General features: G+C 41.8%; 1 protein-coding gene and 1 non-coding gene across 2 annotated transcripts; both read left to right on the forward strand.

Moving 5' to 3' along the window:
* The first annotated feature begins 18,416 nt into the window (after positions 1-18,416).
* LOC115032263 (small nucleolar RNA U13) lies at positions 18,417-18,521 on the forward strand. The gene has a single exon (XR_003837908.1). It is a non-coding gene; the product is annotated as a small nucleolar RNA U13 (small nucleolar RNA).
* Positions 18,522-23,098: 4,577 nt separating this feature from the next.
* On the forward strand, positions 23,099-52,607 carry LOC110303821 (zinc finger protein 773-like). Its single transcript, XM_021175046.2, has 3 exons — positions 23,099-23,189; positions 23,287-23,519; positions 51,907-52,607. Exons 2-3 carry the CDS (start codon positions 23,336-23,338, stop codon positions 51,984-51,986), a joined length of 264 nt encoding a protein of 87 aa, XP_021030705.1. The 5' UTR covers positions 23,099-23,189; positions 23,287-23,335; the 3' UTR covers positions 51,987-52,607.
* Positions 52,608-72,089: the final 19,482 nt, after the last annotated feature.

Raw genomic sequence — 72,089 nt, forward strand, 5'->3', positions numbered from 1 at the left:
TAACCTTTACAGTTATATCAAAGACTTAGCAGCTAACATCCTGCTAAGTGAATACATATTATATTTGTCTGGGCCTGGGTTAACTTACTCAGGATTTCTTTCTAGTTCCATCCATTTCTTTTAATAGGCAAGTAATATTCCATTGTGTAAATGTGTCATATTTTGTTTGTCCATTTATCCATTAATTTATATCTAGGCTGTTTCCAATTCCTGGATGTTTTGAATAGAGCAGCTATGTACAAGGTTGAAGCAGTGTCTCTGTAGTAGGACAAAGCATCCTTTGGGTATATGACCTAGTGTTATAAGCAGATCTTACTGGCAAAAATAAATAAATAAAAATAAAAATAAATTCTCTTAATGTTATTGACAAGCATGTATAAGTACAAGACTAACTTTTGATGCATTTTTGCCATAAAATGCATTTTGAAACGTAGGTGAGACATTTTGAAAACTCAGTAACATACTTATTACATTTTTACTTAAATGTATTTAGGTTAAATAGCTGAAAAATGTTCTAAGCATTCAGAATAAAATATTTCTAAATCAAAGAAAACTATTATAAGTTAGGAAACTCTTAAAACAAGTGACAAAGACGCTATGTTAATATGGATTGAAAGCCCAGTCTGTAGCTTTATGTTCTCATGCTAAAAGAAGAAAGGGCTTGGGGAGGCAGCTCAGTGGGTAAAGTGCCTGGTGTGCAAGCCCTAGGAACTGAGTTTGAATTCTCAGCACCAGAAAAAAGTGGAGTGTGATGGCACCCACTCAAAATCCTAGCATAAGGGATAGAGACAGAGGAACCACTAGAGATCTCTGGCCAGCCAGTCTCACCAATCATTGATTTCCGACTCAGTGAGAGACCTCGCCTCAAAGAACAAGGCCAAGAGCAATCAAGAAAAACACCTACTATCACTATCAACAGCCTACACACACACATGCTCAAGTACATAAACAAAACCGCCCCCCCCCAGGCACACACAGAGGCACACATACACACAGGCACACATACACACAGGCACACATACACACAGGCACACATACACACAGGCACCCCCCCACAGGCATACACACACACACACACACACACAGTCACACATACACAGGCTCATACACAGGCACACACATAGGAACACTCAAACGGACACACTCATACAGGAACACACATAGGCATACATACACAGGCACATACACAGTAACACACAGACACACTCATGCAGGAACACACAGAGGCACACATACAGGATCATTCACACAGGCACACTCACACAGGCACACATACCCACACAGGCATGCACACAGGCACACATACACACACAGGCATGTACACAGGTGTACATACACAGGCACACTCACACAGGTACTCATACACACACAGGTACACACACAGGCACACACACACAAGCACACATACACACACCTAGGCACACACACAGGCACACATGCACACAGGCACACATACAGACACACACACAGTTTAAAATTTTTAAAAAGAATGAAAAGAGCAAAAATCCATGTTCAAAGGTAACAGGTCAAAATTCACTCCACAGACTAAACGATGTTAAGGAGACAATTTAGTTAAGTAAAAACTCAAAGATACAAACACACATATCAAGAAGAGTTTGTTTCTAAAAGTGATGAAATGCCTCATTTGTGTCAAGATTTATAAAAAAGACATAGAGAAGCAAAAAAAAAAAAAAACCATTAGCAGTGCAAAAAAGAGAACATTATCACACACAGCATTATGATATTAGATAACTTTTGGCAATAAATTTAGAAATTATGTCAAAGGTACACAATCCTCAGAAAATAAAAATACTGATTCAAAAATCAAAAATTAAAAAAAATATTCAAGAATAAGTGGAAACCCTATGTGTGCTTTTAGTTGTTTATTTCTGCTGGCACAGCCATGCAGGGCCTCATAATACTTGTTCCCATTTGTCCTTTGTCCCATGAGAATAGGCATCACCTGTGGCTACTGCGGGTACTCCTGTCCAGGCTTAAGACACTGCTAAGGCCCAGTCAGTGCTGAGTGCTCCTCTCTGGGAATGTCTGGGGCTAAGACTGCCTCTGCCCATGTAGTACACAGAATGAATCTAGGCTTCCTCAGTCACAAGAGGCCTGTCAGATACAGAGCAGGCTGCTCCAACATCACCTGTGGACAGTTCCTTCCAAGTACTGGAGAAGCGCACGGACTTTTGACCGCCTACACTCTTGGAACTCAGAGCTGACTTACTTCTCACAGGCATATTCTGAACCAGAGCCAACTCCAGGTCAGAGTCCTCCTCTCTCCATGCTGCTTCTGTGTGGCTGGCGACTTCTTCAGAGAGCCCAGGACATACACCATGCAGAAGATGGGAAGGGGCAGAGGTGGAGAATAAGATGATGGCTGAGAGAACTGTGGGCCAAGAGTCCCCACTCCATACAGGACAAATATCCCATGGACCACAGTTCTCATTTACAGGATCTATCTCTGGCATAGTTCAACTTCCTTAATTGCATACAGCTTTAAACAAAACATAATGCGACTTAACAGCTTACTCATTGCCCTCAGTGGCTGCAGGAATATCTGCATCTTTGTGGGTATTAGCTACAAATTATACAGATCTTTCCTAAAACCTGATCCAAATTCTTTATCTTATCTGGGGGGGGGGGGGGCAGCTCTTCCAGAGGACTTGGGTCTTCGTGTTTATGGTACAGTGTGAGAAGTCAGGAATAAATTTATAAGCAATTTGAAGATATGAGAGCTGTAACTGCTTTATGGTAGAAGGATATCATAGTGATAGGAATGGAGACGTGGTGAGAACACTAAGTATTATTTAAAACTTTGAGCTGTCTCAGAGTAGACACGTTTCAGAACAATATGCAAAGTAAGAGTCTTTTGCTTAAAAAGTAAGAGGAAATGGTATTTCATCGAATTTAATAAGATCAAATGTAAGGCAACCCAATTTTAGAAATATTGATATACAAAAATGTATTCATTTTAAGCGAAACAAACATTTTATTAATGCTTTCACTAAAAATAAAAATTTAAATGTTACACATCTATAATCCTGGCACTCAGGAAGCTGAGGCCCTACTGAGAGTTCATGCTCACAACCATCCTGCAGTGGACAGTGAGATGATACCATCTCTCCATCCTTCCATCCATCCACCCACCCATCATCCATCCATCTACCCACCCACCCATTCACCATCCATCCATGCATTCATCTATCTATGTATCCATCCACCCACCCACCCAACTATCTACCTACCCACCTATTCATCCATCTATCCACCCATCTATCCATCCATCTATCAGTTCATCCATGTACCCATCCAACTATATATCCCATCCACCCAACCAACCAACTATTCACCTACCCACCCACCCACCCACCCATATACCCACTCACACACCCAACCATCCATCCATTCATCCCTCCCTCTCTCCATCCATCCATTCATCCATTTTTATGCTATGTCCTTCTATACTGTTTGAACTTCTTATACGGACCATGTATCCAGGTGGTATGTGTATGTGGATGATTCTGGTTCACACAGTGCTATTTGTGAATGTGTCAGTCACTGTTTTTTTTTCTTTTAGTATATAAACAAATAGCTTTGTAGATGCTGCTTTTAATCAGCATGGCAAACACAATTCATGGAAGGTCAAGGCAATTTTCCATTTGTGCTGCAACTGCACATTCCTACCTGCTGGGAAGAAGACCCAAGCTTCCTGTGGGTTGTGTTGATTCAGCTTGGCCATCTGAAGTAACCCAGCGTCAACGGCTGGAATGGAATCCTGCTGCTTCAGTCAGGGGCTCTGCTGGTGGCACTTTGAGGTATGTGGTGTTAATTATGTTCTTTTTTATACAATATCAGTGATTGGGTAGAAAGAGTTGACAATGAGTGTCAGCCAAGATTCAGGATAAAGGTGGCTCCCTTGGAGTTGATCTGGTATCTCACTTGGGGGAGGAGAGAATCCAGGTCCAGGTCAGCAGGCAAAAGGTTTGTGGGCAGGAGAACACAGCCAAGGGAGGCTGCAGAATCCAGGAAGTGGCCTGCCTTATTATTCATGAGCGCTGCTGCTCCGGAGAACATTCTGTACTGTGTACAAAGTTGGCTTAGTACAAATTCCAAAGCCATTTTCTTAATCATGTAGAATCTCATTTTCAGAGTAGGCAGATAAGTAAGTTGATAGTTAAACATTTGTAAACCAATACATTCCAGAAAAATCCGCCCATTGGCCATGTGGCCAAAGGACACCACAGTGCTTAAAACAATGCTCTCAAGTTCATCAGTGCAGAAAACAATGCTCTCAAGCGTATGGGAAAATATACTCCCTTGCTTCTTCCTTTGTTCAGGAAATAACTTGTTGAATGCCTACTGTGTGCACTGTGCTATACTGGGAACACACATAGCTGAGAATAGACAAGAATTTACTAGGAGCACATATTCCTTGCTGGATAGTAAATGTTGTGGGTACTTGCATCTGGATGGTACAGTATGTATATATCATCATTATGCAAAAGAATAGAAACAATGTAATGACATTTAGTGAGTTAAAAGTATTCCATAAACATGCATTCTATTGAGAAATATATATTAATCATTTTCCAGCTTTATTAAGGCATGTTAACAAAGAAAATATGTATCTATTACATGATGTTCTAATATATATATATATATATATATATATATATATATATATATACACTCGGGGACTGGAGATATGGGTCTGTGTTTATGAGTACTTGTTGCTCTTATAGAGGACCAGTTTGATTTCTAGCATCTACATGGTAGCTCACAACCATCTGTAACTCCAGTTCCACCTTCTGGTCTCTTTCAGGATCCTTGGAGAAACCAGGCATGTAAGTGGTACACAGATGTATGTGCAGGCAAAACACCAAAACACATAAAATACAAAATAATAAAGTAAGTAAAAGCTTTTAAAAGCACCTATTCATGATAAAATATGTCTCAATCAAGCTAATTACCACACATGACCAAGCTCAGTGAATGTTATTAGTCTTGGCAAGCCTGTTCCCTGGGCTGTAGTTTGGCGAGATGCTTGTAGGGCCAGTGGGATCTTCCATTCACTCACTCATGCACATTACTGATTCCAACACAATGCACTGTGTGGCCTGAGAAGAGCCACAGGTACACAACATTTACCTACACTGCACTGTACTCTGCTTTCACATTATAAACATGAGGGTGGGGGATCATGTCACATCAACACTTGCCATGCCCCTCCCAAAACTGACCAGCAGGGTGGAGCCATCCTCTCCCTCCTGTGATTCTGAAGCTTCAGGAGAAAGGAGACCTGAACACACTGAAGAGGCATTGCGCCGTTCCCTCTCCCCGCCTTTGAACCTTTGCGAAGCATTCATCTGCTCTGTTTCTACAGATTCATTTGTTCTGAGCGTTTCATCCTATGAAATACCTGTCACCCGTGTTTCTGGCTCTTTTATTTCACATGCTATTTTCAAAGTTTCTCAATGTTGAGCATGTTGTAGGATCCATTTCTTTTTCAGGGTTGGGTCTGTATTCACCATATGCATATGTCACAATTTATCCATTCACTCTTCTGTTAATGAGACATTGACCCTTCCCTTTCTGGCAATTTTGCCAAGTCCTCTATGAATACATACATGCATGTACTTGTTTCAAAACCTGCTTTTAATCCTTTGGGGTAGATACTCAGAAATTAAATTGTTGAGTCATATGGTAATTCTATGTTTAATATTTTGAGGTTAAAGACATGCAACTTAAAAGCAAGCAGGTAATATAGCTTGTTGTAGAATCCTATAAGAGCGAGGAAACACTTTTATTTTTTCCTGCCTTTCTCTTCCTGCTGCCAACCATAGCCCTGTGGCTCCTTTGAGCCTGAACAAGATTGGGACTTTCACTCCAGATCAACCTCCTTCGATCCGATGCTCGCCAGCAGTGAGCTCTAAAGACTATGAAGGTACTGGGTCCCCATCCCAGAGCAGTGAGCTGAACTGCTTTCTGTCCCCATCTCCCATCATTTATTTTGAGAACCTGTTGTGGTTTGCAGTCCCTGAATCAGTCATGCGAAGAGAGCTACTAGCTGAGGTTAATTAGTGCCACTGAAATGTAAGTAATGAAAGAAAGTGAGTCATGCAGTAGTGCGCTTTTATGGCAGTTATGAAGGGAGGGTAGATCAAATGTACAAATCTAGACTGCAGGGAACACTGAACAGCTGAATCATATGTCCCACTGAACATGTTCCTTAACATAATCATTCCAGGGCTTTGGCTGAACTGTTCTTCCTGGAGCCGGGCAGTGAAACCCAACACCTGTCAGGGAAACCCAACCCAGCACTCCTGAGAGAGGGGAGTGAAGCAGGCACACCTTCAGTTCAGAGCTACAGTGTATCCTGCTTTGGACCATTTTTTCCTGCAGCCCTTCCACTGTGGTCCTCTGTAGCTCAGAAACCTGTGATATAGCTCGGTAGCTTAGAGAGTGCTTGGAGCAAAGTGCCCGAGAGAAAAGGTGGCCGTTTCCCGTCCACAACCTGTGTTTCCCAGAGATGAGCCCTTGCTGCCTAACCCTGATGCATGTCATGTTAGTCTTTTAGTAAATTACTCAATTTCTCAGTCTACCCTCGACCTACTTTAAGTGCTACATGGCTACTGACGGAATCAGAATTAACTTTGTTGTCAGAAGGTGCACGACAGAGGTGGTTTGGCACATCTGTCCAGTTTTAGCATGGTTTCAGGTGTGGGGCCAGGAGTGGAGGTTAGGTGATAGCTTAATACTCCCTTGGCTTGACTCCTGCCTCCTGCTTCAAGCTAGCAGAGTAACCCCACCCCACCCCAGTCACTTAGGTCTCCATCTATATGAACAGTACCTGTCACAGGAGATTATTTTGAGCAAAGGGTCTAGAAGAGTGCTTGTAGTTGCCGGGCAAGTGGGTACACAGTGAAAACAAGCAGGATGGAATCTTTGGATATTCAGAAGCGGTCTATATCCTGTGAGTTACAACAGTACGTGCAGAGGTAGCATGAGGGCAGAAAGGCCCAGCACCCCCTGTTCATTTCAGCCAGTGCTATTGACATCAGCAGGACTTAGCCCATGTTTCTCTGGACATATTGATCCTGGCCTAATAGACAACTCTTTAGACACACCTTTACAAGATGCCAAAGAAAAGAATTATTCCTTATACAGGTTACTTGTCCTTCAAACAACCAGACCACCCTTAGCGTTAAATAAGTTACTTAACATTTCTGATACTCAGCTTATCTGTTTAAAGGGAAAAAATAATATCTCAGCTCACTTAAGCACCATGGCCTTCAACAAAAAACCAAACAAGCAAACAAAAATACTCTAAATTACTGTGGATTCCACTATGGCTGCAGTGTTTATCTGGCACGTCATTCACTTCTGTTTAGAAAGTACTGAATATAAACAACGAGAGACTCACACCTGGTACAGTGGCTGCTCTCCTCTGATGTTGCACAGTGCATCATCCTGAGAGGGGCTTTCTAAATCTGTAAGACTACCAAGAATTCAATGTGGTCTGCAAAACTTGCAATTTCTACTCAAATTTCATCCTTATCTCCCCATGCCCCTTAACAACTATCTAATGTTCCACATCCCACCTAGTTGGAAGGAACAACTAGCCCACTACTGTGCAGAACACAAAGCTCTCCCCATGTCAGAGACATCGATAAGGAGCTAGAACGTGTTTAGAAGACTCGAGACTCAGTTTCTTCTCACTACATGACCTCATTACTGTTTGGATTTGTTTGCACTTTGTGATTCATACTATACGGCTCAAAGTGAAGGGAGACCAAGCAGTGGTCCATCTAACACGGACAAGGATAACATGGATGTTTGGAATGTCATTGAACCCCACAGTGAGGATGCAGGTACTATGATAACACCACATTAGAGAAAGGACAGGCTCTACGGTGGAATTTTGAGGGGATTGATGAGACTGTTGGGAAATATAAAGCAGAACTGTGGTTTCTGGCCTCAGAACACTCCATGATGCGATACTGTATGTTGTCTTAGTGGGCACTACTCTCTCCCCCTCTACTGCCTCTCAACACCTGCAAGGGTGAAGGTCACACCGAGGGCTGCACTGCTTCTCTAGGGCTGCCATGGCAACATGCCACCAAACAAGATGCTTAACAACAGAAGTGCATGGCTACCAGTTCTTGAAGCTAGAGGGACTAAGATACAGCAGGGTTAGCGTCTTCTGAGGGCCATGAGGGAAGTCTACCACCGGCCACCTGCTATCTACAATCCAAAAAGACTTGCTCCAGGAATCAACTGTCCTTGAATTTATTCCTCTGTGTGTGTGTGAGTGTGTGTGTGTGTGTGTGTGTGTGTGTGTGCATATTTGTGAGTCTGTTTGTCTCTATGCCTAAATTGTCATTTTCATAAGAACATCAGTCATATTGAATTATGCCCCATTTAATAACTTGATGTGACTATCTTACATGGACAGTATTTCCAAATAAGATCACATTCATCATCACTAGAGGTTAGGCCTTCAAATTTTAGGAGGAAGTAGAAAACAATTTGATCACAACACTTGCAACCATTGTTGCAGAAAGCACACACACACACACACACACACATATCTATATACAACACCCATAGACACACCACAGACACACACAGACACACAACACACATGCACAATATATACCACATACACAGACACACACACAAACACAGAGAGCAAAACAAAACCATAGAAATACCACCCCACCAATGCTATTACTGTAGACATGTTACTGTAAGTAGCAGAGGCAGTGGAAAGGGCTTTGGCTGTGCTCTTCAGCTTCTGTCTTCCAAATTTTATGTGATTATGTCTGCTTGGTAAAGACTCTGCCTTACAAGGAAATAGTGCTATAAGGAAACCTGAGAGATGACAGACCTTCAGGTCTTCAGCCAACCCAAAATATGCTGCAAGAGGACTGGGATGGAGATGGCTGAGCTAAGATGGAGTTGGGCGTGGCAATCTGTACTCTTTTTTTCCTTGGAAAAGCAGGGGTTTGTAACACACGATGTGAAGATTGATGAGACAGTGGGTTCTGCAGGGAGTTCAGTAACAGGGTCCTTAGCCAGTAGTGAGCTCTCAGCCCTGGGAAGACATTAATAAAATGTCTTCAACTACCACTACTTTTGGTCTAGGAATTTAAGTACCTAAAAATGGGTGATTATTTTTCTTCTTACCAATGATAGTATGTTAAGGCTAATGCCTTTGACATTCTTCAGAGCCTAAGCTAACTAGAGTATGTTAGGACAAAGGAAAGGAAAGGACAAAAGCAAATCTCAGTACACACCTGGTTGGCTAATGTGCTTTTGGTAACCTGGTATTTTCACTTTATTTCATATCCTAGGCTTCTTTCATGCTGTGGCGGGTGTTATTCTTGATAGAATCTCAGCCTGGCTATGCCAAACCCACCTTTCAAGTCCCTGCTCTGACTGCTGTCACTGATGGACTTCTGAGGCTACAGAAGGACAGGTTGGGCTTTTTAACCTCATGACTCTTCTGTTCTGTTCTTTAACCTCGGCTGTGTTGTAAGTAACTGCTCCATAGCTGCCTTGAACTTGAATAGGGCTTGAATGTGTAGTTCAGCTCTGATGATGCATTCAAACTGAATAGTCATCCCCTGGCTTATTCTGCTGCCACAAAATAAACAAAACAAAACAAAAGCAGCACAAAGACCACAGTGAAACCTAGGTTTTATTTTATAGTTAAACTTGATAGCTTTCAAACTTAGAACTTGGGGTTTTAGCAACCAGTTCAGCTTGGTTTGATTTGCTTGTGGGCAAGAAGAATCAAGTCTAAAGTCCTGCCTGTCAGAAGAGAAAACTATTCTCATCTCCAGTGCTCCGTCACTGTTGCAAAGGAAGGAGGAGGAGGAGAAAGAGGGGATGCCACCAAATGATTAAAAATGAAATATTTAGAATGTTTTCATTAAATCAGGCCCCACAGGAAAGAGTGGATTGAATCCCATTGCACCAGTGGTTTATAAACTTGATAGCTTCTGTTGGCAACTAAAGCAAATGACCAGAAATAAATTATAATGTTAGTAATATCAAAGTGTAAGAAGCAAAAGCTGATGAAACTGTAATATAGACAAGTCACATTTATTATCACAATGCAAAGCCTTGATAGTAGCTACTGACTTATTAAACAATGAATCAAATATATGCAATATCTGAGTAATGAAATTCACAAACTTGAAGTAATGAACATTTATATAACAGCGTACTCAACCACTAGAGAACAGAAATTCTTTTTAAGCACATACAAACTCTTAGTTACCAAGCAAGTCTCAGTAAACTTTTGATGGTGGGCATTCTACAGATCATGCAAATAAACTGAAGACATGTTATGTGTACATAAAGAGAACTACATTTGGACAATATATAGATATATTAGTCGAGAAAGCAAGAACACATAACAGATATCTAAATTCAAACAGAACAGGCCTCAGTTCCTTCAAAGATGAGAGACTTTTAAACCGAAAAGCCTATCAACAAGGAAAGCTGGACCCTTAACAGGAGCCTGTGGAAGAAAGACTAGAGAAGCGGTGGTGCCAGCGGCAACATCAAGAGGAAGATAACACTCAGAAAATGAATAGTAATGACTGGTCAATTTATAATATAAGCAACCTCCATCTCTCACCTTCCTCTGTGAGGTGCTCTAGTCTTCCAGCCAACCTTTGTGCCTGTGCTCATGACTTGGGATGTGGGCAAGGGATGCATAGGAAGAATAAAAGAAATATTCTGCTAAAGAAGAAGGGAGACTCTTCATCTGGGAAAATCTTTCCTACCTCCATTTAAAACAACAACAACAACAAAACATGTGGGTTGCATGGAGGGATGGTGCCCCCTCTTCTTACACTTCAGGGAGCAAGCTGGCTGATGTGTACAGAGTAACAACATACTATGGTTTGAGTTTGGTTTCCTCCCAAGGGTCAAGTGTTGGAAGCTTGATCCCCTCTGTGGCTGTATTTCAAGAGAAGGCTTCCTGTGAGATACTGACACCATTGGTGACACTGCATATTGAGAGGGTTACTGTAACTCTCAGGGAATTTCATAGACTCCCCTCCAGTTTGTTGTTACTAAAAAGTAGACTTCCGTTTTGAATATTGTCTTTATATAACTTTTATAACTAAAACTGTGAATTATACCTAATTGCACACAGGCAAATAGAAATCTAATAGACAAACAGCTCCCCTCCTCCTCCCCTCATAAAACATAAACTCGTATTTTTGTTTTTTCCTTGCCATGCTTTGCTTTGAGGTGTATGTAAGGGATAAGTCCTTAGAAGATCTCTGTTCTGTTCTGTTACCAGCAAAACCTCCAAAAAGAGAAGGTGCAATGGTTTTCCCTATTTACTGAGATGCTGTTTGCTGTTACTGTTATTTGGTGACAATGTCCAGACCAATCTTAAATGCCAAGGATGTGGTATGAATTGAAAACCCTTACCACAGTTCTAGTTCATTTTTCTTCACATGGCATAGATGAAAAGACTGTACAACTCTAAAATACTTCATCAGCTTGGAGCATGACACCAATTATACCCTCCTAGAGCTTCAGGTAAGAATATAATAGGTGGTGTCCTCTGTCACAATTTCCCTCAAAACTAAAACAGTTCATTCTACAGTTCTTAAGTGAAAGGTAAACAAAATAGCTCCAGGAAGTCTCTGAAAACGATCAAATTCACTAGACCCCAAAGTAAACAAAGGCAAGTTGCTAAGACTCATTTTCACACAAGCCAAGTTGCAACAATTTTTAGACCAGGCAAGCTGCCTGGAAGAAGCAGAAACTTGCAGAGCTACCTGGAAAGGGTTTAGAGCAGAGTCACTTGGAAACGACATTCTCCAACCTGTTGAGCTGCCTGCAGGCTGTGCAGTATCTTCTGGGTTCCCAGCTTTTCTAAGCTATCACCCATGCTGGATTGGTGGCCTGTAACACAGCTAGTGACCCCCTCAGGCATATTCCTGTAAGTAACCCCAATAAAACTTACTAGTTCACCATGTTGGAATTTGGTGGTCTGTCCTTGGATTAGTGATGGGCTCCCTACCTGGGATGAATGGTCATGTGCACTGTGCCTCCACAGCAAATGTTCTATCACACAACAGGTCAATAGAATGTATTTTAGGCCTTTATAGAAAAAGGGTTATTTTTCTTTATTTCTTTCCTTCCAATCACTACCATCTCACCTCCAGCTGCTCACCTCCAGCTGCTGGTATTCTGCTTTCTCAAGCTTGACTCAAATACCTCACTCCTTTATTTATGAAGAAGGAAAAAAAATGTCCATTTGAATGAGCCAGTTTCAGTAATAAAAGGAAAAAGAATGGAAAGGAGAAAAGAACGTTTAAAAGAATTCTGAACTTGTGCAGAATCCCAGAAAGGCAGGAGAGGTTTGAGAGAATGGCATAAAGAAATCATGGCTCAGGCTTACCCAGATTGTAAGAGAGAGATTAAAACAGTATCTTTTCTATGTCTATAAATGCAGGGATTACTAAAATTGGCCTTTGGATAAACATGTGGATCATTTCATAACCTTGAGACTATCTGAATATAAACGTTGACCTCAGATAAATAGGACAGATACAATTGTGCTCACTGTTCCTTCTATCATTCGGAACTCAAGAGCCCCACTGTCTGTGCTGTGGTTCACAGTTTAAAGATGCCCTCTCTCATGGACAGAGAGGAGATAAAGAGAAGTGGTTCCATGGGTTCTCCTCTGTGTGTTCTGAGACCTCTGCTCAATCACCTCTTGTTCTTGAAAAACCCCTCTGTGCTTGGAAATTTGCACAAGCACTTCTGGCCTTCACCCTTTATCTCTACTGTTGCTGTCTTTCTGTTTCACTCATTTACAACTTTCTTCTAGGTTACACATTTATGACCTTAATGTTAATCTTGTGAGACAGCTTCTTGTGAGATGTGACCTAGGGCAGCATCCTTCAGGACCAAATCCTGCAACCCTATCCAATGTGCATGGCTACTCAAATGATTTTTGTTCCCTAATCTTGAAAATGGATATGCGAACACATGACTTATTTTCCCAACTGCACCAGAGAAAGAACCATGGCTGCCTCCCCACACTGTACCAGAAAACCAAGACAGACTTCCCGAAACAGGCATGCTTTTAAATTTTCCCTTTTTATTTGTTTCCATCTGTCCTCTGGTACTGTGTTGAACCTACACTCTTGGACATGCTAGGCAAACTCCCTACCACTGACCTACATCTCCCATCCTGAATTTTACTTTTTTAGGGTCTTGATAAGTTGCTCAAGGTAGCTTTAAATTCACACTGTAGCCCAGGCAAGCCTTGAACTTGAGATTACCCCTACCCCAGCTTCCCAAGTAGGCACTACAAGCCTGTGCCACTAAGTTTTCTCCCTTGATATGCAATGTCTCCTTCTTCATCTGTCTGCCATTAACTGAGAAACTAATCCAAGGGGGTAACCATAAAAGTACTAAACAAAGCAAGGGAACAGAAGTGTGGGAAAGCTAGTAGAGCTTTGTTCTGGAGAAAAATCTGAGCTTGAGTCAAATGAACAAACACCTACTTAGTTCCTACTAGGTACACATTCTGCCAGCCCCCAAAAGGAATATACATGATGTATAACAGAACCCACTCTCAAGGAATTTCTAATACTCTAGAGGGTATTTTATATATTCATTGTGTAAATAATGGTGTAATTTTTTCCCTGTATAATAGCTGTTGCTTTTGTAGTGTCTACAGATGGTGGAATGGATGACACATCGTGTCTTATTTGGCATTGCCAATAAGTTCCATTATTCCCTTATTTGTGGATGAGGAGATGGAGGCTCAGAAAGCTTAGCCTGCTTGTCCCATGCATAACATATATGATGCTGAGGAGAAAATCAGAGCTTGGACTTACATTGGCTTTAGTGCATGCCTCCTATGAGAGTAAAGATGTGCTTGCTGTTGTGGGTGACATGTCCCACAGCACCTGGAAGACAGACACTGAGATGACACACTTGTTTTCTCTAGAATGTGATTCATCCAAATAACTGAGGATGGAAGCAAGGAACACTTAATTTTAGAAAAGCATCCAATAGCCAGATGAAATTCTGCCAAGAATGAAATCTAGCCTGGAAGTTTCCCATTCCACTCTGGGCCTTTCCATCTTTAAAACACACTGATCAAACATTTGCTTTAACTTCCCTTCTAATGCATTAAAGTGTGGTGGAATGATTCAAAGTTTTAATAACTTTGTTCATATACAAATAATATCCACTTACTATATTTGTTCTTTGCAAACAACACATGTACTTCATTGTACACAGAATAAACTGAATTCAGTGGGCTTTGTTGTTGTTGTTAAATGAACTAGACACTCCTCACTCTGTTTCAGACACCAGTTCTTTTGGACCAATAGCCTCTTTCCCTAGGCCTTTTCCAACAATATTCATACAACAGAGCCATTGTGATTTGTTGAGTGGACACTGGGAGCAGCAACATAAACATATCAATCCCAAATCTTAGCTTTGAGGTTGTATTGCCCTGACTCACATCCCAAACATGGAGAAGGGACTGGAAAACACTTGCCTGTGGACCATGTCCCTGGGAGATCAGCAGCCAAAGGAGTAGCAGTATGTGTGGGTGACCCAGGATCAGTCTAGAAAGTTTATTGACTTGCATGCAAGAGCATACCATAGATGTTATTTCACAGACAGGAAATTGGCAAGTTTTTCTTCTATACATATTAGCATCTGCTCGCTTCTCTATCCAGACAACCACTACACACAGCTCCCCCACCCTCAGAGCAAGCAAGCATCTGTGGGGTCATATGCCTCTGTGTAGCCAAGGCAGAGGTCTTCTACTGAATATGGTAGATCATGTGAGTGCTGATACAACAAATCTCAAGTTTATCATCATCTGCGTCTTTCTCTTTGTGATTCTTCACAGATATACTATGAGAATTTAGCCCATTTGTCTATCTGAAAATATGCACACGCTCACATTCTCTCTCTCTCTCTCTCTCTCTCTCTAGCACTTTCATGTTGTCTACTCATTTTATGTACCTCCATCTTTCCAAGTGAAAGGTTTTGCACAAATAGCCCTTGTGATTAAAGAAAAAGGCAAATGTCCAGGCATTTTCCTGCTGGAAGATATTTCTGGAGTGAAGTGACTTCATCCCTCAGTTTTGCATTAAATCCAAAATGGAATACAGTTTAATATAGCCAGGTAGAATAAAATGCCTTTGTTCAGGCACTGAAGCACTTTCATTAATTAGGATTTGGTTTGGATCAAGGGAATAAGGAGGTTTTATCAATGATTGCTCTTGACACCCTTAAACAGCTTTTATGTTCTTAAAATGTGCCTAATCCTGAATTTCAAAGAACAGAAAGAATTATAGGGAGCTAGTAAATCAGAAGGGATTATGATCTTCTTATAAATTACAACACACAGCATTTAAAGAAATCTCTTTAAGCTCCGAAATTAACTTTTGATCTTCTTACTGGAAGAATTGTAAAAACTAAGATGCGTTTGAATTTTCTTATGTGTCCATGATATTCAGGGAAAGTGAGACTAAGGAGGTTTCTAGTATTTTAAAACGCTGTTAAACGTAAAGGGAGAGGCTGAGGTCCTTACAGCACACCCTTATGAACTGTGTGCCATAAAGACTTTCCCTACACAGAGCTCTGAACCAAGAGGTGTATTAGTTGGGAAGAGAGCATTGATTTCCTGGTTCTACTCTTCTGTGGTTTTAATTCAAGAAACACCAACTATAAACTACCAAAGTGCGTAAGCCACAGATGCAACATTCAAGATCTTTCTACTTAATGGAGGAGACAGACATGTAAACACTAGGCAGAAGGGGGTTGGAGGAGTCTGGGTGGAAGCAGGACAGATGACATACTTGAGAAAGACAAGATTTGACATGGCCAGGAGAGCTTTCAGAAAACGCTTATGCTGGCTGGTGCTCAGAACATGCTTAAGAAACCATTTTCTGGAGAATATTAAGCAGGGAATCAAGGCAGAAGGACGAGTTGAAGGCTGATGCTGCAGAGATGAGGAGACTAAGAAAGGAGGTTGGAATGATGCTTTAGGACAGAGTATGGAGGAAGCTGATGTTTTCTTTCGCCATGCTATTACATAAGAGAGCATTTCTGATCAGTGACACTAACATAGAAACAAAATGTTTCATCTTTACACAAAAGTGATCTATTTAATCCAAATCTAAATGTATGTAATCCAAATCTAAAAAGATTTGGACAACATTAATTAGGAATAAGAGAAATTGAGTTGAAAGAATGTGGACCATTATAAATATATTTGCTAAGAAATATTGAATTATTTTCTGTCTCATAATTTCTCTAACTACCTTGGGTAGAGATGACTTTTATACTACACTTTATAGGAAAGTCATAATCAATCAAGCTTTCTGTCTTCCTTTTTTCTGTCTCCCAATAATTCTTTCTATCCTCTGAAATTCAGCATTAAGCACGTTTTAAGAACATAAAAGCTGTCTATGGGCACTAGCCATCATTTTAATACTTGTTAACAGACTTCATTATATAATAGACGCTTCATAAAATTATGACAGTAACTGTTAGTATTAAAATGTTGGATATATTTTACTGTATCCATGTCAACAATCTTTAGTATCTACTTTATATTTCTCTATATAATTGCTGTTCAAAATGTGTGACCTTTACTGATTCCTGCTCCTTTCTATTAGATTCTGCTTTGTAGATCAGCAATACTTTCCATCTCATTCTGTGTCACATAGTGGGAAAGAATCATGAGGAGACAGTAAATAAGAAGGAATTGTGACCTCCCTATAAATTGCAGGATAGGTGTTGAAAGAATAAAACACACACACACACACACCTCTGTGAATTTCTTTTGGTTCTATATAACCTATGCAATTATTCTGCTCCTCATCAAAGGTAGGTAAAAGGTTTGTTTATAAACACTGTTGAGTGGGGGATCATTAAGTAGGAAGGTCCCAAGATAGATGGTACTGCACAGGTTATTTGCAGACTCCACAGTCCCTGCAGTGAATGGTAGGAGCCTCCATCCTCCTCCATCCTCCTCCATCCTCCTCCATCCTCCTCCGTTCTACTCTTATCTACCAAATATTTACTTCCCAAACAAAAAGAGCAATTCCTTTGTGAAGAAAATTAATGCTGCGTACGAAAAAAAATTTATATGTTTCTATGTAAGTCTTTCACCCAAGCAGCTGACTCTAGTCCTGATTATTCTATAGCGAGTATCATCTGTTGGTAATCACGGGGCTTCAACATATGCTGGTTAAGATCTCATTGTTACATTGATTAGTAACAGATGCATCCCAAGAAAGTTTCCAATGTGACCTAAGCATACAGCTTGACAAAACAAAGGAAACAAGCAAACCCTTATAAATTTGTATCATTTAGGAAATAACTTTATTTTTTTCTCCTTTTCATTCACCCATTGAAATTCTCTAATACTTCTAATACTGCTAATAATTGCTAATCCTGTCCAGTTCTTTTTTGTAAGTGGGTAAGTTCTATTCTTGTATCTTTTCTAGAATTCTCTGTCTTGTTTTATGCCCAAGACTGTGCCACCTCTCCCATACTAATTCACTCCTTTCCACAGTGTCTGTCTCTATCAAGTAAGCATCTACCACGTTTCCATAATCACGGAGAAACCCTCTTCCAGTCCACTGGGATGTGAGTGAAATTTCTGAGAAATCTCGATTCCCAGCATTCCCTTGAAACATTTTTGGAAGAATTTTTGGATTAAAACAAATCTCAGCTATTAAATGAATCCTAACATTTGAAAAACTCACTCTTAAAAGGTAGCTTCAAGTAAAAATTCTATAATTTTTATAGAGTTTTTGATGAGATAAAGGAGACAAAAGCATCATTTACTCTTTTGTATTTAACCTTCAGAAGTGAGTGTTCTGATTTGTGAACCCAAACGTAAGAGAAATACTGTCGAGGTCTAAATTGTAATGGGAAGAAATTTTCAGTCCACCTACAGTTGTCATTGTTCTCCATCAGAAGGTTCTGTGTAAGTGTTAACTTATTTTTCCATAAAACCGAATCCATCTTAGTGTCTGAATGTTACAACTTTGACAATTATTATAAACCCTTTAAAAATAAATTGTCTTTAGCGACATAACATGAGCCGCATGCTCATACCTCAGAGTACTGTTTTGGGATGTTTTATTCTTAGTTAACTATTGGACTGATTTGCTGATGGTTGTGTTTGCCAATGCGGGTTGATGCCAGTGATGATAATGGGCCAATTTTGGGGAGAGACATATGAATAGTGATTAAAAATAAACGAAGACTTCTGAGGTAAGATGGCAGAGTTTCCCTTTTCTAATCCCAGTAAGTAAGGACAACAGCAGAAAGACCATATTCAGTGAAGAGTGGGTAATACGAGGACTCGAGGACAGTGAGAGATTCTTTTCTGTTTTGATTCATCTGTGTTATGCCTGGGTATCCATGCCATTTTGTGACATGCCACTACAAACTTGCTGTGGCATCAGCACATTACCCCACTGGCAGAAGAGAACAAAAGGTTCAGGACAGCTCAAACCAGGGAGAAACAGAAAGGGGAGGCCAAAAAAGGACTGCAGTCCAGAGTGGCCGCCCTCATGTCAGGGCTGGAGAAGCTGACACTCAAACCATAAGTTAAGCCAGGCAGGCCTTGTGAGAATAGAATGGAATGAAGTGGAGTGGAGTGGAGTGGAGTAGAGTGGAGTGGAGTGGAGTGGAATGGAATGGAATGGAATTCCAGCTACAGAACACACACACACACACACACACACATACACAGAGAGAGAGAGAGAGAGAGAGAGAGAGAAATCTCACTTACGCCTAGTGGAAGCATTAGGTCCCACAATGACTTCCTGAGTACCAAGCCAGCACTGGAGAAGAAACACAACTTGTGTTGCTCATTGTATCTCAGAATGCTACAGTCAAACACCATCTTCGGACAGGGATTATCGCTTGTGGCTGAGCTATCTGGGGTCCTGAAAACAATTCAGGATATCCCCCTATCACAGATACAATGGTCTGATTGGCTATTGTACTTGGGAAGGGTCAGACCTTCATAGATGCCCCAAGGAAGTTTAGTAAGTAATAGCTTGCGCTTTGGAACAAGTGGTGGTGGTCCATAACTCTATTGTCAGAGGTGAGGCCTGTCCTTTGTGGCTTCCTGCAGAGACGGAGACCTCTACGTTTGTAGCTGTCTGATTGCTTGGCCTCCAGAGACAGGTCACTGCTACTACACACATCCTATTGCTGTATGGGACTGAAAGCTATATGCCCAAGACTAGGAATTGCTTAGATCTCTCAAGTCCCCTGTTTTACAGATGATTATGTGGCTTTGCTGCTAAATGGGAGATAGACTACTGAAAACAGAAAGCAAAATGTTGGGTTGCCTTGATTTCCCCTCTCCATTAGAAAGCTTAATGCCCATTTTTCTCCCCCTTTTGACCCAGGAACTCCCTTCAGAGCTATATACAGTACAATCCTACTAGACTTGGTAGGTTCTAACACCAGAAGATTCAGAAAGGAGCAGCTCCATAAAACAAACAAACAACAACAACAACAACAACAAAAACCCCTGTTTTTTTAACACTATCTTTAATATTGGTTTTACCATTTCTCATTTTGTTTTAATTTTGTATTCCTTTGTACTTTTGCCTGACTGTATTAATACATTTGTCTTCTTTGATAATCAGATATTTTAAATCTTGCCTTTTTTTCTTTCCCTTGTATCCTTTTTGGTTTTTTTTAACTTGGTTTCTTATTCCCCTCCCTCAGCCACATCCCTCTTAGTACTATTTATTTAAACCTAACTAATTAAATTCATAGCTCACTCTATATTCTTTTTTACCACTTTTTCCCTGTGGTTATCTATGCTATAGCCGTTGTCTCTAATTGAATTTTATTGTATTACATTAGCTAAATTAATTAAAATGGAATTTTATTGCATTTGATTTGTTTAGTTGTAGACGTTCTTTCTATGTCGTAAGTACTGTGCAATTTACTCTCAAGAGAGGGCTGCTTATTAAGAAGACTCTCAGCCATAATAACCAAACAAAAGGGCGAGGATCCACATTACAGACAAAGGAGGTGTTAAGACAGACATCTCTAAGATCCAGAGATCATTAAGAAATTCTTTCCACCAATGTTAAACAAAGAAGTCTTTAAAGCATAGATACCAATAAACTTGAAAAAAAAAATTGGAGCAGATGAGACTTTCCAAAATTGAACAAAGAGGATATAGAAAACTTAAACAATTCTTTAATGAGCAATGACATTGAAGTAATAACAATCTCTCAGTAAAGAAGGCCCATAATCAGGTGATAAATTCACCTTTAACTTCACAGAAGGACATTCAGACTGTGCAAGCTATTCCATGAAACATAAATGGAAGGAACACTTATAAACTCATTCAACCAACCTAGCACTACCCCAAACCAAATAAAGGTACAGCAAAGCATTAAAAACAACAACAACAACAACAAAATCTTAAAAGTATATATAGAGAAAAGCCTTCAATAAAATATTTACAAGCCAAATTCAATAGCACACATGAAGAACTTCATATGACATCACCTAGTTGTTTCATTCCAGGGACACAAGGATTTCCAGACATACAACTAAGTGGATGTAATAAAGAGACTATGTACACATATATAATCAAGGGGAAAATCATATTTTCATCTGAATAGATGCAGAGAAAGCATTTTACAACATTAAATAATCCTTTCATAATAAATCCCCTGGGGGAATAAACCCAGAAACATTTCCTCAAAAGTTAGGAATAAAACAGAGTGTTTGCCTCCACACTTTCACCCACAGCAGTGCTCGAAAACATAGCCAGAGCCATAAGGCAGGAGAAGCAAGCAAACATGACTTAGAAAGGAGGAAAAAAATGCTAATTCTATCCCTATTTGGACGTGATGAATTTTAGGCTTAAAAGACTCTAAACACACTACCCAAAGAGTCTTAGTTCTAATAAATACTTCCAGGAAACAGCAGGACATGAAACATACAAAAATCAGCAGCTTTCCTGTTTCTAACATAATATGTTGTGGAGAAAATCAGTAAAGAGATTCCACTCATATCTCTCTCCCTCTCCCTCCCCCTCCCCCTCTCTCTTTCTCTCTTTTACACACACACACACACACACACACACACACACACACACACACACACACTCAATAAAATACCAAGGAATACATGAGGCTGTGAAAGGCCTTTGCAACCACAGTTTCAAAATGGTGAAGAAAGAAATTGAAGAAGACCCTACAAGGAGCAATCTATGGATCCATGTAATGCCCATTAAAATACAATGTCATTCTTTACAGAAAAAGAAAAATATGCTAAAATTCAAATAGAAACACAAAGGATAGTGAATGGCCCAAGTAACACAATTTAACATTATAGTGCAGAGCTATAGGAACAAAAAGGGAACAGATAATATGGCACTGACAAAACACACAAAGAAACTAGTGGAACAGCAGAGCCCAGCTTCAACTGTGGGTTCATATGGGGTCATGTGGGAGTGTGGCCAAACAAACAAAACAAACAAACAAACAAACAAACAAACAAATCAGTAATAAAAATGAGGTGTTTCTGGCAGTGCTTGTCCATACTGAATCACATGACTTCACTGACGCCTTGGTTCTCAATACACTGATGGTAGAGTTTGAATACAACAGAGTTTTATTCAGCCATTAAAAAGATCAAAATAATTCCATTTCTAGGAAAATGGTTGAAACTGGAAATCATCACCTAAAGACATATAAGCCAAAACAGAAAGACAGAGCTACATTTGCTCTCACATGCAGAATCTAGGTATAATAATAATAATAATAATAATAATAATAATAATACATGGAAGTGGAAGTGAGACTATTTGAGACCGCAGTTGTAGGGAGCTGTGGTATTTGGTTACGAATAGTCCCCACAAGCTTGTATATTTGAATGCTTGGTCGTCAGGGGATGGTGGTACTTGGCAGGGATTAGGAGGCGGGCCTTGTTGAAGTAGGTGGGGCCTTGTTGGAGGAAGTGTGTCACTAGGGCTGGGCTTTGGGGTTTAAAAAGTCTAAGCCAGTCTAATAGTCTAGCTCTTCCTGTTGCCCACCAATCAGGATGCAGAGCTCTCAACTACTTCTCCAGCACCAGGTTTACCATGAAAATGATGGTCTAAACCTCTGAAACTGTAAGCAAGCTCTAATTAAACACTTTCTCTTGTAAGAGTTTCTGTGGTAATGGTGTCTCTTCACAGCAACAGAACACTATGACAGGGACAAAAGATAGTAATTCAGGGATATGTTTAAAATATATCACAACATATACATGTATGAAAACGCCAATGAGACCCATTATTCGAGACATTCAACTAAAATAACGCCTAAAATGAGAAAAAATAGACTTACCGAATTGGTGTCGACATACTGCTTAGCAGTATCGGGTAACTAATTATCACTCTAAAAATCCTTCCCAGGCTGGTGTGATTGGCTCACACCATTAATCTGTACTTAGGAGGCGGAGCCAGGAGGATTGCAATGAGTTGGCGGTTGGTTTGTGCTACCGAGTAAGACCTTGCTTAGAAGTAATAAATTTCCCCAAATGTAATTTTCATAAGCATAACAGATACCTATAGTAGGTAGAATAATGCAAGAGTTTTAAAATGCCCGGGTACGTATGGAAGTGTCACACTTAGTCCCATTTACTTATAGAATCAATGAGAGTACGAAATAAAAATAGAAAGCACTTCATATTAATGAACAATATCCTAGCCAAGGGTCTAGCCAAGGCAATCGGCGTTTTCTAAAAAGTGGATAGTTTTTGATATCGCAATGTATGAAATACTGCTTGCAAAATAAGTATGATTATACGTATCAACCCTCTCAGATAACCAACAATTAGTATGGTCATGACTGGACCTGAAGCTGAGACTTCTCTGGGCTTTGTAATGTCTGCAGTCGGCTTTCCCTGAAGCCTCATGCGAACATGGCTGCTACTCCGGGGTTTGCGACACACTGCGGAAGGGGAGGGGCGGGACTTCAAGGGCGGGATTTTCGGTGACATCACCACAGAAAGTCCGTTAAAGCAAGGGCTTTGGCTGTCTTCTGGAAGTAGGGCCCGAGGTCTGTCGGTGGGGTGACTTCTGCAGCGTGTGGCCGTGTGACCCCACGGAGGTGACCTCCCAGGTGAGTCCTCCGCGTCCCTCGGTGGTGATCAGTGTGTCGTCCTGAGATGTAGTGTCGTGGATACCCAGTGTGCCGTCTTTTCTCATCTCTTCCACAGAGCGGCTGAGGTTGTGAACCCATTGAGCCCCAGTGTATGCGCTGACCCCATGGCGGAGGCCCCTGGGAACCAAGGCGAGAGCTGTGTGAGCCTGGAGGACGTGTGCCTGCGTTTCACTTCAGAGGAGTGGAGTCTCCTTGATGACGCTCAGAAGCTCCTGTACCACAACATGATGCTGGAGAACTTCTTGCTTGTGCTGTCCCTGGGACTTCCGATTTCCAAATCCTTCCCAGGTACCCCAGTGATAGATGCTGCTTAGTCAGGGTTTCTATTACTGCACAAACATCATGACCACGAAGCAAGTTGGGGAGGAAAGGGTTTATTCAGCTTACATTTCCATACTGCTTGTTCATCACCAAGGAAGTCAGGACTGGAACTCAAGCAGGTCAGGAAGCAGGAGCTGATGCAGAGGCCATGGAGGGATGTTCCTTACTGGCTTGATTCCCCTGGCTTGCTCAGCCTGCTGCTCTCTTATAGAACCCAAGACTACCAGCCCAGAGATGGCTCCACCCACAAGGGGACTCCCCCCCCCCCCATCACTAATTGAGAAAATGCCTTACAGTTGGATCTCATGGAGGCATTTCCTCAACTGAAGCTCCTTTCTCTGTGATAACTCCAGCGGTGTCAAGTTGACACAAACCCAGCCAGTACAGATGCTAATAGGGACTCCCTGTTAACCATAGCATGATGGTGTAGGTAGTCTAAGCTTGCTCCCGAGGTTGATGTGGAGGATGAGGGATGTGAGTGGAACATCTTCAACAAATGCTTCACACCCCTGAAGCTTACCTCTGTAAGAGTGTTAGACATCAAATAAAAAAATTAACCAGTTATCCAGCCTGGAGAACCCACTGCATAGTAGCCATGTGAAATATCTAATATTTAGGGGACTCTTGTTAATTTTGCAGTAGAGTCATTAGATAATCTTTGAAAGGGGAAAAGGCTGGTCTTCATCTGTGGAGAACTGTAGTCCCACGTATCAGAGAAGTTCCAGAAGGGCTCAGTGAGCCCCGTACTTGCCCATACACTGGACAGATGTGGAATAATTTTCAGTCACAAAAAATGAATTTGTTCAGCATGAGCAGTTTCACAGCAAAGAAGAGCCTCTGTGTGTGTGTGTGTGTTAGTGAGTGTGTGTGTTAGTGAGTGTGTGTGTGTATTATTTAGCATACCTCCAGGCTTTTATACCTGAGATTTCACACAGGATCACAGTCTTCTAAGTATGATGGATATAGGAGAACTTTCTAATTCAAATACATACCTGCTAGGCTCCTCTAACTTCACAGTGGGGGTAAGGTCTCAAGTATGGAAAAGTTCTAGTAAAAGTTTAATCTCTAAAACATCCATTGTTAAATATGAGAAAAAGCCACACCATAGAAATGTGTGTAGTGATAAATTTGGGGAATCATCTCATTTTTGTAACACAGGGAAACTCACAGCAGAGAAAAGCCTTATGTGCAGTAGATGAAAACCTCCATCAATATCTCCTACCTCACTCAACACAAGAAAGGCCATATGGTGAACTTTCAGTTGCGTGACTGGAAAATACTTCAGTGGTCACTTCACTTATATCAGATTTCACATAGCAGTAATGCCTTAAATATTTGACAAATGTCGGAAACTCTAGAGAAGATGCTGTCAATGTGCTTACCATGTGAAAATGCACATTGAAGAAATACCTCATAAGTATAGGACTTTTAGTAACCTTTTGAGTTGACTCTTTCAAGCCCATTTAATACCAGAGATTTCACAGTGGAAGAGAGAGATTTAGAGTTTGGAAAATGCATGCTTTGTTTGACATCTCATGAATCACAAATAGTTACTAGTAGTATAACTTCCTGTTGAAGCCAGTGATCAGAAGTTGAACTCTGTACCTTAGTTGTCTGCTGAGGAGAGATGTCCTGCTTGAGTTATGTGCATACACAGTGCTTTCAGGACGACTCTGGTCCCCAGGGTTATGTGTCATCTGTCACCACTTACTCTCTTCTGGTTTCTCTAGAAACTGACTTGTCCCAGCAGTCAGTTGTGCAGTTTACCTCCATCCCTCCAAAGTACCCGGGGAAGGTAGATTCTATGCTTTCTCCTGATTCCTTGGAAAGAATGGAGGGATCTAAGCTTGCTGAAAGTCCACATTCCCTCCTCCTGATGTCTTTAGTGTATATATGACATAGCTTCTGAAAGAAACCTTTGAGCTTGGATCTGCTGCAAGTATCCAAAGGTTTTCAGTCTTTGGGGTTTCTTAACTGTGTGTGCGACTGCTGGGCTGGATTCCTTCAGTCTCCAAAACATGCACCCTTGGAATTTCTGGCTTTCATTGACCTGTTGATGCCATGACTTAATGCTTACTTAATTTTGTACTGTTCTTTTTAGTATATGAAAGTGGCTTAGGAAAAGAATTGACTTTTGCCACCATGCAGGAAGGGACACCTTTTGTGGGGACCTCAAAGTTAATGTCTTAGATAGAACAACAAGGTGGCAGACAATAGTCCAACATCTAATTTGGTCTAGTTAGCATTGGTGTCTAAGGATTTTGGTAGAACCAATTTTGTGACCTGGCTACGACTGTTGGTCTCTCAAAAGCCTCTCCCAAGTTTACCCCAGTGGAGGGAATGTTAGTATGATAACATCTAATGCTTTAGTCCCTTCATTTAGGGAATAATCAACATTCCCAGGCTTAATCAATGCTCTATTGCTGTGAAGAGACACCACGACCATGGCAATTCTCATAAAGGAAAACATTTAACTGAAACGTGCTTATATTCAGAGCACAAGGACCTGAGCTTCAATATCTAGCACCAGGTAAAAAGGTAGGTATGGCCACAAGGACCTGTAACCCCAGCACTGGGAGGGTGAAGCCAAGAAAATCCCTGGAGTGCACTGGATGGATACTGAGCTCTAGGTGGGCAACAGAGCCTGCCTAAAATGAATGAAGCAGAGAAGGACATAATGAGACACGTGCTCTGGCCTCCACAACTCTGTGCCTACATAACACACACAAAAAGAGAAAGAAAGCCAATAAACAATGTTTTCTTGCTGTAGGTGTAGGGGTTTTCTTCCACTGTGAATGCTTGCTCCTTACTGTATCTTCCCCTGTTAATTATTCATGTTTTCATAGGCATAATTAATGCAATTTATATCAATAACAGTAAAGGAGAACAAATCATGTAATATGCTTAGGAAATTCCATTAAGGCTTTCACCATTCTAATGTTGGCAAAGTGTTATGACTTGGTTTTAATTCACAGACATGCACATGTGAAGTGTGGGGGAGAGAGATCTGGATAGTGAGTAAAGTAGATTGAATTCCACTCCAGTTCCCCCTCTATCAAAGTCATTGCTATCTTCAAAACCTTGGGGGGGGGGTGTGGAACAGAACTATAAATGTGTTGGCTGAGCTCAAAGGCCTGATATTTGTAGGAACGATCATTGCATTGAAAGCATAGGCTCAGCCACACAGCTTTTCCTCTTACTGTGAGAGTAAATGTCAGCATTCTGGAGACTGCCTTTTCAGGCTCTGAACTTTGTGTGTTGGGAAGATACCTTAGAGCTAAAATGCCACCACCACCACCACCACCACATGGCAGCATCAGCCTGCCAGAGAGGTCACTAATGAGATACTGGAGGTCTTTGGGTGCTTTTAACTTGTTGGTTGTATTTGTTTCTTCTATGTCTAGTTCCCCCCAGGAAACTTACTAGGGGGAGTTAATTACCCCAGCGTAGGATATGAGCTTTCCTTGCGTAATTGACTGATTTCACAATAAGATTACCTAGAACTTTAATATTTGTATTCTAACATTAGTTTAGATTGTTATCGGTCTTGTTTGTTTTGCTTAAGTGGAGACTTGTGCTTTAAGAAGGCAAAATGCTGCTGTGTTTGGGACACATTTAATGCATCACCATCGAGAAGTTTTCACTTGTTAGATTCTCAGCAAGGCTAAATCTGCATTCTAGGCATGTCTGTGCACTGTTTGTGAGTTCAGCATTGTAAACATCAGAGTGAGGTAATGCCCACCCCTCTGTGACATCAGAGATTAAGGAGCCTTAAAGAAAAAGGCTATACCTGGTTTACTCCTAACTCCACTTGAGCCCCGCAACCCAGCCTTCTCAGCCACGCACTGGTTTTCAGTGATTCAGATACAACAAGGTCTCTGCGTTGGTTGTGATGTTCATGTCTCAGTGGCTGACTGGGTTGAAATTAGGTTAACTAAGCACAGTCTTGACAGTGTCCCTGGATAATTTTAAACACATAAACAAAGTCTTCCTCGCAATACTTAAAATTGAAGTTTCCTACATAACTTTAAGTCAATTCTCTCTGTTCCTCCCTCCCTCCCACCATCTCCTTCTGTCTGTGCTTGCATCCTCATGTCCCTGGTATTATTCCTTCCACATGCATGTCCCATGAGTTCTGCTACTTTCCGCTCCCTTGCCATAACCTCTGTGTACTTTCATGCCCTGCATCCGCACTTGCCCCCATAACCTAAGCCTATAGAAAAGTTAGAGCTAGGATCTGCATGTGAGAACAGATCGTATTTGTCTTTTTGGCCATTAAGTGATTTGATACAATCTTAGTACTCCATTGAGAAGGGAGAAAACCCATATCCAGTTTCTTCTTCTGGAAGTAGCCCAAGAGAAGATTTTATTTATGGTCGATACACTCGTGAGTAAAGAGGGGTTAGATAACAAAATATTACTTTGTAATACTTTATCTCCTCGATCATACTCATTACAGGTGGATTTGGACTCCCCTTCAGTATCGGTTACTTTCCTGTCACTGTGATAAAACACCTTGACCAAGGCCACTTAAAGAAAGAAGGGTTGGTTATGGGGTTACAGTTCCAGAGACATCACTATTAGGGTGGAGAAACTTGGCAGCAGGCAGTCATGGCAGGAGGAGCAGCCAGGAGCTCACACCTTGAACCACAAGAAACAGAGAGAGCAAACTAGGGATGGTGAGAGGCTCTTAAACTTCAAAACCCTCTGCCCCCAGTGATGAACTTCCTTCTCCTTGACAGCACCTCCTAAGCCTCCTCAAACACTCAGCACCGATTAGGGATCCAGTATTCAAATTCCCAAGATCATGAGGGTCTTCTCATTTAAGCCACCAGTGTTGGTTATGCAGTTTGGAGAGGCTTAAGAAGTGTGACCAAAATGGGGGATGTTTGACCTTGGGGGTGGGCTTAAATAATGCATATTCCAGTTTAAAGCTTCCTTAGCATGGAGCTATTCTCGGTGCATTCTGCTGCACTGTTTTATAAGAGCATCCATGCTGAATACTGAATTTTGCGTAACTGCACAGAAGCTACAAGTTTGTGGTCATATCTGTACTTACATAAAAGTTAAAGCTCTCACTTCTGCTGCCACTTGCTCCATCTGTCCAGCCAGACGCTCTCCCTTCACCTCTCCTCAAGCCATTTTCTCCTCAGGTTTTTTACAAATGGTGCTGGACAATAGTGCTGGACCCTCAAATGGCCATTCTCTTCCAGTGTGTTCTCACCTCCACATGGGCGTTCCCTGGCTATGCTGTCATCTAATGCATAAACACACACATGAGCATTATATAGCAACAGTTATGCTGTTAGAGATAATTCAGTAATATTTCCGTTTAGTCCAATATATCTAAAATAGTATTCTTTTGAGAATTGAGTATGAAATTGTGTTCATGATAAGTGCACATGTGTGTGCCCAGTTGCATTCATGTGGATGCCGGAGGAGGACACCACATGTCCTTTTGTACATCTTTCTTACTAGTTGAGCCAGTGTCTCTCACTGAATCTGAAGCTGCTTCAGCTAGCAGTAAGTTCTAAGGACCTTCCTGTCTCTGCTCCCTGATACTGGGGTTGTAGGCATGCACAGCCATGCTAGGCTTTTATGCGGATACACTGGATTCAAATTTAGGTCTTTGTGCTTGCATAGTGGACGTTCTTCTCCACTGAGCTATTCCCCCTTCCCTGTTAAAGCAACTATTAAGGAGATGCTTTGTATTCATTTGTTCTTCATAGTAAGTCTAACCATCTCTGAAAGCACACCTTTTAGAGATGGACTAGTAATGGGGATTTTTTTAGGTTGTATTAATGTGTGTAAATGTTTTGCCTGCATGTATTATGTCTACCATGTATGCATCTGGTACCTACAGAGGTTTGAAGGCAGTGTCAGATCCCTGGAACTGGAGCTGTACACTGTGTGACCTGCCATGTGGGTCCTGGAAGCCAAACCTGGATCCTCTGCAAAAACAAGTGTTCTTAACCACTGAGCCACCTCTCCAGCCCCACTAACATTTTAAATGTGTGAGGTCACATGTGGCTGCTGACTACTGCATGGGACAGCACAGACATAAAACAACTATCTACTTTACTCACTCTGTCCAGCTACTTCAGCTACTCCAACTACTCTAGCTACTCCATTCCTATAACACTTGTTAGACTTTGAGACTATCCTGTTTATGTCTTTGCCAAATTCTCTTTGTTTGTTTGTTTTCATTGCTTTTGAAATGTTAAGTCCCAAAGACCAGGGGCTTCATTTTATTCTGTCATAGCCACAGAACTCAGTACACTGTCAATCAATCTTAAATATTTGGTAAAAGGACTTCAGTAAGAAATCATTGTGGGGCTGGTGAGATGGCTCAGTGGGTAAGAGCACCCGACTGCTCTTCCGAAGGTCCAGAGTTCAAATCCCAGCAACCACATGGTGGCTCACAACCACCCGAAATGAGATCTGACGCCCTCTTTGTGTGTCTGAAGACAGCTACAGTGTACTTACATATAGTAAATAAATAAATCTTTAAAAAAAAAAAAGAAATCATTGTATTGTTAGACTAATGGAATTCGCATGTGGTTTCTGTTTCTCACCTTTCCTCCCTTCTGATATCTTCCATCTAGGGAGACTTACACAGGTACTGACTGTCCGTTTCCCTTCGTTTTTTCACGCTCTATCATAAGTAGCCTGTGTTGTCTGGACCTTACAGAGTTTCCAGTGTTGGTTGGAATTGGGTTGATTTCTAGGGGAAGTACTCTCTGAGCTACCTTTGAAGTTATCTCAAGTTCACATTCCACTGGCACCAAGCAAGAAGAAGACCTTCAAAGTAGCCTTCTGGGATTTTTCCTGTCTTTCTTTCCCCCATTGGCCATTACAAAGGTAAACTGCCCATTGTTATGATTTCAGCCAATGGTCTGTGGTCAGTTGTGGGCCCTGCAAAACTACCAAAAGGCTGAGCATCTCCCTGCATTGCTGCTCTGGAGCAGCTCCAGGCTTGCTCTTAACCTCTGTGTGACAGTGCCCAATGGGTTCAGATCTGTTTGTGCTCATTGCCTCCATTGTAAAAGGAAAAGCACACTAGAGTTTATGTCCAGTGTAGGAGTATAGAGAATGGAACCACAGATAGAGGCCCTCACGCACAGTCAGACAATGCGGTAGGTTGACCTACCATCTAAGCGTCTGTCCAAAGTGCAGACAGAGTGTTGGAGTAGAATTATATTCTAAGTAGAATAGGAAAAGTAAGTGGGCTTTAGAAAGAATTCCTGCTCTTTCTATATTTAGAGAGGTTTACAGAAGTGTTTCCTGATTCACCCTGCCCTTCCTTACACCTCTTCTTTCCACACTCTGCTGATCTCTGATTTATACTGCAGCCTAGCTCGGGAAACCTAGTAGAATGGATTGACTGAAAACATAGTAGAAGGATTGCCGCATTTAAGATTGGTCTGTTTTCAACTTTGAGTTCATTCATTCATTACGAGATAGACCTTTGTCCTCCTACTATGTGTAATAATTGGAGATGAGAACAGAAAAAAAAAAAAAAAACCTTTGAGGGGCTTCCATTTCAGTGTGTGGCCCGTTCAGTGAACAACAGTTTAATCATTCAGCTAGCCGTGATTGAGTGCCTTGAAGGAGAAGGTGGTTTCACAAGATTGAATTGAGCCCTTTCTGTTAAAGTCTATATGGGAGAGAGGCTTTAGTGGGGGTGTGGGGTAAAGGCTAGTTCTAAACAGTGGGAGAAGCAAATTTCAGCCTACTGAGGTGGGAAATGATCTAGCATAATCGAGAGACTATTAAACAGTGGCCCAGGCTGTACCCCAGGGGCCTCCCAGGTCAGTATAAATGAATCAGAGCTTGTTTTCTGCTTTTCTCCACGAAGGGGCTGAGAATTTACGGCCCTTAGTGATGTTCCGCCACTGTTTACCTGATACTTGGAGTTTAGCTTCTACATGGTATGACAAGCCCATCCAAGTTTTGACTTTCCCATGTGCCTTAGTGGTAGATCTATAAATCCCTTCACTTCTGTTTGGAAGTTCCCTGAGCTAAGTCATCTGCTTGCAATAGCAGGCTGTGGGCACTAGGGGGCAAAGGAACATTTTCCTACATTTCTTTTGGTAAGCCAGTGAATGGTGACTGTCCCGTGGGCTTTGACCTTTGACCTTCACATTGAGTTAATGAGGGACATCATACCACATGTGCAGGCCATCGCTTTTCTAATCTTATTGAAGCATTACAAAACCAAGCCAGCAGATCTCTGAGATTGCAGGTATGATTTAATGCTCTCTGAATTCAAGAAGCAGCCTCAACCGGGGTCAGTGAAGCCGTGGGGGTTCATGATAATAGAAACATCAACAGAACATATTTCAAAGGACTTCTCAAAATCTTTAACTCTAGTCTCAGGGACTAAAAGGGACACACAGTCTAGAAAACAGGGTCTTCAGCAGCCTTCCAAGACTGTTCCCTGCTAGAATGGGGGCTGGGAGCAGAACCAGGGAGATGTTGGAATCTTAACTGTGTTATTGGCAGGCCCAGGCCATCTGAGTTGATAAACCATTACTATGAACACAGTGAGATTTCCACTTGGAGTTAGGTGTTACTGGGTTTTTGCTGCACTTCTGGAAGCTGTGTTTCCAACACATAATAAATAATGATACTTCTAGGGGAAACAGAAAATTAGACAAGGCTACTCATTACTGCAAATTGGTCATGGAGTGACTGGGTGGTACAAACTTCACACCGGTCATATTACAGTGATTGCTGCAGACGGCAGTCCTATGCCAGTCACGAGGAAAATCAAATAATTAGCAGATGTCATCAGTGCCAATCTGTTGGTGTTTAAAAATGGACCGAGTGAATCAGCAAACTATTTAGGAAAGTAAGGCTGTGCCAATCATTCTGTCATGAGAAGCTTGTGTGAACAATATGGCCTATGTGTCATTAGGGTACTTCAGCATGACCATGAGAAAGAAAATGGAGGCCTGTATACCCAGCATAACGACAAGAAGCAGCTATGTTTACGAGTACCACACTGAGCAGATGCCTTTAAACTTTCAAACAGTATTTAAAACAAATGACTAAGGCAATGTCTCACTGTGATTATTGTCACTGTCACCATTAAAAGCAAATGACACAGTTTAAAGTGAGACACAAGCTCTCCTCTCTAGATGCATTGATGATGGAATAGGAATAGGCATGGACATAAGAAGTATGTAAATAGATAGAGATGAAGTGACTACAGGCACAATAAAAATAGGCGAGCATCACTTGTGGAAATGGAATAGAGTGGCCGTAAGGCCTAACACTGAGGGACTCTGTCTAAGCATCATTACGTTTACACTTGAGAGCAGTCCTGTGGTGTTGGCTTCCTATTATCCCAGTCTCCTAATAGATGTAGGGGAGGAGACTTGGGAAAGTGATCCCAGATGTGAAAACAAGTCTGCCATCTCTAGTGGGACACTATTCCTTCCAAACACTTTGTCCCTGCACAGTTATCCTACATTTCTGTCGCAGTGTTTGCTTGTAACAACACCGTATCTTCTAGGTGCATTTCTACTTTTCTGATGTTACCATTTGTACCATTCCTAACAACACAAATGTAAACTCTGTTGTGTTTGAGGCCAATTCTGCATTCGGTTGTAATCCTAGCAAGTCCTTACCATGTACTATGAACTGTGCTAAACATCTCACATACCGTAGTTATGTTATTCCCATTTTACACATAAAGAAGCTGAGGCTTAAGAGAAACGAAGTGACTTTCAAGTAGTAACAGATCTAGGGAGCAATTAAACAAGACCCTGAACCTGGTCTGTCGGCACCCAAAGGGTCACATATTCCCATAAAGCTGTGCTGCTCAGGTGTTCTGCTGACCGCTAAGGCACTTCATTCAACATGGGCTTCACCACCAGCTTCTCCATGGATAAGATAATTAGGACGAAAAGTAGGTCTGTATCTCCCCACAGCAACCCGGATGGCATCTGAGTCAGTGTGCAAGAAAGAGATCTTTGTCATTTTTCCAATTATCTCTGCTTGGGGCTATGTTCCCTAGGGGCTCTCAGGCTATGGGAACTGGTGAGAAGCATAATCACAGTGAACTGAAGGAATGGTGGACTGTCCCCAGTGCACACATGCTCCCAGGAAAAAGTGCTTCAAGCAACAACTGGGTTTTTTCTTTTTTCTTTTATTGTATATTTTCTTTTACTTACCTTTCAAATGTTATCACCTTTCCAGGTCTCCCCTCTGGAAACCCCCTATCCCATCCACCCTGCCCTGCCTCTATAAGGGTGCTTCCCCCACCCCTGACCCCCGCCTAGTCCTGCCTTCCCTCCCTGGCATTCCCCTACGCTGGGGCATCAAACCCCCTAGACGCAAGGGCCTCTCCTCCCACTGATGCCCAACAAGGCATCCTCTGCCACATATGTGGCTGGAGCCATGGGTCCCTCCATGTGTACCCTTTGGTTGATGGTCCGGTTCCCGTGAGCTTGGGGCGTCTGGCCAGTTGACACTGCAACAACCGATTTTTAAAGCTATCCTGTTGCAGTAGTGATGCTCAACTGTGTGAACTTTCCCAGGAGCAAGTGAGTAAAACCATGTACTCACCCCAAGTGGAGCACCAAGGACAAAGCAAGGAAACAACTGAGTGTCACTGGACACTAGTGAGAGCACAGAGCAGTGGCTACTCACAGGAGAGGGGAGAGGTGACATAGGAGTGACTGTCCCACTGAAGAACTGTCTTCCTTCAATCAACCATCAGCTGCTTGTAAACCCCCTGCTAGGAACAGGGTCTCTTAAGCTCCGCCCCTTCCCCCTCTGTGGTGGAACCTTAGTGGTCTCAACCTTGTGTCGTCCTCCTGTGGTAATTACAGTCCCAGAGGACAGTGGGCAGCCGTATGCATAGGACAGCATTCCACAACATGGATAAATCGGGACAGGCGCAGGATAAGCAACGTGTTAGAATCTTAGTCCTCAGTAGAAAGAGGATGTAAAGGTGACTTATTTCACTCTCACTGCAGTGAGGAGAGTAAGACACAGACATCCACAGTGGCAGAGTTTCTGAGTGGCAAATGGGGTTAGAGGAGGGAAGGCCAATTCCCAGGTGCGTGCTCTTTCCACAACAAGCCGTTCCCTCCCTCGGGTGCAATTTAAAAGGAAAGCACAAACTACCTTCAGTGACCTGATTAGATAGTTAAGTTTTGATATTTATTTATTTATTGGCTTTTCAAGATAGGGGTTTCTCTGTGTAACCTTGACTCCCGACTCCTGGAATTAAAGACATGTGCCACCTTGTCTGCCATGTTTTGATTTTTTTTTTTTAAATCCACTTTTTAATATAAGGCCACTTTCCAATTAAACATATTCTAGGAGCATGGAATCAGACACATCTTAGGGTTGTCTGACTTGGAGCATGAGTCTTGATAGATCATTAACAGACTGAGATCTGGGAAGGGGATAGCGTAAGGGAGGTGGTGGGAGAGCCAGAAGTGAGGGCAGTCCACTCACACTCTGACCTCTTCATATTCTGGAAAGCCAGTAGGTCTTCTCTCTCTGCTCAGCTCACGAAGTGATTTAGTTCTCTTCACTGCCTTCCCTGCTAAGTAATCATAAAGAGACATTGATTGGCAGCTTGCTTCAGGCTTCCCACACAGCTATGTGGAACTCCCACCCATCCCTAAAATGAGCCTTGTATTTGATATGTCTTATTTTTCCACTGCAGTCTCCAATTTAGATATCTGGCAATTCTTAAAGGACAGTGTCTGTGTTATTTTCCTTGTATAGCATCTAGCACTATGTCAATTATAAACACCGTGAAGGGAAAATAACATGATACTGGCCCACAAGACAGCGCAAGCATCAGAATTGACAGTTTTCATTTTTAAGGCCAGCATATAAACATGTAGCAGGGGAAATAGAAGAATGGGTGCCACATGGTTTCCCCCAATGTTTCTTCTAAAATTCAAAGTCCATGAACTGTGTCCCATAGCCAGTGGAGTCCACGGTGGTGGAGCCTGGGGCTGCTCAGCACTGCAGGCTGCAGAAGGCCTTTGGACCTGAAGCACTCACCCTGCAGCTGGATGGGGGAACTCCCTGGAGGAGAGCCAACTGGTATTTTTTGCTGATGCTGTCAGTGACACAAGTTGTCACAAGTCTCTTCCCCTTTCTTCCCTGCACTGTAGAAGACTGACATGATTTTTTTTCTACCCCCATTCTCCTTCCCTACTGTCTCCCCCACTGCACAGGGCTCACTGCCATTCAGATGGCAGGCCACCTGTAAAGGATTGCCTCTGGCACTGAGCCTAGACATCGAGAGTAAGTTAGACTCAGGATTTTTGGATTCTGACTTCTGTCCTGAGGTTTCCCAATCACACTCACTTGAACAGAGGCAGATGGTTTGCAGCCCTGGGAGCAGAAGTTGTCTGGTTTTGCAGTTTGACTATGGAAGGGCCTGAGCGTAGCCAAGAACCCTGAGCTCTTGGGGCTGATTTGGTTCTCAGAGGTCTCCTAACAGCCATAGCCTGGAGGGCTCAATTTCAAAGACTAAGTCATGAAGGAGCAACCCAAATCCCCAGTGTCACAGAAGGAAGGTCAAAGGTGCATGTGTCTATGGGGCAGCGGTGGGGTGGGGTCTTCTCATGGCAGCCCGACGCAATGTTGATTGCCTTGTAGTTAGATTTCTTTTCTGAGAGTTGCAGACATAAGAGGCTGTCACGGTGCTGACAGATGGCAAGTGTAGGGGTGGGCATGTGTGCTGGGGCTGAGTGGGACTCACAGCAGCAACTCTGTCACCAACTAGAAAGCACAGGCATAGGTCCTAGCTTCCAGAATGCTGGACGAATGAGGACCCTGTGTCTAAGGCCAGCCTGGGCTATATATAGTAAGACCCTGCTTAGAGAAACCAAGGAGATGCAGCTCACTGGTAGGACACATGCACACTGACTCCTGAGACTTATGCCCAAACTCCAGGATTTATATAGAGTCGTTATTCTTGGCATGATAATACTTAGACTTTATGTGACTAGGATTTTATTCTCAGATTACTGGTCCTTTGTAAGTCTAATGTTCTCATCCTTGTAAACAATACGAACTCTGAAGATGTCAGTTGATATCACAGTAAGAGGCTTCCGATGACATGGGTTTAGTCCTGACCCACCTTAATACCTTCTTAAGATTTCCTACCTTATAAAATTAGTGAGCTAATGTCTGGTCATCATGAAAATACATACTGCATAAATAGTAATAATCCCATTTTATACATTCAAAATAGTATGGTTTGGCAACTAGTCTTCCACACATATTCCCATGTTTATATGTCTGTTCAAACATACGTCTGGGTATATGTGTGTGCACATACTTGTACACGGAGAGTGGGGAGGAGAGAGATCATGTTAATTTTTTAAAGAAAAAAAATCGTGTTAACTTCTGTAGTCATTTCTCATTAGCCTTGTTGACTTTCTTTTTACTTAATTATAAAGCTCTTCCTGAGTCAAGGTGAGCCCACTCATTCTTTCCAGTGGGCATAGAAGTATCTCATAACTGACCCAGGCATCCTCTCCTTACAGTAGATACTCCAGCCCTCCACTAACTTGTAAGTAGCTTCCCACTTGATCTACACATAGCCTGATTGCTTGGATATTCTTTCATGTTTTTATAATTGGAGATGGGTCATATCCAAACTAATGTTATCTACAATCTGGGTACATTTATTCAAAACCACAGGGAACTGTTTTTTTCTATAAATAAAAATTAATGTCCTAAGTATAATGGTATTTGTTTTTTTTTTTTTTTTAATTTGATTACTAAGACTTGAGTGTACCTGTTCTGGATACTGTTGCCATTTGGAAGTACTTGTTCTAATGACATTATGGAATTTTTACTTGGTAACAGAATATATCACTTGACTTTGTAACTCTAAGACTCAAGTATTTTGTGGTAGCTTCAAATATGCATACATTTGTTGTGTGTAGTTGCGGTCCAATTTCCTATGACAAGAGAACTCCTGACTGTTCTTTTGTTCACTTCACCCTTCTGAGGTTGTGAATCTGTCACAGGGTAAGCTCCATAAGGCTGGAGAGTTGAGTCACTCAGAGTGACCCTGGCATGTCGCCAGTGGCTGCACAAATCCTAGCTGTGAATGAAAACAGGCTCTTGAGTTTCATACTTTGCATCTCTCTGGTCAGAAGAATGTTAGTTTCTAACATAGGCTGTAGTTTTCCTTTCCCAAGTGACGTTAGGTGACTTGGATGGTGACAGGGCCTAATTACCTCCCCAAAGTCTCCGTCTGGGAACAGCATTGAAGCTGGAAATAGAACTTTCAGGACAACCTAGACATGGAGGGATCGCCTAAGGCCCAAGCTCTCAAGACAGTCTGCGCACAGGCTCCACAAAACCAGGCCTCAGTTAGCTAAATACATCCCCATACAGCAGACACTATTCTGTCATTAGAAATGCTGACGAAGAAGACACTGGGCCATGAGACAGAGGCTGTGCCTCCATCCTCAGAGTACATCAGTGTGTACCTTCACGGAAGCACAAAGACACATGGGTATCAGCAGTGTTTCTGCAGGAAGTGATGGCATCTGGGGTATTTTATTCTAGTTAGCTAATTCATTCATGTATTTATTTTGGTATTGATGATAAAACCACTCTACCACTAAGCTACAGTCTCAGCCACTTGATTATAATAGTATTTTAAAAATTCTTTTCACTTCTTGTTTTCTATCAGTAATTTTTGGGGACCAAAGCAAGATAGCTCTTCAGGTGGAGGAACTTGCCACACTAGCCTGCAAGCCTGATGTCCTGTCTGGAACCTACAGTGGACAGAGAACTAGCTCATAAAAGGTGTCCTCCGTCTCACACACACACACACAGACAGACACACACACACACGCACACACATGTGCACACATGTGCGTGCGCGGACAACAAAGAAATAGTTCACTTCTAGGACTATGAACATTATTTCTCCTGTTCTTCATCTTAACATATCACAGCAGTTGTTTCTTCTAGTAAAACATCCCACTTGAAAACGTTTTCCAAAAAGAAAAGACAGTACATGTTCCCCCAAACAGCAATAGCCAGCAAGACTCTCATTCCAAATGAATTGGGAACACCAGTCTCTGCAATGTCTATTTGCTAAAGGGTTGCTAGTTGTCATTACCTCAGTGTTATGGTGACAGGGTCTATTTCTGACCACTGTAACAAAGTCTGCCTTGTGAAACTGGCAGGTGTTATAGAGAATCCCTTCCTTTGCTTAGCTGTATGCCGTGGGAACAAAGCAGCTGTGGAGTTCATAAAGGTTTGAGTAGGAACAGGCTAACCACGTTCTGTAGGGACTGAAAACACACATGCCTCAAACTGGGTGAGCAAACCTCCTTCCTCTAAGCGGCTTTCTTAGGACCGGTCTCTCATTGTTGGGATTGCTTCATGGTCTGTAGCCCCTACTGTGTGCAAATGTGACTAAACCATCACTCTGGAAGCTTCTGACCATCTGTACCCCGACGCATTACATTCTGGAAACTTCTGCATGTTGTAAAGAATCATATGGGTCCCAGACGGTGACACTTAGTGGGAAAGAAGAAGAATGTAGCTAAGAGCTGTGGGCATTTGTGGTTCTTGCCCAAGAACTGTGTGCAATTAGTGTCTTGAGGGAAACCCATGACCCTCACATGGTCCTGACACATTGGTTAGAGCCCAGGCACATACCATTTCCCCAATCAGCGTGTGTTAGATGAATACATTTGCAGTGTGGATATTCTTACAGGATAGATATAGTTATAGCACTCCACTGCAAATACATACTTCCTGTTACTTTCCTCTCACCTACTTATGTCATACAGATTAACTCCATGAAACTGAGCCATCTCCTCAGGCAGTCATGATAAAGCCCTAAATATAGGCCTCATTTCTTATCTTTTGAATGATGCCTAGGGAAGTTTTACTTCCTACGTTCTTATTTCCTTAATTCTTTTAATGGAAAAAATAACAAACACAAAAGTCAATGTGAAACACACATAGACATACTTGCACTTGAACAATCTGGTAACAACATTTTTTTTAAAGGCACGAGTACACACAGACACACAGACATATAGACACACACACTGACACACACACACACACACACACTGACACACACAGACACACACACACACACACACACACACACACGGTGGGATTAAACATAAACTGCAAACATTCAGAGCTCAGTAAGCTGTTTTTATATTGCGAAGGTTTTACGATGTCTGAGCTCCCTAAAATCATCCTGTCTGTCCTCCTCCTGGTCTTCCTCCATGTTTTAAGGCAGTGACTAAGTAGGGGCGTACCTGGAGAAGCTGCTCAAAGGGAGACGTAGACGGGATCTGAGCGTTATTAAACACCTGCTGTGCGCCAGACCTTTTACATTACATATTTCTTTCACTCCAGTTAACTTCTGCCAAGTAGATATTAACACCACTTTGTGGATCAGGCAATGTAGCCAGCAAGGGCAAGAGGCTCCTGTAGGATGGACGGTAAGTGAGTGAATGCCTGGGCTTGACCTGCACCCAGCTCTTTCTGTCTGAAAAGTCTCAAGTTTTTCCGCTGAGCCTGTCAGTAGTGCAGAAATAGAAACAGTCTGGGTCTTTTACAGTCTTCTCCTTGGAAGACTGAGTGACTTGGAAGGCCAAGGTTAATCATCATTTAACCCACAGAACAGTCTTTCTCTGGCCTCCACCTACTTGGCTGTGGCCTCTAGTTTTGTGCAAGTGAACCCTGTAGCTTGAGCAATACAAGGGCTGTGCTGTCTGAGGCTGCCCAGCTGACTCAACCCTTGTCTGGGTCAGTGTCCTTATTGAATTCTTCCTCTTCTTAGTTTCAGATCCCAGCCCCATTGTCTGTGTCCTTTGTACAAAGAACAGGTGGCCTTCCACGCTTGCACAGTCCACAACATTTATAGCAAGTCAGCTCATGATGTACAGTACATTTTTTATTGCTCCAGAGATCTGTGGGAACATGGGTTTTGTACACAGAGGTGAAAGATCTTTCTGGCAGGAGCCACGCAAGCTCTGGGCATTTCCTTTAGCCTGCTCTCCTTTGATTTGTGTTCCTTAGCGATGTTCCAGATTTAAATGGTATGTTTATGTTTCATTTAAACTGCACAATGGTTAACATTGTTCCTAAGGTATAAAAATTAATTTTAGTGAGGTGATGATGTCAGTAGTACATTGGGTTGTTCATTTATGACCCTCCTTTTGCAAATGTTTTATGAACTTTAACTTACTCTGGGAGCTAAGGTGCCACTGATAAATTCATTTGGCATCTATAAAAATTGTTCCTTTTTCTTTTTTTAAATATGGTATTACTATGTAGCCCTTGCTACCCTGGAATTCATTACATAGATCAGGCGGGTCTTGAAAACACAGAGATTACCTTCCCTCTGCCTCCCAAGTGATAAGATTTAAAGGCATGTGCCACTATGCTTGGCAGAATTAATCTTTTTAATCCTGGTTTTCAGGGATCTCAGAAAAGGGAATTGAAAGTCTTCAGTGACTGGCTCCCTACTCTGTGATCTTCCTAAGAGCCATCCAGATCAGCTCTCTGCCTTGGGACCTATCCTTTCCAGTGGATAAGAGGACAATCCTATTTTTCTAGCCTATCCATATTTGTTGTCAACTGTTACAAAATTGGTGTTGTATAACATATGCTTTTATAGCTCTCACCTTACTTAATAAAACCATGTGTTTTCCTTATTAGTAAACACTTCCCTGAAGCATAATTTTTGTAGGTAATATACCATTCCCTTCCAAGATGTTACATGACTTATTGATTATTCTTGAAGTTCAAATTGTTTGCAATTTATGCTTGCTATAAAACAGTTAAATGTATTTCCATGTATGAATTTTTAGATATAGTCACTCTGATTTAAAACTTCTGTTATTACAAGGTTATTGAATAGAATGTGTAAGTATTTTAAGGACTTTTGATACATTTTGGACAAGTATGATTGTGCTAGTTTTGATTTCTGCAACCACTTGGTTCCTCTCCCTCCTTGCTTCTGTGTGTGCTTGGCATTAGCCTTTCACCTCAGCACCTGCTGTTTTCATCAGGTGCAGAGAACGTATGGTGTTCACCCTCACTCTGCTCACTAACACTTCTGTATTACTCAGATTCACCATCCCTGGAGCTGGGATGAAAATGTGACTTACTCTGAGCATGCTCAACACCAGGACTGAAAGTCAGATGGTCACAGCTGTGTCAGATTAATCGGGTTTAGCCCTTTATTAACCTTAATAACATGTTAGGAAGATGCTTCCTAGAAAAGGTTTCTCATACTGGTGATTTCCTCTTTTGTGTGTGGAGTTACTATTATACCTTTTTCATACAAGACTGATTCATACAAGACTAAACAAGGCATATGTGGAGTTTTTCTATATGTATTCAGTATTTATTGGAAAGTTTTGAACTTGTCTGTATATTTAAAATGAATAAGTACATTGACCTTACATTTTATCTACCACTTGGGATGCCAGTGCATTTAAATAAAACATCAATTCATTTCTTTACTTTAGATTTTAGTCTGTTCTTTATTTCTTATCTAACTCAAGATACTCAGATGTTGGCTGTACTGATAATATAGGGTTCCAGATATCAGATCATTATAACAGGACTTTGGCATTACACTAAGAAAATATGTCATTCCATTACAATATGTATACAATTTGTGTATACAATTTATACAAATATGTATACACAAAGTCCTGAATAGTTATATCAGTAATTAATTTTTCCATGCTGACATAGGAAATGTTATTAGTTCTTAGAAAACTAGCTTCAGCAAGCTTGTAGACTGTCCACGGAGAACAGGACAAGTGAAAATAAGAAAGTCAAGGCACTGGTCCTTAGAGATAAATTTTTTAAGGCATCTTAGTGTAGTTAAATGGTTGCGTCTCTCCATGAAAAGGTAGTGTTGTTCTATATGAGAGTTCTGTTCACTTAAACCTTCAGGTTTATCATCCTGGATTTGCCTACTCATGTACCGCTGTCTCTGCTGCTTGCAGTCCTGTGGGGAGCTCTGTATGATGGATCTGGGTGAGACAGTGCCACACTCAACACCACCCACTAGGAAACAGTGGTTAGAATCCAACTGTAAGCCTCTTTATGCCTCATGTCAGAGCGTTGAAGTCCGCAGTAGTGCTTGTAGCAAGTGACCTGAGCCAAAGTTTCACACTGATGAGTATTTCAGTTTTCCAAGTATGTACCCAGGCCACACTTGTGACTCAGTCATACAGTTGTTTGTGACAATCCAACAGACCTTTTACCAGTAGCACTTTGGATTGGAAAGGCTAAGTCTCTCATTCCAGGTCACGGCTCTATAGTGGAGCTGTTCAAACTCAAGGGTTTTTTTGTTTTGTTTTAACATTAGATCTGTGTCCTTTCCCTCCAAAGGACACTCCTGTCTTTTTAAGCATCTGTTTATTCTGTGGTTAGGCAGGAACAATGCAGGAAGCCTCAGGGAAAGAAAGGAGCAGTGAACTTAGCCACTTGGTGCTTCTGGAAATATCTTTGCTGAGAATTACCAAGCTTTGTCAGTACAGTTGACTCTCCACTTCTCCGACTACCTTTGAAGTAAAGCATAAGGACATGCACAAATTCTTTCCATTCTACACATTTTCCTTAGCTATTCCTGATATATAATGAATAGAAAAATTAAGAGGAAATGTAGAGATTAAAAATTGCACACAACAGAGTCAAGCTCCTTACCAGCACACATGGAAAGTACATTGTCCAGAGGACACAGCTAATGGTAGCAAGGACAATGGAGGAAAGTGGTCCAGACACCCTGAAACTGAGCTGAAGGTAGTGAGTGATGTTGGTGTCGGTGATGTCTGTGATGTAGCCTGAGCGGCTGAACAGTGGACAGACAGGTGCATGTGGATGCCCGGCTATCTTAAGCACTGATGTTCTTTGAAAGTCTGAGCAAAGTACTCATTTTTATGTTTCTAAATTGTTTACTGAAGAATGTCAAAGATGGTTCTTAAGTTAATATTTAATTTTAGTCATAATCTTTGTGAGCACTTGTTTCAGATGCTAGTGTTTCGTAGAGAAGGTAGACAGGTTTCAGCATTTCACATTCCCTTAAGATGATGCCATCTGAGCATAGCCCCCTTTGAGATCACTCCTGTCACAGCATCTTGTTTTCACCTGAAGAAACTGAAGCCCAATGTGTACACTAACAGGGAAGTCATACGGTCTGGTCAGGACTCAGATCCTGTGGCTTGCTGCCAGGATCCAGATACTTAAATGCCAACTGTCCAACACAGAGAGGTAAGCAAGTGGCTAGCAAGTTAATTTTTCACTGAATAAGAAGCTGTGTTCAAGGTCAGAGAAATGGCCAGTCTTCAGCAGTGTTCCAATAACATCATAAATCTAAAGAAATAAGGAAATTGCTTAAGGTCAGGCCTGTGGCTCTGTGAAGCTCGCTCTTAACCACATTTGAGATTTAAGGATGTTTGCCAGGGCTCACCTCCTCTACAGCTAGGCAGAGCATGGCCATGTTTCCTCATGAAAAATTGCTTCGGGTTTCAGGCAGGGTTTCCACTGTCAGAGGAATCACTTGTTCATCGGTCTCTTTGGATGCTCTGCTTAGGACTTTGAAGTGACCTTGACCTTGGCTCATGGAGCATGCAGCACAAGGCATAGAATGCTTACTGCAGCTCGGATCTTTCCCACAAATTAAGCTGACATTTTAGGCACATCCACACAGAGCTCCAGTATCTTGTAACACATAGAGTTTCAAAGGTCAGTGGCTTTAGTGAGTCCTCATCTAGGTGGATTTTTTTTTTCTCCCAAGGCAAAATGGTTTCTTTGTACACTGACCAGTACGACTGTGGTTGGATCAGGTCCATCAGACAACCACTTTTCCATATTTGTGGAATTTATTTTCTCGTTGTGCACCTTTCTATTGCCCAGGCCAGAGGGACAGTGAGAAGCAGGTTAAGTTGCAAAACTTGAGTGACTCACTGCAAGTATATATCCACAATGGCTTCCTCACTCTAGCCATTGCATTTTCTAATGTCAGCTATCTTTAAAGTGCTAATACTTGATACTAAAATGTTGGAATCTTGAATCATTGACCTAAGTCTCTGAGGTACTTCCTAGTGAGAACTATCCCACTGTGTAAACTAAATGAGCTAGCAACTTCCCTCAGTGGCTTGGATTTGGTAAGAAAGGTTGGCCTGTGGGATGACCAGGGGCCTGGGAGTGTGAGTGCCAGAGAAGGCTTTCTCTCTGGAAAACTGGGACATAAGTTAGCCAGAAGACCCTAGAAGGAGGATGTTCAAACAGATCACAAGGTGCTTTGGGCTGCGAATGTATGATATTCAGCGTATAAATAAATTACTATGGCTCCTTCCACTATACTGACGTGTTAGTCAGGGAAAACTCCACTCTGGTCTTCCTGGATATTCTATTTTTTTGTTGGCTTCCAAAAGAGTTTTTTAAATACAGTGTAACTTTAGCTTGTTGGTCCTCCAAAGAAGCATTGAGAAGCTGGTAGTCTTTCTCTCCAGTCTGGCTTCAGTGTGCTTTCTGAATTGACCTACTGAGAACTTGAGCATTTAGAAGCAGCAAGCAGCTCCAGCCAGTTTAACATGGCATCAGGACTGTTTCCAGAGAGAGAACGTTAATATGGAAGCATCAGCCTAGGCTGCCAGGTTGGCACAAAGGCACAGGTCACCCCACCTGTCCTCCTGGTTGATCTTGTTATATTAATGGATGTGACTTCCCCACTGTGGAGAATGCATGTTCTTGGCACCCTACACAGTGTCTTAAGGCTTGACAAAAACTGGTCAAGAACCCAGTTGTTGCTAGAGCTCCTTGACCAGTGAGTAGCCCACGATAAACTGGAGTGAGCACTCTGGGGGCTTATAAAAAGGCTGCTCCAATAAAGCAGCTTTGAACTGAAGGAGATTATCTTTGGTTTCTAGAAAATACTTTACTATCTTTAAGGCACCATGGCCTTCTTCTCTCTGAAGGAGAGCATAAATTCTCTGATCTGTGTGGTGCATGGATGTTATGTTGAAGCCAGAGAGCATGTATATTCACATCCATCTGAAGACCCTCCCCCACCGTGAGATTCAGCTGCCACGGACATTTATGGAGCATCTAGTATAAGCAGTGACAGCTGAAGAACAAGATGGGAAGGAGGCTCATCAGTCACGAGGACAGTGCCACCCCAGCAGCACTGGCACATTTGTTAACACCTCTGCTGTTTGGAGAGTGAGCTCTCTCTAAAGCCCAACAAGCCTCACCTGGCAATTCTTCATGGCCTGGCAGCATGTCGGGCTGCCATAGCTGTTTGAGAAGACGGTCCACTAAGTGCAGGAAGAAAAAAAATCAGCATTATTGTTCTTAGTCTCATTTGTAACCTACAATATGCTTAGGAGAATGCTAGTGGACAGCCAAGTTTTGTTTCCTGATTTAGAGAAAAAACAAGAATAAAATAAACTTGAAGCACATTTTTTTGTTGAAAAGTTGGGTCATTTATAAAGGAGGATTTGGCTAGATACATATACATAGAGATGAACACCACACACAGAGAGAGACAGGCACACAGAGACACAAAGACAGACATACACAGAAAGACACAAAGACACACAGACACACACACAAGTTGGGAAGGAAGAGAGAAAGAGAACAAATGAGCTGACTGAAGCAGTTCTTTTTTGCTAATTAATGGAGGTTGTTACTCCTCAGGAGGTGGGTTGGAATCCCAGCCAGCATCTCTCTCAGGAGAGAACTCTTGGATAATATGTTCAAGATCCCTAAAACTACCTCATTGAGGTGAAGTGAAAACACAAGATCATATTTGCAAAGTGGCTTAGCCAAGCCTGATGCATAGTAGGCCAACACAGAATATGCAGATTCCTGTAATACTTGAGCAGAAGTTGGTAGTCATTTTTTTCCAGAAGCAGTTTCTGGGTTTCTTCCTAGCAGAGGCTCTTGAAACCACAAAAGAACAGGATAGATCTTATAATGTGTGAAACCCAAAAGAATTAAAAAACAAATCAAAAACCACCAAGAGCCTGGGGTTGGAAGAGCTTGGTGGTAATGCTCTTGCCTAGAGAAGGCCTTCCAGTTGTTTCTGTTAGGAATATTTCAGAAACCCTGGCATCCGAACTCCCCTTTCACTTACATTGCTCACTGTGGGCCCTAACATCCAAAGCCCAAATTTGTTTTCCAGATATCTTTGAAGCTGGAATCTTTAGGAAGTCAGCATGACTGTGGAGTCATAATGGTCACTGTGGGTCATTCCCACGTCACAGGATTACTCTGCCCTGCAGTTACAGCCATTTAACTAGAGCACATATGATTGATGCAGTCACATACACTGGAATGTCTGTTATCCTCGAGTCCTTGACTCTACCAATTTGGTAACCAATGTTAATTATTTAGGTACTGTAAATAAAAGTAACCCCTGGCCTATCTAGGACTGCCAAGGGTGCCCATAAGCTGCATAGTGTGCCCAAATTCTACCAACTCTTCCCCTAGATTGTATGCTGGCTGAAGATGATGGGTTCAATTCTCAGATGTTTCTGATGGTAGATGTACGTGTTTGTGCAGAGGCAGTTACGCTTAGCTTCAGTTTCTTAATCTCTAAAGCAGTAACAGAAGTGGCCTGCAGTCCCTGCCGAGGGTGATGGAGAGTAAATGAGCACAGAGCTCGCAGCGTGGCTCTGGACATAACACTAACAGTTCTGTAACTAATGTTCTAGCATGACTGCTGACGCAGATGAGATTAAACTTCTGAAAAGTGGATTTATTGTGGTGAAGCCATGGCCCTCCTTATTGAAATCTACCTGCCTGAAGTCTTAATCTAGAGACTTCAATGGAGCAGGAGAAAATTGCTTTGAGTGGCCCCACTTTAAATCCCTGAAGTCCTCCCATTTACACTGTCTCCCCTAGCCTCAAACATCCACAGTCCTCGCTCTTCCCTAATACTCTCACTGCTCATGTCAAGGCCATGTTTCCTTTCTGTAACTAAGAACAGGCTGCTGTACCCTTGGCAAAAGTCACCCTTGAGTAAAACTTTCTCAAAGAGTTCTGTAATACATCATGGACTTAGAGGCTGAATGTCTGTGTTCCCTTCCAAAATGCAAGTGTTTGAGCCTTGCCCCTCTCTGTGATGGTGTGCAGAGATGGAGCCTTTGGGAAGTGCTCAGGCTTAAATTAGGTCATAAGGATGTTGCTTTCATGGTTGGATCAGTTGGCTTAAAGAGACAAGAGGTTTTCTGTCTCCACATACCCATCAAAGAAAAACTATTTGTATATACAGTTTTACGACAGCTGCTTAAAAGTCAAAAAGGAATTAGTCACCAGAACCCGACCATGGCAACACCATTATCCTGGATTTCCAACCCCGAAACTTTGAAAAATGAGTATCTTCTCTTCAAGTATCTGTATTATAACTGTATTACTGCAGTGTGTTGATAAGTCTTCATCAACTAGACTCACCTGGGAAGAAGGAATCTCAATTGAAAACTTGTCTCTATCAAACTGGCCTGTGGCATGTCTGTAGAGAATTTTCTTGATGTTGGAGTGTCCAGTCCACTGTGGACTCTGGCATCCCTGGGTATGTGGCTCTGGTTCATGTCAAAAAGCATGATGAGGAAGCTGTGAAGAGCAAGCCAGTAAGCCGCACTGCTCTGTGGTTTCTGCTTCAAGCTCCTACCTTGAGCTCCAGCCTTGGCTCCACTCTATGATGGACTGTCCTGTGCTGTGTGAACCAAGTAAACTTTTTTCTCATGTTGCTTTTGGTCTCAGTACATCATCACAGCAACAGAAAAGCAAACTATACCGAGCAGTCTGAACCAGCAAGGCCTAGCTCATCTAGTCTTCAGAGTGCTAAGAGTTTCTAAGGGGTCTTTCAAGTATGGCATATGTTCTGTTGTTTAGCGTGTTTGCCATCCTTTGTAATTCCCCTCTGTAGCAATAGGTCAACAAGTACAGTGTTGAAACACTTATGAAGTTTTCATAAGGCTTTTATGTAAGATGTGTGTTAGGCATGGTGACTCAAGATCATAATCTTATCTGTCAGCAATATGTGTTAGGCAGGAGAGTTTGAGGCCATCCTAGACTATATAGTGAAACCCTGTCTAACCTTTCTTTCTTTACTTGAACCCGTGTATGCATGCGTGCATGTATGCGTGCGCGCACACACACACACACACACACACACACACACACACACACAGAGGTATATAAAATTATGTAATACTATACAAAAACTCTTAAAAAACCCATTTTAACATAAATAGAATTCTGCTATTTTTTTCTAGGTCAATACTATACAAGTTACCTAGGTTAATAGGAAATTAACAATAGTGACCTGTCATAACATACTTATTAGTTAATATATAGTGATGATAGAAGAAATATAATAATGTTAACTTCTTGCAAACATTTCATACTTTTATTTTACCACCACCAAGAGAACATACACTTTATTATATCTTTCAAGTAATGTTGAACATTCACACTTAGGTAGTATTATCCTGCATAGTTTGTAGTCTTTAGTAGTCCAGAGGATGCTCAGAGATTCAAAGTATACTCTAAATTTAGTCCAAGTTTTAAAACTGAAAATGAAAGTGCAGTCCTCAGCCAACTATTGATCTCCCATTTAGAGAATGAAAACAAAGGCAGGCAGCTCCAGCTGCTTCTCCTAGCACTGGAATTTATGCCCAGGATGACACAGACATCAGAAATGCTTGTTTAACTCTGTAGATGACATCACTCTCTCTCTCTCAAGTATCCTTACGGGATACCAGGGACTTTGAAACCTAAGGAGATGTACTCTTAATTAGCTAGGATATTATTATAGCGGTGTCTGTTAGGAGAAGCTAGGTAGCAGTATGCTTTTTCTAAGTTCATTGACTTTATACAGCAAGCATTCGCTCTTCTCCTGTATTTGTGCCTCATGCACATCAGCAGCAAACTCTGCTCAGCCTCTCAGGGCCCCAGAGCCAAAAGGAAACTTAGTAAAGTGTGTGCTAGCTTAAACACTGCCAGGCATTGCACATGCGCTGTCTCTTCACATCTACTCCATTGTCAAAAGCAAGAAAAATGACCACACTTTGGTTTAAAATTAAAGGGGTGTGGCAGCTAACTTCTAGGATGTGTCCAGAGGAGCAGCAGGAGTATTTGTAAACAGCTCTGATGACTAACTCAAGGTTCTGTTGCCATGTGCTGAGAACAACACACCGCAGATTTCCCCATGTTTCTGATATGTGTATATGTAAGTGCCTGTGTGTCTGTGTTTGTGTGCACACATATAGAATTACAGCAATCATAAAATGAGAACTCTATCAGTTAGAACACAGCTATCTCAATTAGAAATTTGGATACAGGGGCTAGAGAGATGGCTCAGTGGTTAAGAGCACTGACTGCTCTTCCAGAGGTCCTGAGTTCAATTCCCAGCAACCACATGGTGGCTCACAACCATCTGTAATGGGATCTGATGCCCTCTTCTGGTGTGTCTGAAGACAGCTACAGTGTACAGGGTATTCACACACATAAAATAAATCTTTTTTAAAAAAGTGATTTTCCTGGGTTCCCCTTTCAAGGTGGTTCTGTCACTTGTCTTGTGTACTAGTGTGTGCCAGGGGTCCTCATTCCTCCCTGTGGTCTTCTCCATGGAGTGGTTTGTGTAAAACCAGTCAGGGTGGTGCATGCTTTGAGTCCTAGCAGGTAGGTGTCAGTGAGGCAAGTGTCTGTGAGTTTGAAGCTAGCCTGGTCTACATAGTGAATTTCACACCAGCCTGAACTTAAGATTGAGATCCTGTCCCCATGCCCCTCCAAAAATAAAGTTCTCCGTACAGAATGGCTTATGTGACTTCATGACCCATTCCTAACCTAAGTTGACCAGGCAGAAGCCTCGACTTCTTTTATATCCTCACTTTGAGAGTCACCTGTTAATACCTAGAGTACTGTGGTGACTGTGAAATCTGGTGAAGAGAGGACACTGCATAGGGCCATGAATAGTGGAAGACCAACACCACCGTTCTTACTTGTAGCAGCTTCATCCCTTTTACACTGACCTGGCTATTTAAGGGGATACAGTGACTGTGTAGTGTGGATAGAAAGATGAGAACAGAAAGGGTGTGGTACTGTTACAGAGAACGATGGGAGAAGACACGGTAGGTAGATCGCCCTGTCAAGCAGGGGGAGCTGTTAAATGATGCCGGGGGTCAGCTGAAGGTTGGGGCTAAGCATTCTAGATGGAGAACCAGTGCAGAGTTTGGGTGTGATGCAAGGTTGAAATTGTACTTTTTTTTTTTTTTTTTTTTGAGGCTAGGTGCCACTATGTAGCCCAGGGTAGCACACTCCCACCTTAGCTAAGTGTTGGGATTGCAGGCACCCACTGCCACGTATGCCCCAGTGTTAGGACTTTAACAGTAACACACAGTGTAAGAGGAGGAGCATCTACCTGGGGGCTGGCTTGCGGGGACAGGTTGAAGTCATGGACTATTCTTAGGCTTATCTGGCTAGAAATCAAGTGACTTTAGGGAAGAAACTGATTATCAGGAGAAAATAGAGAATCAGAGGAACATAACACTGACATAAATTTTCCACTCATGAACTTTTGGGGAATACATTCAAGCCTGATCTTCAAGTCTTAAGAGAGAAAACAAAAAACAAACAAAAAAAAAAAACCTTTTTTTTTTTTAACTAAGAAGGTACTAAAAGATTAAGGAGCTGAAGAGAGTTTTGATTAATCATTAAGGAGTGTGGGTTCAAATCTAAATATGGCCTGTCTTCCAGGCAATGATAGTGTACTAAGATCTGTTTCTTAGCCTTGATAAATGAGACTTATATAAAATTTTGCAATTAGAGGCAGCTGGCTGAAGGGTACCCTAGACCATCTGTCTCTTCTCTGAAAATGTCTGAGCAATCATTTCACAATAAAAAGTTAGAGACTTGGGATGTAGCTTAGCTGTAGAACATTTGCCTTGTATATTCAAGGCCTTGGGTTCCTACCAAAATCAATCAATAGCTATTAAAGAAGTACACATAAAACTCAGTGCCAGAGCCTCTAAGTGTACATCACAGGGCCAGTGAGCATGATTTTTCCTGAACGATCAGCAGACAGAGATGCCATTTGAATTTCCGTGGGAGGGAGGCACAGAGAGCTGGCTCTGTGACCCTGACAGGATGTGGCACACAAGCTCCCTGAGGATGACATCTTCCTGCCTCTGTTGGTGACTACTGAGTCTCTAGCTTCTGGAACCATCAGTACTGGGTACAAATAGCTCTTTATTGCCTAGATGGATAAATGCTACTGGAGGAACTGGAGTGCAGGTTCTACATGTTAGTTATCTCTTTGTTCACATTTTTCTCTATTTTCCAGGAACTCGAGTTTATCCATCATGGCCTTATTTGCTCCAGAAAGATAAACATATGACCATGGAGCCATCCATCAATATTTAGAGAAAGAATTGAGAAGACTTCATAGAGGAAATTAAATTGTGCTGAGGAAGTGAAAGATCTGTCTTCATTTATATAAGGCGCCAGTATTCTTCACAAGCTCTCCAGTAAAACTCTTATTTCCCATTTAAATGGGAAACCATACAACTCTGTTTAGAAATCTCTTCCCCCAAACGGTCTCTTAACTCTTTAGTGAGGGATAAAGGTAGCAATAAGGACCATTTATAGCGCTCGCTGATAGCCTGGCATTACAGTAAACAATGAGGTGCATTATTTTATTCATGTTTTCCCAGCAGCCTCCACAGGTATTAGCTCTGTTTTATAAGTCAAGAAAATGAGACTCGGAATGGTTCTGTGCCTTGTGGTCCTATAACCAAAATGCTGAGGAGCTACAGTGTGAACACGAGCTGATTCTCAAACCTTAACTCTGAAATGTTTCCCTAATAAGGTGCGATCTGTATGCCGTCTGCTCCATTGTCTGCACGTACAGGTCCGTTAGTGCTTATTACTGCAGGGGAATCACCACTACGATCCACACATGGGGACGTTCCCGTGCTCAAATGTCCTTTTGTGATCCTTTGTATTCAGCCCCTGACAACTACTGCTCAGCTTTCTTGGCCCAAATATGACATAAAGATTATAAAGTATGTGTGGACTCTGTCTTATTTTAGTTCAATAGAGCGTCTGTCTGGGAACCGCATCCATAGCATTGTGTGCATCAGCAATTCTTTCTTTCCCATCCTCAGCAGCAGTCCATTGTGCTGGTATTAGTGAATATGGTGACATTCACTAAATAAAGAAAGGTTGGGTTATTTCTAGCTTCAAGCAGAAGTGGTGGGGGGTGCATAGCTTCTGTTACTCCTGGGTCAGATTATGAGTTGGTTGCTGGTTTATATAGAAAGGATACATTTGACTTTGTAAGAATCCTGAACTTGAGACTGCTTTAGTGGTTTGAGTCATTTTCCGGTAACTGTTCGTGAAGGAACCAATCAGGCAAGTTAAAGGCAGAAAGATTGAAAGCTGAACATAGGTCTGGCTACAAATCCAGTATCTTGATATACTGTACTTTTATCTAAAGGCTAATAATAGAAGAATTAATAGAGTATAGAAAAGGTCACTTCTGCAGGACAGGTCCCTTCATGGGAGACCCTACATGGTGTGTGTTGACAGCTGTTCCCTTCCTGTCATTTTATAAGTTATAAAATAGCAGTTTGGAGATGATCAGTAAATAGCCCAGAGTAAAAACAGAAAGGACAAAGCTGTGGAGATCTACTTAAATAGTAGGGTGAAGAAATATGTGAGCTAAGCATACAAAATGATTTGTTTAAAACTTAGAGAAATAAAGCAACAACAATGAAAATTATCAATGAAGAATTCAGGAAGCATTGCTGCTGCTCTAAGTACAAAGTCCTGCATGTTTTCAGGAGGTGTTGGGGGCTAAGGAGAAAAACTAGATTCTGTTTTTATTGCATTTCAGTGGTGGATAAGGCTTAATGTTTACTGTACCTCCATTACTTCCACATTTTGCTGGGTGCACCTTTTCCAGGTCTTGTGGTACCCTGCAGAGACTACTTAATCAGGCCTCACCCTGCCAGGTCTAAAAGATCCAGATGTCTTCCAGTAGACTCTTCCCTCTGAGGATTTCTCCTGATGAAGAAACTGTGAAGTCTCCACCTAGCTTCTGTTAAAGGGGCTGAGCATCCCACCCAGTGTGTGTCCTTTGTGCTTTCAAATGCACCTGAACACAGTGCCAGCCTGGACACACCACCCTCTCCTTGGTCTGAGCTGAAGACTGTGGAACCCTGTTGGCTGTGGATTCAGATAATTGAGACCATCTGGGTCTTGGTGATGAGATGCAGAGTCAGCTCAAGTCAAGAGGGCTAACACTGGGGAACCACATGGCAGTGAATCTTGGAGGAGACATGAAGCAGGAACCACCATGGTACTAGGCACAGTGGAGACTAGAGCTGGAACTCTCTTAGACCAGGGCCAACTCTAGACATCCATTGAGTTTATATACATAGAATCTTAAAATTCATTTATCATGTCTATTCTGGTTGCCTCTCTGGTTGATTAATTTCTCATTAACATCATCCCTGTGTCATTTTATTTATGGTACCAGTCTATAAGTCAAAGCAAATTGAGGAAATGATTTATTCTGCTTACACTTCCACATTGCAGTCCATCATTGAAGAGTCATGACAAGAATTCAAGCAGGGCAGGAACCTGCTCATGGGAGCTGAAGGAGAGGCCATTGAGGGGTGCTGCTTACTGGCTTGCTTGACATGACTTGTTCAGCCTACTTACTTATACAACCCAAGACAAACAGCTCAGGGATGGCATCACCCAAAATGGGCTGGGACCCACTGCTGATCACTAAGAAATGCCCTCCCACTGGATTTCCTGGAAGCATTTTCTTGAGTGTCCCTCCTCTCAGATGACTTTAGCCTGTGTCAAGTTGACATAAAGTTACCCAACAGATGGACATCTGAGCGATTTTCGCTTTATCTGTATGCAGTCTAATCAGCTATAGCTGGATGCAGGAGGCAAGGGAAAGACAGGAAGATGTGACATGGAATATGGGTTCCTGCAAATCACAAGGATCAAGTGTCATTGGTCAAACTGGGGAGGTGACTAGGTTAAAAGAGTGTCTGCCATACAGGCATGAAGACCCAAGTTTGGGTCAGCTAGACAGGGAGGGAAAGGTCTGTAACTTCAGTGCTAGAGAGGTAGAGACAATGAATCTGGAAGATTTGCTGGCCCAGCAGGAAAAGAGTTAATATGGTCTGAGATTATCAGAGGCCTTCTTTCAAATCCTAAGGTAGATAAGAAAATGGCTTAGGATTTAAGAATATCCTGTCTTACTCAGATGCCTGTCACGCACTTGGCCATTTCTTTCTTGAGGCCACTCTTTTTGTTGTTGTTGTTGTTGTTGTTGTTACATTTTTTAAAAAAAAAAAGAAAAAAGTAAACTGGAAAGCAGTGTTGGAAGAGAAGGACATCTCTGGCCTTCACACACGAGTAGGCACCCCCTTGCACATACACGCATGTCATTTACACACCGCAGCAACGACCCGATAGCCAGTTAATACAAACATACCTAGCTCACTGTGCCTCCATTTTTCTTCAAATACACTGTCCCATGAGTCAAAGAGACAGTTAGCTTCATGGCTAACAGTGAAGACTCATTCAATGGCCTGGACCGTGCTATTTAGTGGTTGACAAGCTCCAGCTCTTTTGCTTATGAGATAATGTACTAAAAATACGACTGGCGTTTACTACCCAGTGATTATCTGCAAACTACTTAGAATAGCTCTGTTCAAACTTCCTGTATTGTTATCCCTTGAGTGTTGGCTTGAGAATTAGATGAGATGCAGTGAGATTAGTAAGAAAGCCTCACCCCCACCCCTTTTCCTCCCAGAAGCCAACTAGAAGCATATGGGAAGAACGGGCCAATTTCTTGCTGAGTGGAAGCCTCCCATCTACTTTCAAAGGTGCCCAGATTGAAGTACCCGCTATGTGTTGCCACTGTGCCCTAAAAGCAAAGTGGATTTCCACTTGGGATGCATTGTGTTTTACCCTAGACAAGTCAATATTCATGGAATGAAATGGTGTGACAGCTTTGTTTTAATACAAGACTGCTTCATCGTTAAGATCTGGATTCAAGATGAAAAAGATTATAGCTCTGTGATCAAGAAAATAATATGCCTTGTACCAGTAATAGAGTATGTCCACTTTGGCATGGTAATTTGAGTTCCAAACTTAGTAGACAAGGATACACTTCAGTGCATTACCAAATGGGAGCATACAGCATCTGTACACAGCAAGAACAACAAGGTGAAGCTAGGATGGGATGTGGTGGCCCTGAGATAAGCCTCTACACTTGGAATCAGTTACGTGTCAAAGAAACAGTTTCTCCAGTCCAAAAGCAGTGGCACCTACTTGGTAGAGTTTGAGTTTGCTCTGACAGGGTTCCCATTTCTTTGTGTGTTGTGTTTTCTATGTAACTTGCTGAATAGCCAGTGGTGAATCTGTATGTTGGTCTAAACATCTCACAGAGGCATCTATCAAGAGCTTGAGCTAAACAACTCAGAAGTTCCAAGGGCTAAGAAAAAAAAGGCACATAGAAGGCCTGTTGGGGAGTGAGTGCTGAGTGGTTGTGTGTTAGTGTGTCTTGGAGCAGCTTCTCACTCAGCATTGAGAGTCTCAGACAAAGTCTCACAGTAATGCTGCAAGATGAATTACAGTCAGAAGCCCTTGAACTTTCCAAACAGATTTACCTACATGTAAGGCTAGTGGCATGGTGAGAATCTGAGTAAGACAGAAATGGTCCCTCTCTCAACAATCTCATAACTGCCTTAGTAATGGACCAGGCCTTCTGTCTTCCCATTTAATGTCCACAGAATAAGCCCTACATTCTGCTACCTGCCCATTGCATATACAATTGTGTGCTTGCTGTCTGTATAAAATGGGACTTCAGAGAAAATGGACCAGGGTGAAATCCTGCCCCAGCCTCCCAGTCAAGGTATATTTTCTGGGTCAGGTTTGCTCCCATCTGGCAATGTCAGGTCACCTTTCAAAAGCTGAAGTACTGAGGCTCTTGTGGCTTTGTGCCAGAGGGCTGTTCATCCAGCCACATAAGTCTCATTTATCCTTGATTTGTCAGACCTCCTAAGCCTTGCCCTCCTTACCAGTCCCCTGCCCTGAACCCGGGAGGCCAGAGAAGGGAGTCAGACTCTGTACTAGGAGGCTGAGGTTCTCTTGCAGCACAGCCCTGCCTGGCACAGCTTGGCAGAAAGGGCAGTGCCTGTATCCACCTTAGAGATCTCATACTAGGTCTCCGTCTTTAACTGGCATTGGCATCTCTCTGTTTTTAATCGATAAGTAGACCCCAACTCTGTTTCTCTCTTTTATTTTTTTTAATCTTTGTCCACATAGTTAATAATGAGCCACTTTTAGGGCCATGCTGTTAGCCAGGGTTTGTAATGGAAGTTGGCAAGGTAGACGCAGAGCCTTGGAAACTACCAGACTGATTTTTTTTCCCTGAAAAGTTAAATAGAAAAGACTCTTTCCCCCATTGGTAAGTTTCATTTATAGCTTGATTTATTAGGTTAGCTCAGAGTTTGAAGTAGACTATAAAGCACACGGGTTCTTTACTACCCAGATTGATTTCCTATGAAGAACGAGAAAATGTGGCATCACAAGGTCAACTATGCTGCAAGAAATAAATGATGCATTGTCTGATTTTGAGTTATTTAAACATAGAAAAATGCTGCATGAAGTTTTAAGAAGTAACCTCCAAACAGAAAAAAAAAATATGACAGGAACAAAAATATTCAGAAGGAAGGAAAAGCATGGACTTTTTGTAACTTTAAATTGTTTAAAGATAGGCTGGAGTCCATGACATAAGGAGTCCTATTGAAAAGTAAACCAGCCTGATTTAAAGGCAAAAACAAACAAACAAACAAACGCCTTTCTCCTGTTCAGCTATAAAAAGCTCTTCTATGTAGCTGGTCCCCAGTGTGATTTAGGTATGTTCTTTGTCCCCCAGAGAGCCATGCGCTGTAATAGAAGCTTGGGCTCCATTGTAAGAGTCTGCCTTTTTAAGGGGCGGGCTTAGTGGAAGGTGCTTAGGTCATAGCAGCAGCACCTTTGAAGGGCATTAAGGTAGTTCTTTTGGGAATGAGTTGCACATAATGAGACCACCCCATGTACTTGATCTCTTATGCCCACAGACATTTTAATTTTTTACTTCTCTACAATACTGTGACACAGTTGGGGATGTTACCTACAAATATCGTTGTTCTATTTGGACATTGTGACCCCAAAATTGAGTCAAATCTCTTTTCTTCATATAATTCCTGTGATAAAGTAATCTGTGGTAGCAACACAAAATGAACACCCACTAGCCTCTTAACGTTTCACAAGGTCAACAAGTCAGACTGACCTATCGAAGCAAAATCGCAGGTGAAGATGTGTCCCTGTGGCTCATGAACCAGCATGAATCAGAGGAAACCCGAGGGCACTGTATGCATATTCCAGCTTTCTGGAGCCTTCCATTCCCTGTTTGGGTGGGCCATGAGCTTTCTGTGTTGACTCTAATACGGAGAGAAAGAGACTGCCTGTGTTGCTAAGCTGAGGCTGACCTCACAGCTGTTTCCTCATGGGGCTGGCTCGGCCAGGCTCCAGCCTCTGATTGCTTGTTTGCATGGGCCGGTCCAGAATGTCCTTTTTGGCAAGAACATTACTCATGTTTTCCATCCTCTGACATAAATTCTGCCAGTGTAGTGACCATTTTTATAAGTTGGTACTGAACACTCCTCTACATTTTGGTCCAATCCCTCTAGTGTCCAGTACCTTTTATTACAGAACCATTTATATGTTTGTTTGTTTGTTTGTTTGTTTGTTTTTCAGTTTAAAATCCACTTTCTTTCCTGTCTCTTATGTGTACCAAGATCAGAACTGAAGCTAGGTTTTTGCAATGACGTTAAGAAGAAAAGCAAATTTCATTTTAATAATCTATGCCTTGCAGGAGAGAAAGGGGGAGAGGAGAAGAGGAAGAGGATTAGGTGTATCCAGCATTTTTCTCCTTGGAGGAGTTGACAGGCATTAGATATGCTCTTGGCTTGAGGACATCAAACAAGATATGTATTCTCTCCATCTTCCAAGAAACTGTAACTGGATGACTTATGGTCCATCATCGCCTCCTTCCTTCATCCATTTTGGTTATCTTTTTTTTTTGCAACCCTGTCCATGAGAACATTTCATTTTTTCAATCATGTGGTACATATAGTTAGCCACAGTTATCATCTCTTCATGAGTAAATGAAAGGCAATTTGAATGCCTGAAGCCAAATAAGTTTGATTTCACAGTGAGGCATCTTGAAAAGTAGAAAGGAAAGATGAGATCTGGTTACTGCAGAGCTGTGCAGCTCTGCTTTGCAATCCCCAAAACTGCTGAGCATGGACTCTGTGCACCCCTGGCAGGAGACTCAGGTCAGGAGTTCAGAATGTCTTCCCAAGGAATAAATATACTCTAGACATCATCTGAGCATTCAGCTGGGCAACACAGGACGAGCCACAGGGAGCTCCATCCCCTGTGGTAGACATGGTTAACTGAAGCATTGGCTTTTAGAGAATTCAATTCAAGTATAGCGTAGCAGCTTATTTCACTGTTACCCATCCTTTCAAAATGAAAAGTTGACGATAGGAAGTGACCTGGGAATGTTTGTGATGAAATGTGAATATAGAAATCAGAATGGCTAGTTTCTTCAGCACTGTAAGTAGCCAGGGAGAAGGATCAAGGGATACAGGGAGAGAAATAAGAGGGAAGATGGGCAGGGTTTTCTTTTCCCATCTGTCTATGCTACTTGTTATAATGTTTGCACATTATTTTTTTAAGTACAGTATTGGCTTGATGAGTTTTGCTGTTAAGTGGTCTGTTATAATTATGCTAACACCTGATAAATGGAGAGCCCCCAAGCAGCACCTAGTTTTGCCCTGTACTTTCACTGCAGAGCCTCCAGGGAAGATGGATATATAAGGCACTACAAAGATTTCCAGGACAATCTTGGTGTAACACCAGAAGTACCATACTCAAAGATCCTGAGGAAAACAAACAAAGCAAATCAAAAGAGTCTTTCTTCAATTTTCTTCTAACACATAATGAGTTTTTAAATACAATTTATTTTTGAATAGGTAGGTAATGATGTACTTAAAAGTTTAAAAGTTGATATAATTTCTATATACCCTGTATTCAGCATCCCTGAAATATTAATGTCATACATTAATATAATTATATTTGTTTAGATATGTATGGATTATTACTGGCTAAAGTATATTCTTTATCTGTATTTCCTTATCTTTACATCAGTGGCCCTCTCTACTTGACAGCTGCATCCATGTAGATATAACATGCTTATTGAGTTGTCATCTCAGGCTGTTCATGACTGAGATAGTTTCTTAGACTCCTCTTGTTTTACAGCCTTGTAAAACAAAGAAATTTGTTAGACAGTTTTGCTTCTTGGACAGTATGCCCAAACATTATTTTTTTTTTCTGCTTAGGCTGAGACTGAATGGGGCCTGGGTCTTTGGAGAAAGACCACAGAGGTCAAGGGTTGTTCTCACTCCTTTCTTCATGAATGCACACAATAAGCATGAATGAATGTCAAATGGTTAGTGTTGACCTTGGCCTCCTGGGGGAGGCACCAGGATGTCTCTTTAAGATGGTTCACCACTTGAGTATCTGCCAAAGGAAAGAGTTTCTTTTTTTTTTAATGTGGCAAAAGTTTATAAGTAGTAAGTCCTTAACCTACTAGAAGAATTCATGCTGTTTCCTCTTCTTCTCATATACCCATCTGATACTTATGTGTGCTTATAAATTCATATCATCTCATAGATGAAAGTGCCATAACCCTTCAGAACCACTCAGGCACGTTGCCAAGATGTGTGTGGTGAAGATAAACCTGAGTCTTTGTGAAGGCGGCTGTGCATAAAAAGTATCCTTCCATCCTACTTACAGGATAGATAAGTCTCACAGAGGTGACAAATCAAAACCGAGCTGTAAGTGATGACATCATGTAGGACATAGGAACCATGGGGCAAGGTCGCACTGGGGAATCAAGTATTTCTAAGCAGCCCAGTTCCTACTGGAGTTGTTATTTCTCTCCTAGGTTAGACTCACTCAGACCATTTAATGAAAACTTGTTGAATGAAGAACTAAAAATTTAATAAAGACCTGAGATCATATCAAAAGTGGCTTTCAGATAAAAACTTTACTCCATAGCTATGCATAATTGTAATTTGTGAACAGAAAATGAATTTGTAAATATGTGCACACACAGTCAACCTAAATGGCAGTCTTTCTTGAGAATATCACCTATCCATAATCTCCCCCCACCAAAAGTCTTGAACTTCATTTTTGTGGCAAAGATTGGACAAGCCTGACCCCAGGACCATCTCACAGCCGCGCCCTTCCTTACCCTTGGCCTGAAATATGGAAAAGAGTTGAACCAACTACAGCTTTCCTCTGGAAAGTTGGACTAAGAAATGAGGAGTAAATGACCAAGAAGCAGTTTTACTGCAATTGTCAAATTGCCACAGGCACCAGTGAGCCAGAGCCATGTGCAAAAGCTTATGAGCTGTTACAGAGAGGAAAGGCCAGACTGGTTAGGAATAAATATCCTTGAGGGAGACTGCCCTAGAGGCCACACAAGACACATAAAGGAAACCAAGAAGGAAAAAGACCAGGGACTAAAACCAGAGACAGACCAAGGGCCTTATGACCTTCTGATTTATTTGGGTTTGTGTGACTAGTTTCAGATAATACTTGACTCACTTCCCAAAAGTAGAGTTGGTCTCTATTCCTTAGAGCTCACAAAGCTTTATGTAAACCAGCTTCCACAAGTCTCTACCTACTCAGCATCTTGAGCTTTTCAAATCCAGTGTCCTTTGCAAAAGAAATATTTTAAGTGTGGTAGGACTCTAAAATTTTTATCTTGCTGCTTTTCACAAGGTCTGTTTAGATGCACAATAGGGAGGGAAGGTGGACCAGCTGGATGCCAGCATGGTATAGTGTAGACAGGCATCTGTCCCAGCTTCACCATGCTGCAGCCTTCGTAGGAAATAAGAACATCACATTTTATAAATATGCAGAAACACTATCTGAAAAAAAAAAAAACCAAACCCATAGTGCTAGATGGTGCTGTGTCATCAGCTATCAATGTATTGTCCAACTTTGAACCCTGTGAGCTACAATGATGACCAACCTGCCAAGACATGCCTCTCAGTGCCATAGTAGAATGAATACTATGGAGGAACCAGCCACTTTCTGATTAGACTTGAGGCCTACCCCAGAGGAGAGAATTTGTGCCTGACACTGAAACCTGGCCAAGATTGTGTGGCTGAGAAGGTCAGATGGGAGAGCCTATTTCTACTTTACTAAGCAGGCACACCATCAGATCGCCTCCTAAATACCTGTATGTATATCATAGATTAAGGCAGTTCTCAACCCTCGTTAGAAAAGCTCTCCCCCACCCGTTTTTTGCAGTGGATGGCACTTAAGTAAGAGACAGGTTAATGTAGCCAGTCAGAGTGCTAAAAATGAGTGACTGTGGAAAGATCAGTCCCAAATGGCACATGTGGGATATCACACACACAGACACACACACACACACACCAGAGCTCAAGGAACACTATGGAAGATGGAACAGCAGGAATGTTAGAGCCAGAGGTTGGGAGGACCACGTGAAACAGTGTCATTTAGTCATGAGACAGCTGTCGAACTGAACTCACAGCAGCTGTCACTCTTGTCACACTTGTGTGACTACGTAAGACCTACACAACTTGGGATAAAATTCCGGCATGGAATTTTAGGGGAGCAGCACATGAGGCCCATCCCTTGTTGAGGAATTACCAACAGTTGAAAGAATTAGAATAGGGAGTCAGTTATCTTCACTGATGTGGCCTCTGGTAGGTTGCCCATGCTCCGGTGGACAGCCCTATATCCATGTGCATGAAGGAAGCACTGGGTGGACTCACCAGGGTATAAAGAGAAGACCTGGAGTTGAGAGATGGACAGGGCAGGGGCTCTGGGAGGAGCTGGGGGGAGGGTGTCATCAGGGGAGAAAGTCAATCCATGCTCAAGGTAGAATGCTCTGCATAGCAACAGAGTAATAAAACATTAAAATTGTTAGCTATTCAGACCATCAACCGAAAAACATAAATATTTCAGTAATTATGCTTCCCTTGAATATAGTCTCTACTTCTCTTGCATAGTAATTTGTCCCTTTTAAAGTACATTTATTGGAGCTTTCTTGAATTTAACTTTCTAATTTGAGAAATGATTTTAAATAAACCTATTTTTAAAAAAAACATTAATTATATAGAGTCTTCAATGAATTCTCTAAATAGCCATTCTTTTATTTCATAGCATCTTTTTTATTTTATGATTAGAAATAATACACTTCTACACTGTAAATTAGCAATAAATAAGTAGTCATGACAGTATAAAAATCTCAACTTGTTGGCACCTGGCAGGATTCTGTTTCTTGTCAACATAATAGCTATGTAGTTAGATATAGGTAGTTCATCTCAGTGATCACTCACAGACATACTATGTTACAGGGTATACTTTATTTTAAAATTGAAAATTTCCAGTGTACCAAAAAATTCTGCTCCAGTCAGAGAAGACAGCCACCAACCTCCCCAGGGCGCTTCCCCAGATGTCGCGCTATTTGCCTTTGCAAAGTATAATAAATGTTGATTAAGTTTCTGAGTTTTCTGATGTTTATTCTGCTATAAATAAAGTTTTCAGTTTACTCTGGGTAAATGAAAACCTCAACTGTACCAGGAATGACCTGCTGACTAATTAAAAGGCATTCTGATATTATAAACAAACGTATTAATGTATAAGAAACTTAGTCTTAAAGTAAAAACAAGACGTGTAAAAAGATTTCTGGTTTTGCTTGCTAATTTTTAAATCGCATTATTATTTGTGTGTGTGAGAGAGAGAAAGAGAGAGAGACAGAGAGAGCCAGCTTACATACTATGGCACACACACGAAGGTCAGACTACTTTTAGGAGTGATGTCCAACTCTGTCCATCAGTCCTCCATGGAAAGCCATCTCCTCTCCATGGTATTTTATTTTGTATTTTTAAAAGACATGTTCCCTATATAATCCAGGTTGGCTTCATGATCCTTCCATCTGAACCTTCCAAATGTTAGAATAGACATGAATTATCCCACCCCAGAAAGCAGGGGAGGTTGTTTGTTTGTTTGTTTGTTTTAATAATTGAAATTTTTGGCTTTGTTTGTTTATTGATTTGTCTGACTCCAAGATTTTATTAGGTCATATTTTGCTTAGAAAGGATAATATTAAACTGGAATTTAATTGATATAATAATTTCTATAATATGGTCAAACAGACTCAGAATTGTTCTTGAGATCAACGACATGCCAGAGAATACTGGATAAATTTGATCAACAGAGAAATACATTTTCAGGCCTAGCATGGTGGTGCATGTGTATAATCTTAGAATTTGAAAGGTGAAAACAGGAAGTTTGAAGCCATTCTGGACCTCAGGGAGACTTTGTCTCATAAATTCACACACACACACACACACACACACACACCTTACATGTACTCACATACAGTGGAAATAAAAGGATTTGTATTGCATTTTGCTTTCTGAATAAATCCTGATCAAAGACAAGACTAAGATACAACACGGAGTGAGAAAAGAGCAGAAGCTACAGATTAGATTCAATGTTTCATGCTGGGAAGTGAGATCTCACTAACGTTTGGGACCAATTTAACATTTTAACTATGGAAATCTCAGCACACTGCTCTCCCTAGGACAGCGGAGTATTGCATGTTTTCCTAGGATGACCTGTGTGGCCCACACTGCGGGGTGGAGCTCTCCCTGGACGCTGAACAAAAGAGCACAGGATCAGACAAGGGGGACAGGTCTGGGTGTGAGCATTCATCCAACATCAGAACCGATGGCCATGGTGGGTTTGAAGCTCTCCCTATGTATTCAAGGGTTCCTGGTTGAGTGACCATGAAAACAAGCTGAGTTCTATTCCTATGCTCCAGGAACAGGACCCACTAACAGCCTTAACAACGTTGATCCTGAGAATGCCTCTCTCTGCTCTTGCATTTAAACATAAAATCATAAAATACTGCATTCACTGGGTGAACTAAGAATTGATTAGGGCTGCACCACTTGTTGGGCACTGAAGCTCAAAGTGAATAGATTCAAACCCTGGAGTTCCTCTCGTACAATGTGTAATCATATTACCAGGTTAGAATTGCTCTCAGCTGCTCTATACACTTAACCTCTTTGATTTCCTAAGCATTATAATTTCTGAAATTATGTTTATCTCCCCATACTGTCTCCCTGGAAGCTGCTAGTGGGTTCAGAGCGAGAGTTCTTTCTCTCTTTCTTGGAAGTGGCCTGCTATGAGATGTTAGCCCACAGAGATGACTCAGCGAACACTGGCCCTCAGAAGCAGCGGTTGAGAGAATCTGAGAATAACTACTCTCCTCCTTCCTTTCTCCTTCATTCACTCTCTTCCTCGCTGTTCCTGTGCCTTTCCTTCTTCCTTCCTCAAATCAAGAGGTGATTTTCCCCCTCCTCCTGCTTTTTGTAAAATGCATTGTCAATGGCTCTTGAATTAAGAACTGCTTTTCTATTTTCAACACTTAATTCTTCTAGCCTTCCTTCTGATCACACCAAGTCTTTGGGAATTTTATTTTTCACACAGACATTGTACATTTCCTTCTGCTGGTATGTCTTAGAGTCTCCGTCAGAGCATATTCAAGCTACAGAAGAGAGTCGTGAACACTAACCCAGAACTCCAGACCCAGCCTACAGCACAAAGCTACTTGTTAGTGACCTGGTTCTTGTGTCTCTCCTGTTCCGGCTTTGCTACCTCTCTCCCTGCTGTATAACAACAAATTCTCCCAGTTCTCTAGCTTCCTGCGTCCGCCATAGAAGCACATGTGCTCCCCAGAGACATGCTTTGTACCTCCCTCCAGTAGGCTCCAGGCTTCCCTTAAGGCACATTCTTTTGTTTGAGAAGTGGGAGCCAGAAATCCCCAAAGATACTGGATATTTTAGAGAATAAACCATTTCACTAAGACCCAAAACATTGCCAAGTTCATGACATCCCATAATCAAAGTCTATTACTGAGACAAGCATGACTTATTTTTAAATGCTTCACTTAAGAATTTCTTTTAGAATAAGAATGAATTGAAAATACTGACAATGAAAAGGACAGACTGACTGAGGGCAGTCTCTGAGGCCAGGCTTTAATCTCTCATTACCACTTATCAGCCATGTGGCCTTCTCAAGTCACCAGCCCATCATACTACACACTTCAGAGGAGTATCTACCAACTAACTAGTAAACATAGTACCCAACACATACTATAAAATCAGTGACCTTGACATTTATGTATGTAAATGAAGTTGAGATTGACCTATTAAGGAGTAGCATCCAGGCAGAGCCAGCTTCTGATGGTAGAATGCAGGTACTTGCCCAGAAGAGAGAAGTACAGAGTGGCCTGTAACTTTCTTTCTCTCCCTCCACTAAACTGTGACAACAGTTCACAGCTTGTTACTGCTCCTAACTCTCTGTCCCCAGAGATAAGCCACGAGGCCCTTGGAAAGAGTCCATCCATCATGACATCACTTGGTATAATTACTCTTTAGACACTCACTGTGAGGCGGAAGTGTGCAGGAAACAGCTGAGCAGGCTCTGTCTTTCTGGCGCTGGTCTGTCTCCGCATCTTATTGTTTCAGGGTATGTATCGATTTTTGGTTGCTGTCTGTTCCTGAATACAGACTGGGAAACTTTAACCTTTCAGAAAGGTGATGATGAAGGTGGTTGCTGATGATGACCTCAGAGACCACCTCTCAGTGGAACCACTACCACCCCATCCTCTCGGTCTTATGATTTCCTAGTGATAAGCTCCGTGTGAATATTTTTCATTGTGTGAATAACCTGGTAACCAAGCTCATGTTTATTCTGTTCACAACAAGCCTAGTTTTCAGCTGAGCCTGTTCTCACTGGAGTCTGTGATGCTGATTCGGAATGTAAAAGACCTCCTTGGTTGCAGGAACATGTAACAGACATAAGTTTCATAAACAAAAACAGCTGTGGGGATTGTATATGGGAAAGAACAAAGCACCCAGGGATGTTTACGCCAGGGAGCTCTGAAGAGAAGGGAACTGTGGACGTCTGGAGTTCAAAGAGTCTCCTGTGCACAAGAGTAGGATTCCTGTTTTAACAGGTCATGGAGGTAAGGTTTTGGCCACTGGCTGGTTACCTACCTGAGACCTGGGCACTGTTACACCAGGGGCTTCTCTGGAAACGCCTGGAACTCTTGCTCCTTTTCCAGTGGGCCCATGTGGTAGAGGCATGATTTCCACATGATTTCCACAGGTGCAGGACAGCCCATCCTGGGCAGGACCTGCATTCTACCTTCAGAAGCTGGCCCTGCCTGGATGCATTTGCAGGACTGCCCATCCATTGAAAGTGTGCAGTCCCTCTACAAATGATCTGCACTTACTGGCATCATCAATCATATGATTGAATTCAGAACTTCGGCTACTAGGCTTCTATTGCCCAAAGTTAAGGTATACTGGGACAGTGAGAGAGAAGGAGCTGTTAAAAACAGTGTTAAAAACAGTGTCTCGCCGGGCGTGGTGGCACACGCCTTTAATCCCAGCACTCGGGAGGCAGAGGCAGGTGGATTTCTGAGTTCGAGGCCAGCCTGGTCTACAAAGTGAGTTCCAGGACAGCCAGGACTACACAGAGAAACCCTGTCTCGAACCCCCCCCCCCAAAAAAAAAAAAAAAAAAAAACGAAAAAACAGTGTCTCCTCTTAGGACTTAGAGAATGAAGAGAGGCTGTTCCAAGCAGGGGTTAGGGGCTCAACAGGTAGCACTGAGGGCCTGTGGCAGATCTTCTCTTTAAATCCTAGCTCATTATTTAGTGTGGGAAACTCTTCTATCTGCTTCCATTCTTAGATTGATCCTGAGAAAAATGAGGAGGAGTTTGTGTGGCTGATGCTGGCTGCTTTTAAAGGACCTGTCATTTCCTATGGCTGACAAGGCTGGTCCTTAACTCATTGCATTAGGTTAGACCAGGCACTTTACTAGATTAAAGCTTCCCCTTACATTTCAACCAATGTGAACAATATCACTTCACACATCAAAATGTACTTAATGAGTATAGCCAATAAAAGTTAATTTTAAGAGTATATATTACATAGAGTATGATTTATAACTACACATAGAGTGCTGTGATTAATGACACCAAATTACAAATTTCCACATTTGAAATCATTGCAAACCTATTCATGGTTGGTTAAAAAGAGAAACATTTTAATTTATTTTCCCCAGGAATTATTTTTAAGTCTTCTAATTTTAATATTTATATTCTTTTTTAAAAATTATTCTCTCATGTTTTACAAGCTGACTATCCCTTCTCCTTTCCCCCATCTCTCCTCTCCCCCAGATCCACTCCTCCTCTACTTCCCTTCAGAAAAGGGCAGACCTCTCAAGGATATCAACTAAACATGGCATTTCAAGTTGCAATAAGACTAAGCACGTCCCTAAGGGAACAGAACCAGTCATTAAACGTCTCCCAACCAAAGTAAGCCAGGAGCAGATGGCTTTAGCAAAGAATTCTACAAGACTCTCAAAGAAGAGCTAATAACAATACTCCTCAAATTATTCCATCAAATAGAAACATAAGTATCATTGGCAAATTCATTTTATGAGGCCCCAGTCACCCTTATGCCCAAACCACAGGAACATTTAACAAAGAGAATTACAAACCATTTCCAGTGCAAGCCAATAGCCAACATCAAACTGAATGGAGAGAAACTCAAAGCAATTCCATTAAAGTTATAGACAAGACAAATCTGTCTACTGTCTCCATATCTATTCAATATAGTACTTGAAGTTCTAACTAGAACAATAAGATAACTAAAGGAAATCAAGTGGATACAAACTGGAAAGGAAGAGGTCAAAGTATCAGTATTTGCAGATAATATGATAGTATATATAAGTGACCCCCAAAACTCTACCAGAGAACTCCTTTAGCTGATAAACACCTTCAGCAAAGTGACTGGATACAAGATTAACAACAACAACAACACAATCACTAGCTCTTCTCTATACAAATAACAAACAGACTGAGAAATAAATCATGGAAATGACACCCTATACAGTAGCCACAAATAATATAAAATATCTTGGGGTAAATCTAGCCAAGCCAGTGAAAGGCCTGTATGATAATTACTTCAAGTTCTTGGAGAGAGAAATTGAAGAAGATATCAGAAGATGGAAAGATCTCCCTCGCTTGTGGATCAGTGGGATTAACATAGTAAAAATGGCCACTTTACCAAAAGCAATCTACAGATTAAACACAATCCTCACCAAAATCACAGCACAATTCTTTACAGATCTGGAAAGAACAATGCTCAGCTTTAAAGCAGGGCTTGGGGTTGGGGAGATAGGGACCCAGGATAGCTAAAACCATCCTGAACAATGAAAGAACCTCTGGAGGAATCACCATCCCTTATTTCAAGCTGTACTCCATACAGAGCCATAGTAGTAAAAATCGCATGGTATTGGCATAAAAACCGACAGGTTGATCAATGGAATCAACTCAAAGACCCACACAAATTCACACACCTACAGACATCTGTTTTTTTTATATATATACATATATATAAAGAAACCAGAAATCACCAATGGAATAATATATCTATATACTTTGAGAATTTGTATGATATGGTTTAGTCACATTCACCGCCCTCCCCTAACTCCTCCCAGATCTGGGTATCGGTCCAGATTTGTTTCCTTTTTATCTCATCAAGACCAATCTGTGCCCAAATGTTTATGTGTGTGTGATCTGCCAGCGCAGTGTGGTCAACTTACCAGGGGCTGAGCTCTTAGAGAAAACTGATTCTCTGTGTCCCAGTAGCTAACAGTTGCCAATGGCTCCCCAGCTGCTGGTGGGATTGCATGCCAGAGTCCCAGATCCTTTGTGGGGTTTGGTCTGGCTTGGCCTTCTCAGGCTTTCTGCATACTTGTCGCAGCCTCTGTGAGTGTATGTGGTCAGCCGCCATACTGTGGTTAGAAGACACTGTTTCTTGCGACGTATCCACTGCCCCCGGCTTACTCTCTGCCAAAATGATCCCCGGGCCTTGGGGAGGACAGGTGTGTGCTGTGCAGCATGGTTCCATACTAGACTGAGCGCTCTTCACTCTCTTCCTCTTTGCACCTTGGCAAGTTGTGGGTCTCTAGGTCAACTATCATCTATTGCAAACAGAAGCCTCTCGGGTGAGGGCTGAGAGTGGGTTGATCTGAAAAAGGGGTTACTGGGTAAGAAATGCAGGTATGGAGCTTGTGTTCCTCAGGCAGATAGTGGAGACAAGAATTGGTTTTAGTTAGCTTTAGAAATCAAAGCATTTATCATGAGTTAGAACTCATTTACCTAACATCTTACTTTTAATTATTTTATTGGGCACCAGCACCTTTAGCATAACTTTATGGCAAGGGAGCTAAAGTAAACCTCACACCAGCAGTTTGTCATACTAGCTCTTTGCTTCAGAAAGTCTGTTAGCAGGAGAAGAGTGGCTTGCTGTGATGCAACTGTTATCTAATTCAGATCTGAATTAGATCCTCATTGGCCACCACTGTTAACTGTGTGACCCACATTCACTTCCACTTGTCAAGGCAAATGTCATCATTCCTAAAAGTTTCAGGCTCTACTTAAAACCAACCAACCAAACAAAAAGTTTTCTCTTCTTCGTAAGTCTAGCTAATTCCTTTGTCTCCGTCATGAGCAGAATGCAGATCACTCAAAATCCTCCAACCCTCCCACCTTCTGTATGCCGAGGGCCTCTGCAGTTCCCTTGAGATGTCTCAGCTTGACCAGAGTCCAGCTCAGCAGTCTCTTTTCTACTCCCTTCTCAGACCCACCCCACCCACAACTGTCCAATACACACACATAGACACACACACATAGACACACACACACACACACACATCTTTATCACATACGGCCAACCCCTTATATCAAACAAACAAGCAGGATGGAATTTATTATTTTTTATTTTTATTTTATTCTAACAAAATTAATTTTATTTCCATTGCCATTTGGTAACCCCCACAGGAATAAGATCATTTTTCTTCATATTGGCAGCCATTGCTTAACATTCACAAGTAAAATATATTCCACAAAAGATATTTATATATCTTCTGTGACTTGTAGTTTTTTCTTCCGTTTTTAGCAATTTTTAAAAGACTAGTACACTGGAAAATACTAGGAATACATTCATACTATGCTGTTAAGTGATAATTTTGGAAAGGTATTCCATCAGAACACACAAAAAGAACTATAGTTTTATCAGAAATATTATTGTGACATTCATGTAAGAGCTCTGCATTCTCTGCATCTTTTTATACTAAGAAATGTGGAACTGCGCAGTGGTGGCACACACCTGTGATCCCAGCACTCAGGAGGCAGAGGCAGGACAATGTCTGGGAGTTTTTGAGACCACCCTACTCTACAGATCAAGTTCCAGGACAGCCAAGGCTGCACAGAGAAACCCCGCCTTGGAAAACAAAAAACAAAACCAGAAGAAATGTGGTACTCCTGTTAAAAGCAAACAAATAAGCATGCAGGCCTGAGTCCCACCCCAGAACACCTATTAGAAACCACAGCAGTGGGGCCTGGAGAGGTGGCTCAGCGTTTAAGAACACTGACTGCTCTTCCAGAAGTCCTGAGTTCAATTCCCAGCAACCACATGGTGGCTCACAACCATCTGTAATGGGGATCTGATGCCCTCTTCTGGTGTGTCTGAAGAAGTGACAGTGTACTCATATAAATAAAACAAAATAACTAAATCTTAAAGAGTGGTGCATGTTTATATATGCCTATACTTCCAGTGCTGGGGAGATGGGGTTGAGCTGATCTCGGGGCCTCCATGACCCCCATGAGCCTTGGTAAACTGCAGTCTAGTGAGTCCCCAGTCTTAATAAGCAATGCAGATAGCTTCTGGGAAATGACACCTAAGTTTGAGCTCTGGCTTCTACACACACACATGTGTGTGTGTGTGTGTGTGTGTGTGTGTGTGTGCTGAATATACATGTGTACTCACACAGAATGAACACACACACAAACACACTCACCAAACAAATAAACAAACATTTAAAATCCAGTATATATTGCTTCACTCACATGAGTGACAGTCATAAGCAATCTTACCCCATCTGCATGATCCATCACTCTCTAAAGTAACAGAGCAAGATGTAGGCTGAAACAGCCCAAGGACTACAAATGCAGGCTCCAGCTATCAAAGTGGGGTCCATAAGTTCAAATCCCCTATCTGCTACTTACAAGTGTGACATGATTCCATTTCCTAATGTAAACTACGGGGAGCAATAGTACCTAACAGCACAAGTGTGAGGTCCAGCTGCATTACTACAATATTCTGCATGATGAAATGACACATCCAGCCTGTTCATCAACCGCTCAGAACAGTTTGCCACACTATGGATGGTTGGTACTTCATTATGATTC

Source organism: Mus caroli, unplaced genomic scaffold (assembly GCF_978045245.1).
Source record: "Mus caroli unplaced genomic scaffold, Mus_caroli_1 scaffold_9, whole genome shotgun sequence".
NCBI lineage: Eukaryota > Metazoa > Chordata > Mammalia > Rodentia > Muridae > Mus > Mus caroli.

Coding starts and splice junctions, on each gene's coding strand:
- LOC110303821 (XM_021175046.2), top strand. CDS start 23,336: ATGGCGGAGGCCCCTGGGAACCAAGGCGAGAGCTGTGTGAGCCTGGAG. Junction 23,520..51,906: donor GATTTCCAAATCCTTCCCAG/GTACCCCAGTGA, acceptor TCTATTTTCCAG/GAACTCGAGTTTATCCATCA.